Source organism: Amblyomma maculatum, chromosome 1, assembly GCF_055883805.1.
Source record: "Amblyomma maculatum isolate TAMU_Amacu chromosome 1, ASM5588380v1, whole genome shotgun sequence".
Lineage (NCBI taxonomy): Eukaryota > Metazoa > Arthropoda > Arachnida > Ixodida > Ixodidae > Amblyomma > Amblyomma maculatum.
The window spans coordinates 286,960,009-287,021,727 of record NC_139344.1 but is presented as its reverse complement, the minus strand read 5'-3'; the positions used below and the strand labels follow the sequence as shown (position 1 = coordinate 287,021,727).

Here is a 61,719-nt window from a genome sequence, read left to right as displayed (position 1 = left end):
TTATTATTATTCTTGGCGTCATTAAAGATACGATCTAAATACGGTTCCAGGTCAAAGAAATCGACAAGTGTGTTCAATCCGAGTGGTGGGTGGAGTGTTTCAGGAGCGGGCGCCGCGGCGCGTACTCGTATATTAGTTGCTCGCCTCCGCGCTGCATCACTGAGAATAGCGTGTCGAGCTTCGCTTCCTTTATTTCGGCCGGATGACCTGAACTATGGCACTACACGGAAAGCCGGAAACCGAAAAAAAAAAAAAAGTTGCTACAATGTACTTGGGTGGCCCTTTCACCCTACGCGTTGTCGCAGCTTTGTCCCCCACCTTCCCGACGCCTCTCTCGTAACCTTTCAAAAAAAAAAAAAAAAGAGGAAGCATACTTCCTACAACGTCTACAGTGCTCAGACTTCGCCTATTTTTCCTGTCACCGTTAGGTTCTGGGTTTAGGCGTGTTGTGCGGGTTTGAGTGCTCGCTATGCCAACCGTGTACGTCGCGATCGATTGCAGCACGGCGTGGAAGTAACGTTCGCTTTCACAAGTTTTGGCACACCGATTGGGCTCATGTGTTCGTACTACTTTCTACTGGAAGTCCTAAATTAACCTCGGCGTCATTCGAAGCCTCGGCATGAACCGGAAACGAAGAAAGCTCACCTCAAACGATGCGTCGTACCGACGCAAAACCGCTGGCCCAGCGCATTGGCAAAAAAAAAAAGTGTAGGTCGCGTGATAAAGGCAGTAAACGTAGTTGCGATTTGTAGCCTTACAGATATGCTTATTTGAGAACTACTCGACTCGCAGAAGCCACCAGTTCTATTTGATTGTTTCCTGCCAGATTGCCCTCATAGCAGTAATATGCGCATTTTGGATTTTTTTTTTTATTTTGAACGATACCGTGAGGCCAGCACAACAGGTGCCCCTACCAGCATATCGTACCACCCAGAACAGGCCCCTTGGTTCCACTTCGATCACGTTCTTTCCACAGCACTCATCTAGTCCCATAGAACCTGATGAAGACTCCAAAGAGGAGGATCATGTTGAGCAGAGCTCAGAATCCTTCACATCATTTAAAAGACATTTCTAGGGTAAAAATTGTTCACCTCAAAAGCTCATACGCCCCATGTCCTTGCATTATGATGGTGTGATTACCAGATCAACCATCCAGGAGAAATGCATTCACGCAAGTGTTATTGATTGGAAAGGCGGATAGATTGGCTTAAAAGTTTAATATCTGACCTGCTACAGAAAGAGAAGAACAAAGAGGGTCATGACTTGATTAAAATATATACAGGAATAGTAACTTGCACCACAGTCACGAGTCAAGTCCTGTGTCATGCAAGAAGCAGCAGAAAGCCTGCACTGCCTGTAGAGCTTTCCATTTCTGGCCAACCGGCCAATAAGTCCTCTGAGAGAGGCCTGTTGCCAAAACACTTCAAAGAAGTAACTCGAGTTATTGTTTTGCACGCATATACTGGGACACACCACTAGTACACGCTCCACAGTCTCCGTAATGTCACATGTGGAACATTCTGGGCAGTCCGCCTGTCCAATTAAGTATAAATATTTGTGTGTGAAACCACATTTAGATGCAGTCTATGGAGAAAGCATGCATAATGGCATATAATTGGCAAGTGGGTATGGATCCACTAAAGCACTACCTTGTGGCCTTGAGCACAAGTAGATATAAGGAACTCAGTGATGTGTAGTGCCAAAGGCTGGTAAGGGTGTGGTGTTGAAAACTTCCAAAAATTTGTAATGCAGGCTTTGAAACTGTGAATTCACACCACTTCTAAAGTGGTTTCCCACAGATGTGGAAAGCCTCTTACCAAGGGGCCACAAGCTCAGCAGCGGTTTGTGGAGAATTATGCCCTTAAAAAAAAGATGAGTCATGTTATGAGCGGCATCACCACAATTGTAGGCGACGCTTGCGGTGATACAGATCTGTGTATACATGGATAGAGTTGTAATATTCTCACCAGATGTATGTCAGATTAAGTTGCTTGAATCTACTAATTGATATCTTGGATTTCTCCAGTATCCCGAGAACATACAAACGCACCAAAGGTTGAGTCATTACACACAGAGGTTGGGTGGGGTGGTATGGGAAGTCTTAGCGTGATAGCATTTGTAATTGATGGCAGCGGAGTGTACGTGAAAAATTGCTGTTCAGCTGCTCATCATCAGTGGGTGGCAATGGTGTTGTGCAAGTAGTCGTAAATACACACAAAGTGGTTCGTGTGACAATTATGTAGATATTGGGCAGGCACGTGACATTCTGAAGTAACAGCACAAAACGTGGATGGGAGCACAAGAAGAGAAGACGACACAATGTCTCATCGTCTTCTCGTCTTGTGCTCCCGTCCACATTTTGCGCTGTTACCTCAGCATGGAAAACCAACAAGCCCAACCTGCTATTCTGGCTAACATGCCATTGTTTGAGGTGCATTGCGGCAGCCAAGGTTTATCCCAAGCACTTGCACTTCTATGTACATGTTAAACAGTACTGGGAGTGGTGCTCATATGGGTGTGTACCATTTTCCGGGCTCGGGCAATCAGATTGCAGGCGGGCTAGCACACACAGCCCAAAGCACATGTAGTAGAAGTTTGGACTGTCGAACCGCGAAGTCTTCAGTTCAATTCCTTCCCTTATATTTTTCAATTTGTATGAGTATCATACAGTCTGTGCTTGTATGGTTAAATTGCGAGGGTGTACATATCACCTGCGCTCCTGACCAACCTCACTCTGCATAAGTATTCACCAAGCAGTTTTCGTTCCATCAAAAGGCTTTCACAATATTCAGCGACACAAGCAGCTACTCAGACAGCATCAGTGTAGCATTCTTGGAGCTTCGCAAATCTGTGGTTACATTGTTTACTAGCAAAACATGCACGGTATGTAGATATGTGTACTAGGACGCATAAGATGCCGTGACAATGTGGACTGCCCTTACGTCTACAGCTGCCCTTTAATCCTGTTACATTCTAGCCTGCAGTGAATTCAGCAGCAAGGTTTCACAATTAAATCATCCCAACTTTATATTTCTAGACTTGACCCCAGCACCGACAAAGTTCATTGTATTACCAGCATTTTGGTGGCATATTCAACCAGCAGGCCAATTAACTCAACGTCATGCAGGTTCTAGTGCAGATGTTTTCATGCAAACTACGGGTACATCAACGAAGGAGGCTTTACTATACATACCTTTTCAGCACGCTGTTTTATGACTGGTTAAAGTCTGGTACATTTCAAAGTATAAGGCACATATTATTGTATGCATGTCTACAGATTGCTGATTATGCTTCCTTGCTTCTGAATGAGACAGCAAAATGCTGAAAACAGTGGCCACCTTTCAAAGCAGCTTTTGCAGAAAACGGTTTGATTTTTCTATTCCCCATGAGCCACTATTTTTCGAGGTCGTGTAAAGGTGAATGCGGCAACTAGAAAATCTAGGTTTGTCAGTGCCACAAGGACCACCACTTTGTAGTACATTTGGGCATTATCTAATGTTACCAAATGAGTGTTAGAGACATGTTGCTTTCAAAATAATTTATTGGTTGGCCGCAGGTTCATCAGTGCATACAAAATTTTTAGGCTAGAAGGAAGTTGACCTAGAGCAAGACATCTTTTATTCACGCTTCTTTGCTGTCTTCCTCTCTCCTAAATATACAAATGTGTATATACAGCTTCACAATCATGATGTGTTGAGGTCAGTGCTAAATAAAAAAAAATGCATCCGACAAAGGTATAGTTAGAGACTGAGTACACAAAATTCATTCTAAGTGAGCCTATATATGTCTTGTAGATTCCAAGGGAAGGCAAGTATAGCAGGGGGCAGCAGAAACTCAGGCAGGCAGATAAAAAGTTTGCGGGGATCAGATGGATGCAGCTGACAGAGGATCGGGTTATTTGGATAGATATGGGAGAGACATCTATACAAGCAGGTATATACACAACTGCACAATTATGATGCATTTGCGGTCAGTGCTAAAAAAAATTCCACCCATCAAAGGTATAGGTGGGGAGTGAGCACACAAAATTCATTCTAAGTGAGCCTATATATGTCTTGTAGATTCCAGGGGAAGGCAAGCGTAGCAGGGGGCGGCAGAAATTCGGGCAGACAGATGAGATTAGGAAGTCTGCGGGGATCATATGGATGCAGCTGATGTATCTGCGGTCAGTTCCAAAAGAAGAAAATTCTACCCGTCAAAGGTAAAGGAAGGGAGTGAGTACACAAAATTCATTCTAAGTGAGCCTATATATGTCTTTTAGATTCCAAGGGAAGGCAAGTTTAGCAGGGGGCGGCAGAAACTTGGGCAAGCAGATGAAATTAGGAAGTTTGCGAGAATCATGCACCTGGCACAGGATCGGGTTATTCGGATGGATATGGGAGAAGCATTTTCCCAGCAGTGGGTGCAGTCAGGCTAGTGATATCAACAAGACTAACAACTGGATGAGTTGGTACTGATTCATCTTAAAACCAGCCAGAAGACGAAACACGTGAGAGGAGCACAAGACAAAGTTTGACTAACAGCTGAAATGTTACTGAAGGAAAGAGGCAAAAGAAGATTTGCACAGAAATGCACGTGCACGAAAAACCCCCAAAGCAGTGAAAGCGTGGAAAGCAGAAAGGGTCTAAAAAATCAAAATCTAAAAAAAGCAAATTCCTTATGGTCACGAACCACTCGTTACAAAAGGGAAGCCACAGATCCAAGTCCAAAGGCACACTATACTGCAAAGGCTAAGGACGTGTGTGTGGCTAAGAAATCGGTCAACAGTCTTTTGGAGCCTTTTTTACATGTGCATCTCTGTGCAAGTCTTCTTTTGCCTCTATCCTTTAGTAAAATTCCAGTTATTAGTCCAGCTGTCCTGCAATTCTCTCTTCTCATATTTTCCGGCTTGTTTCAGAATGAATAAGGTGATGACTCTACAAACCTTGCGCAAACTGGAAACCAGTGTAACTGTCAGATGGAAACCTTTCCCTTATTTGGCTTGCATTACAAATAGGGAGGACTTTACTGTGATGTCTGCCGAGGCATCCCCAAAGCCAGTGCGCAAGCTGGCTGTAGCAGATGTAGTGGTGCCTCCTGTTGACAAGAGAAAAAGCAATATTCACTTTTCAGCAATATGATTCAGGTCTTTTACAAATTTGAAAGTTATTCATGCATCTGTACAATTAATTCCCGTCTAACAGAAGCTGTACAGTGTAACTTTCACTGTCAATTTATTCTCCCTGGAAGTATGGCAAACTTTGAATTCTGCTGCAGGTGATTGAGAGAGAATGAGACCCACCCAATATTAGAACTCAAGTGCAATCACAATTTGCTACTGCAGCAAAATAATGCCTGAAGGCAATGCAGCTTTTGACTGACAAAACCTGGTAGTCGTCTTACACCCTCTATACTAGTGTTGTGGCCGTTGTCAATGTCCACGCTGATATCATCCGCATAGCACGAAGATGTTAAGTATGCGACTTATGCATTAAGCAGCTCTGTGCATGGAGTCATTCTATTCGAAGGAGCCATAAACTACAAGTGCACTTCTGTCAACAGCTCTCAGTTGTCCCACAACACGGCACGTGCCAAACTTTCTGCAAGTGCCGCAAAACTACTCTATAACTTCATTTGCTAACTGTAAAATTTCCAACACTTACTCAAACTGTGGAAGTTTCGGTGTACTGGCCTTTGGGAGAACGTCTTTCTTTCTTTTTTTTTTTTTGGTTGTTACATTTCAGCACATGTAAAATGTCAGTGTCAAAACATTTTGGAGAGGTTTACTGTGTGCAGGTGTTGATGATGGTATCAGTGAAGTCAATTTTTTTAATTATATTTGCACACTATACAACACTCACCTAATGCAAGTGGGTAAAAAAAAAACTAGCAAATAAAACTTTGAGTGCTGGTATGGTGATTGTTCTGGCAGCAAGTGGGGACTGGCTATAACAAGAGTTGTCAGGCTAGTTAGTGATCGTCTGCAGAAGCCAGTCCTGCTCTGTGTGTTTTTCTTTTCTGTGTCGTTTTTTAGTGCATTTTCCCACGGCTTCCGCAGGAGACAGGCTACTTCACTGCATGCAATTTCACTTAGCACAGAGTCCTCCGATATGAGATTGCTTTTGTACTTATTTACTGCATTTCTTGTGGCATTCCTTATGTATTTATGTTTTGAAGTGCTGCACTTGCTGAAGGTCATACCTGGCTAATAAAACAAGCAAATGTGTCCGGACAGCGTCCCCCCCCCCCCCCTCGTTACTTCACATCAATGTGCATGCCCTTTCCATTTAGCAAGTTCACACTATCAGATGATGCGTGTTTTCTCATTTACTCGTGCATGGAATTAAGCAAACCAGTAATCTGCATGGTGAAACGTCATGCTCATGCGCTTCTACGAAAACAAGAAAAATATGAAAACCAGCGATGTGTTCGCGCTAACGTGGCGCAATATCAACACTGTAGACAGTGTAGATGATCGCAGGTAAGTAACGTTAAAGGGGAAGCTTTATTTTATTAACACTGCCTTCCGCAATAGATTTCATTACAGCATTTCTTGCTCGAGAAAATGAAAAACAGGTGCCGCTTGTTCAAGTTATCTCGCCTTTCGCTCAAGGTTCTTACCTTGTGTTCTCGACTAGCAGTCCATGATCAAGAAGCATTTGGAGTAAATGCGGATGATCTGTAACACCCAGACGGCTGCTTCAACTACGTAGTCGCCGCCGGGATCTCGCCAGATGCTCTCAAGAGCAGTCGGCATCGGCACGCACCGCCCGCAGCTGCACCTGTTCGAAAGCTTCGGTTAGCGATTGCGCACTCTCGCAACGGTCAAACGTAGGCTAGGCTGCAAGACTCGGACATACATACCAATGCGTAGTTCCGAAACGGCTGGGATCGGGAGGCTGACGGTCGGAGCTTCTGCAAGCCGGAGTTGTGCCGCGGTTACCGCGGCCTCTCGACACAAGTGTTACTGTACCGGTCGCTCGCAGGGTCCATCTTCGCCGACCTGGCACCCGAAAAGTTGCGTCGGCGTAAGGCTCAAAGCCCACGATGTAACCATGTTTTAACAGTAGCGACTATATTCTAGTTCACTATAGCAGCACAGCGACGCTGGAACCCACGGAGGAACCTAGCCATAGAGTTAATACAAAGAGTCTTTGTATTAACTCTATGAACCTAGGCGTCGGCCATATTAAAAAACCCTGCGTGAGCGTAGAGTAGGGCACAATTAGAACCTCTAAAATACACCGAGCTTGGTCAACTTTGGCTCAGCAGGCTCCGGCAACGGGAGCTTCTCATTGGCTTAGCGCTATGACGTATCTGTTGAGTTGAGGAGGACGCGCGCTAGGAAACCGAAATTCTGTTTTTGTCGCTATTAAATCAACGCGGGCGATGAAACGAATCAAGGTATATTTTATGATGCAGGACAAGGATTTCATTTAACTAAGCCGTGCAAAATTTCCGGAAAACGTTTCACGACCCCTTTAACGCGAGAACCCGACGCCTCAGGAAGAAGGCATTCGGAGCCGAGACGAGACGAAGCGCAGACGCGCACGAAGGCGCACCACATCCAGCCAGGCGACCCTCTGCAGATCAACCGAATCTCTTTTTAAGTATTAAGTATTAATAAACAGTTGATTTTAACTCCTCATCTGGCCTCACTGCTATCATGGCACAGCCGACAGGATCTGCAGAGGCGTCTCGCGCGCGCGAAGAACCACCGGACTCCACAGTGCGCAGCAGAACAACCTCGACGAGTTCCGAGACCACCCTCATCTGGTCACCAGCGAAATCGACAATGCGCAGTGTTCTGATCGAGTTGAAAAAACAGCGGCTGGCCGACGAGCTTCGAACCCGTGGACTACCGTGCAGTGGCCGTAAGGATGTTCTCGTGACACGCCTCTTGGACGACAACGTTCGCCTTCAGGCCTCGCTGGCTGCGTCCGACTCAGCTACCAGCCAGGCTGAAGCAGTAGGCGATGACAACGGAGCGGACACGGATTGACCGACGACAGTCGAAATTCTGCAGGCAAGAGTTGAACTGGAACGGCTTGTAGCCCAACGACGCATGTCACACGCAGCGAGTGACGTAACGGGGCTACTACTACCAGTGTCGACACGAACGGGGCACGATACGGACTTCCAACGCAACGAAGGAAGTCTCGCGCCTACTACGACAACGAACCAACGGCCGGCAGACACGAATCGTGGTACACCTCCGCAGTCCTCGCGGGAGAACAACGCTCCAGCTCCCGAGGGTTCGCCAAGCCTGACTGAAATCATGGCCATGTTCGCACGCACGCAACTGCAAATGACGGAGGTATTGTCGAGAGTGTCAGAGCCAGCTCAGCCCATTCTGATCCAATCAACGAACGACACCGCGTCCGCCATCCCCGAGTACGACGGCAATGCGCAACAAAATGTCCAGACGGGGATATCGCAGGTGGAGCGTGTAGCTGCCTTGGCACACTGGTCCCCATCACTGACGCTCGCTACTGCAGCAACACGGCTGCAGGGAGCCGCGAAGGATTGGCACAGTTCTTACGGCATGAGTTGCGAATCGTGGGACTCATGGAAGCAAGCCTTCGCCTCGCGCTTCGACAGGAGGCTCACGATGCAGGAATTCCTGGACCTGCAAGCTGATCGAAGACTACGCAATTCGGAGACATTGGTTGAGTACATGTATTCGAAAAATGCTCTGCTTGACAAATCTCCGTACCCGATGGCGAACGAAGAAAGAATTTCGCTGATTTTCAGCGGAATCGACGACGACACATGGGCTAATCCACTCGCTGCACAGCCCTGCAGCAACGTCATTGAACTGATCGACCGCGCAGCGCTGCTCCACACCAGGCGACGCAAGACAGTCAAGACGCAGTTCCGACAGTCTGATCCCGGGTTGTCTAACCAGATGAGCAGCGACGGATCAAGGGCGGCGACAGACGAGCGCAGTGATCTCGGCGAACAGTCAACGCCGCGAGAACAGCGAGAACCGATGCGGGCCACGCGAGTGCGTACCTGCTTCAACTGCGGCCCAACGGGCCACTTTTCGAGGGAGTGCACGAGGCCGAAGACGGGAGCCACGATCGCTGCGGAACAACACCGAGCAGCCAGATCCAACGGCGCAGGCAATACCAGGACGACAAACAGGCAAGCGAATTGTTTTCTGCAATCAACGGGAGGCAATTTGCCCATCGTCAAGGGCCTCGTCGACAAGCAAGCGGTGAGAGTCTGCATCGATAGCGGCTCAAACGTGTCCATCCTTAACGAGAGCTCTGTGGGCCCTAACGTTCGCCCCCAACCGTGGGCGTCCCCAGATCACATTGAAGTGCTTGACCGATGCATCAGACCGACGCGAGTGGAAGCGTTGGACGTGACCGTCGAAACATCGACCGTGCGGCTCGAAGAGGTCGTGATCGCGCCCTTGCCCAGTGCCATGGATCTGATTCTTGGTTCAGACTGGCGCCGTGCCGCGAACCTCGACGTCACGTTCCACCCTACGAACGATGTCACCCTCGTCCCAATACCGCCATCGGTGAGTGAACCTACCGTAAACACTCCAGGCGCATGCAATATGAATCGTACTGGCGAGACGCTGATAGCAGCCTTCAGCAACCGCACAGTCATAGAGGACATTTCACCAGAGAGCGACATCGGCTTCGTAAGACTGAACCCGAAGGACCTGGGTCCCGACGAAGATTTCTTTGACTTGGTTGAAGAGACTATATCTAAAATGACCCGTGACGCGAACACCAACGAAAAAGATGAGCCCCGCTCAATTCTGAGTCGTCATGACGACGCGTTCACAGCGAGCACAGATACGCTGGGGCTTAGCGCGCACGTAAAGCACAGCGATGAACTTAGGGACAACATTCCCGTCGCCACAGGGTCGTACCGATCTTGCCCCGTGGACCGACAGCTCATGAAGGACGAGGTCAGTGACCACTTGGCTATGAAAAGAACATCCACGTACATGGACGATGTCGGCCAGGGAGCAGCTACGATCCCCGAAGCGTTGTCACTGCGCGATGAGGCGCTGAGAAGTGTAATCGTCAACGGCCTAAACATGGACATTAAGAAGTGTCAATTCGTGCAAGACGACATCTAATTTCTTGGCTATAGGATCGCCGCAGAAGGGCGAACCCTGGACGAGGCGAGAGTCGCAGCAGTCGACAAGTTCTAGCCAGAAAGCAACGTCAAGAAATTGTATTTGTGTCTGCAATTGGCAAACCATTACCGCAAAGTTCGTGGATACGCGCGCCTGAGGACAGGCGCAAAATTTAGAGGGGCCGTGTCAGCACGCAGTTCATCACTTGAGACCACGCTCAAGACGACCCAACTCTCCCGTAACCGCGGCGACCCGAGAGGGCGTGCTTACGCCACGCAGAACCCAGCGAAGAGCACATTCGCTCGGTCGTGCTGTTCATCTGTCCACACCTCCGTTACGACCGCGCGAATACCGCGAAGAGCACGTTCACTCGGTCGGTCTGTTATCTATTCACACCTCCGTTACGACCGCGCAGAGACTTCGCGGCCCGCGCCCCCCGCCTGAGTTATGTCTCCCCTCGAACTTCGGAGAAGAAACGCGAGGACCCGACGCCTCGGGAAAAAGGCATTCGGAGCCTAGACGAGACGAAGCGCAGACGCGCACGAAGGCGCGCCACATCCAGCCAGGCGACCCTCTGCAGATCAACCGAATCTCTTTTTAAGTATTAAGTATTAATAAACAGTTGATTTTAACTCCTCATCTGGCCTCACTGCTATCAATAGAAATCATGTCGGCAATTGTCTTTTTAAGCCGCTCAGTTAGTCTATGAGTTTGAGGATGATAGGCAGTTGTCTTGCGGTGGGTGGTGCCACTGAGTCGAAGGACCTCGCTTGTGAGTGCTGACGTAAGCGAGGTTCCCTTGTCAGTTAAGACGACTGTTGGGGCGCCGTGACGGAGTACAATGTTGTGAATGAAGAAATGTGCAACTTCCTCTGCGGTACCACGGGGAATGGCCTTGGTCTTACAGTAGCGGCTGAGGTAGTCAGTTGCGACCGCTATATACCTGTGACCCATAGAGGACTTCGGGAATGGGCCCAGTAAGTCCATGCCGACCTGTTGAAATGGAAATTTCGGGGGATCGATAGGCTGCAGGAGGGCAGCTGCTTTAATGGGCGCTGCCTTCCGACGCTGGCACTCACAGCAGGTACGGATGTAGCGGTGCATAACGGCAGCTAGCCTGGGCCAGTAGTACTTGCGGCGTATCCGTGCCAATATGCGAGAAAAACCGAGATGGCCGGAAGAAAGGCCGTCGTGGCACGCACGAAGAACTTCGTCATGAAGCGTGGTGGGTGGGTACTACTAGTAGATAAACAGTTTCTGTTGGACCGTAGTTCTTCTTGTAGAGCACGCCATCGCGCCAGCAAAATGGCGACAGTCCGAGCCTGAAGAGCTGAGGAGGAGATGACACGGTTGCTTCGAGGTATTCGATGAGGTGCAAAAGTTCAGAATCGGCCCGCTGCTTTCGGGCTAAAGGCCGCTGTACGGTTGCTTTTTAGACCCGCTCCGCACCGAGACGACCGGTTCGGAGGGGCATACAATAGCCCACACCCGCATCCTTCGTCCGCAGAAACGTTGACTCAATCTCAACGTTTTACCCGCACATGCTGATGATCAGCAAGGCGACCAGATTGCAGCTATTGGTTGCGCTGTAGGCGACGTCTCCGGCTCCTCCTCCTCGATCTCGCCAGGACAACATGGCCGCCAGCGGTGAGAAGCGAAGCGACGAGCGAAGCATAGATGGTAGTTGTTGCTTTGCCGCAAAAACCAGTATAGTTAGCGCGCATTGCTAATACTAGTGTTCCTATCGACTGTGATTTCCCCTCAAGTCGGATCATATGCGCCACTGTTATCTGCGCTTAGCTGAAGACAGTGATCTTCCAACCGGCGAAGTGTACGTCGCAATGGTGTCACGATGTGTTTGTGATTATCGCTAGCCGCGAGGATCTTCACGGCCGACGGCCAGCAACAGTAGTTCACGGTGATTTTCATGCACACAAATCGGCTCCTCAGCGCATCGAAAAGTGCCGTGCATGTGTTGCGAAAGTGTTTACGACTTGAGCGACTGCCTCCTAGCAAGGAAGAGGACTGATGCATGTTTGCAAAGTTCGTCACACACTGTGTTTTCCTAATGCGGTAATTAATTTGGTGAGAGCTAGTCTGGCACCCGTTCCGCTGGTCGCAGTGACCGCAACAGAAACGAGCACACGACGTTATTTTCGTGATGTGTCGATCACCTGTGTTGATCGCGGTCCGTGTATGTGCTGCGCTTGCCGAGCCCTTCCCGTGCGAGCGCCGAGCCCTTCGACGACGTTAGCTGCACGGCTTTCGGGCTACTAATATCCCACTATTCCGCGGTTTGCGCTTTGTGCTGATATGGGTGCTCGACGGCACTGTGTAAACTGTGAAAATATTGTCTACTTTCATGGCAGCTGTCACATTGAGAGCACCTTCCTGATTATTTTTATTTCCTGCTTACTATGTGCACCTATGTCTGCAATAAGTATCTGAGCGATGAATCAGTCGTCTGAACACTTCTGTATGTGATGGGCTAACACTTTATCACCACATCAGGTCTTTAAAAAAAAAACATTTAGACGCAATGCTAAAAAAAGTACAGCATGGCAGGAGGTTATGCTTATGAAAAAAATCACACCATATGCAACTGTGCCTCATGATATGGACACTTTGGTGTACAGTACTCCCGGATTGAAATAGGGCACTCGGAGCGCGTGGCCGTCTCTGCATGCAACGCCGCCCGTGGATGCTCATGGAACCAAGGTGCTGCATTGTGGTATAGAGCGAGGGGGAGAACATCTAAAAAGCAGAACTGCTCCTTCCGGTCGCCAATACGCCGGCCTGTTGTTTACCACACTGCCTTGCATGCAGCGACGGCCACGCGCTCCGAGTGTCCTATTTCAATCCGTGAGTACTGTACCTAAGGCATGTTCAGCATGAAAACATATTTGGTTAAAAAGAAATAAAACAATAGAAGAAATTATTGTGATTACAATCTGCTTTCTTCCTGCATAACTTGGGTGAGTTAAGTTCATTCGACAATTGCTTAGACAAATGATGTATGTAGGCTTTATACTGACATGATGCTGTTATGGAGTTGCACACGTTATATCCCATACTTGTTGCTTTGACAGCTCTACTCTCGCCAGACTGCATGCCAACTCAGTTTCATTGGTATTGAGTAGCTATTCAGCTGCATTTCTTTGTTAAGGTGTACCAGTTGAGATATTTCCGATGCCATCAAAATCAGATGTCGTCGATGCTCATGTCCGTGTCTATTTGCTGCTTTCATTTTGCTGTGACGCCCATGATTACTTGCCTACTGAGTGATATCGATGATGTATGTGTGCGAACCTTACAACAATGTAGGATGCATTACAGATTTTTTTAGTCCTTGTTACATTTGCTGCTCGCCTAAACTTCTTTGCTCCTTGCAAAGTGATCAACTGAGTTTTCTCACATATCAGTTTACATGTGCTGTATGGCCACCACTGTGCATAGTCTCATACCACATTTGCAAAGATTAATTACCTTATATTTTCATCGTGTGTTAAGCATTATCACATGGGTATTGGTTCTATAATGCTGATGTTGATCCACTATGAAAGCTCTGAGGCATGGATGTAACATCTGACTTGTTGACACTGAGGTCACATGTAACTTAATCTGAATTCATTCCTTTTCTGCTTGGATTGGATTTTCTGTTTGTATTGACAGATTCACTACTCTGCTTTGCATCTATGCAGTGTTACCTTAGCTTTGCATGATAAGGTTACAACAGAATGGTTACAATCTAAGTGGGCAGCTTAATTCATTTTGTGCAATGACTAGCAAATGAGCTGCCAAGCCTTCCAGTGGTGCCTTACTGCTAACTATTTTAACATAAGAAAAAGTGATTTGGGAAGCAGAGTGTGTGAGCTGAAAGTCTCAGTGTGTTCACAATTCATGAATTCACAAAAATATTGTACACAGTGCAATGAATGGTATGATGGCAGTTTCACAGAGTAACAGCCACGTAATTCAGTCTGTTTTACTTTCCTACGCAAATACTAAAAGCTCTCACACACTACAATGTAAACCTCGGTACCACAGTGGCAGTTTTGTTTGCAAGCATTGCTGTGCTTATTAATGAAAAATACATGGGTCACAAAAATACATTTTAACGAGGTGTAGCTGTATATGTAAACTTATTTTTTTCGTTACGGTAAAGACAAACAGCCAGGCTGTGTATTTTTAAACTCTGGGCCTCAAGAAGGACATTTCTCTTTGGAAAGTGTGCAAGATAGTTACAACACTGTTTCATGGAACAAAAATTTGTTCAGTGGAAAATATATCGGCTTAACTTGCTCTTAAAACTTTTACACAACACATTAAAATGGGTCTTGTGGAGCTAGCAAAAACACTGCTAAAGGACAAGGACAGTAGCAAAGAATAAATGCAATTGTCAGTTCAGTTCAGTCGTTCAGTCGTGTCCGACTCTTTGTGACCCTATGGACCATGTCACGCCACGCTTTCCGGTCTCTCACTATCTTCCTAACATCACATAACTTCTTCTGCAGGGCCTCGAGGATGCCATCTAACCATCGCGCTCGCTGCCTACCCCTTCTCCGGCGACCCTCAACCTTTCCCAACATCAAATCTTTCTCCAGCGACTCCTCTCTTCTCATCAGATGACCAAAGTAGCTGAGCTTTAACTTTAGAATTTGACCCTCCAATGAGCAGTCAGGGTTTATGGTCGACAATATCGACTGATTTGATCTTTTGGCAGTCCAAGGAACTCTCAAGAGTCTTCCCCAGCACCACAATTAAAACGCGTCAATTCTTCGGCGGTCAGCCTTTTTCACAGTCCAACTCTCGCATCCATACATCACAACTGGAAAGACCATAGCACGAATTACACGGATCTTGGTTGGCAGACTAATGTCTCTGCTCTTTACTAGGCGCTCAAGGCTAACCATTGCTCTCTTTCCCAGAAGCAGGCGTCTCCTAATTTCATGGCTGCAGTCTCCTTCCGAGGTAATCTTGGAACCCAAGAAGAGAAAATCTGTCACAGCTTCCACTTCTTGTCCATTGATGCTCCAGGACTTCATAGGGCAAGACGCCATGATCTTTGTCTTTTTAATGTTCAGTTTAAGCCCAAACTTCTCACTCTCTTCTTGTACGCGCATCAGAAGTCTCTTGAGTTCCACTTCACTTTCTGCCATTAAAGTGGTATCATCCGCATATCTAAGGTTGTTGATACGTTTTCCAGCAATCTTCACTCCAGCTGAAGACTCGTCCAAACCGGCCTTCCTCATGATGCACTCTGAATATAGGTTAAATAGGCAGGGCGACAGTATGCAGCCTTGTCTCACTCCTTTCTCAATCGGAAACCAATCAGTAAGACCATGCCCAATTCTGACTGTGGCCTTTTGTCCTTCATACAGTTTCCTGAGGAGACAGATGAGGTGAATTGCAACTCCCATCTCTTGGAGAGCTTGCCACAATCTGCTGTGATCTACGCAGTCAAACGCTTTCGCATAATCAATAAAGCAGAAGTAGATGGGTTTCTGGAACTCTTGCTTTTTCCATGATCCAGCGAAGGTTGGAAATTTGGTCTCTAGTTCCTCTGCTCTTGCGAAACCCAGCTTGCTCGTCCGGAAGCTCCCGATCCACATACTGCTGCAGCCTTCCTTGGAAAATTTTCAACATCACCTTGCTAGCATGCCAAATAAGCGCGATCGTGCGGTAGTTGGAACAATCTTTGGCACTGTTTTTCTTTGGAATGGGGATGCAAACTGACCTCCTCCAATCCTGTGGCCACCGCAGGGTTGTCCAAATCTTCTGACATAACGTATGCAGAATGTTAACAGCGTCATGGTTGAGGTTTTGAAGCAACTCAGCTGGAATGCCATCAATTCCGCTAGCTTGTTCTTAGCAAAGCTGGCCTAAGGCGCTTTCAACTTCACTCTTCAGGATGCCCGGCTCGAGATCAGTAATCACAACCGTCTTATGTTCGGTTTGCGCATTCAGGTCCTTCTTGTACAGTTCTTCTGTGTATTCCTGCCACCTCTTCTTTATCTCTGAGGCTTCAGTGAGGTCCTTGCCTCGTTTGTCCTTTATCACGCCCAGCTTAGCACAGAAGCTTCCTTTGATATCTTTGATTCTCTTATACAGAGCTTTTGTGTTCCTTAATTGGCTGTTGTCCTCTACTGCTTGGCACTGTATGTTCAGGAAGGCATTCTTGTCTCTCCTTGCTATTTTCTGAAAATCCGCATTGAGAACCTTGTATTTCTCTTTCCCCCATAACTTTTGACATCCTCCTTTCCTCAGCTATTTGCAAAGCCTCTTCAGATAACCAGTTTGCTTTCTTGCATTTCTTTGCTTTGGAACTACCTTAGTAGCAACTTCTTGTATTATATCACGAACATCAGTCCACATCTCTTCGGGCTCTCTGTCTTCTAGATCTAATTCTTGAAATAGATTCCTTACTTCCACAGCATATTCTAATGGAATTTGATCCAGATCATACCTGAAAGGCCTTCTAGTTTTCTGCCTTTTCCTCAATCGAAGCTTAATTTTGGCAACAAGAAGCTGATGATCGGTGCCACAATCGGCCCCAGGCCTTGTTTTTACTGCTTGTACAGCGCTTCTCCATCTCTGCCGGAAAAGAATATAATCGATCTGATTCCTGTACAGACCGTCCGGTGAAGTCCGTGTGTACAGGCGCCTCTTGTGCTGTTGAAAATGAGTATTCGATATGATCAGGTTGTTTTCTTGACAAAACTCTACTAGCCTCTGCCCAGCTTCATTTGGCTCGCCAAGACCGAACTTGCCTATTATTCCGGATATTTCTTCACTGCCGACCTTAGCATTCCAGTCTCCTGTGAGAAAAACGATGTCTGATGATGGGGTGCGGTCTAAAAGGCATTGTAGGTCCGCATAAAATCTCTCAACGTCAGCTTCTTCAGCAGTAGTGGCCGGTGCATAGACTTGGATAACTGTTATGTTGAGAGGGTGACCTTGGATCCGAAGTGAAACCATTCGGTCGTTTTTGGGGTTGTACCCTAGCACTGCTTTGCTCATTCTTCTGTTTACTATGAGAGCGACCCCATTCCTTCTCTTGGATTCGTGCCCACAATAAAAGACATAATGGTCGCTGGAGTTAAATTCTCCCATTCCGGTCCACTTGAGCTCGCTGATACCCAAGATATCAATGTTGAATCTGTCCATTTCTCGCTTGACGACATCCCGTTTGCTTTGCATCAAGATCTTACATTCCATGTTGCTATGTGATATATCTCCTTGCAACATCGGACTTTCCGGTCGCTTCGCGACACATCCACATCTGAGCGTACTTTTGGCTTTAGCCCAGCCGCTTCATTCGTCCTGGAGCTACTAGGAATCGCCCTTTGTTCATCCCCAGTATCATGTGGGACTCCTTCCAACCTGAGTGGCTCATCTTCCGGCGCCATATCTTTAATGGTATTGTGACTGGCCATAGGGTTTTCTTGGCAGGAAATACTGGAGTGGGTTGCCATTACCTTCTCCAGTGAATCACATTTTGTCAGAACTCTCTGCCGTGACCTGTCTATCTTGGGTGGCCCTACACAGCAGAGCTCACGACTTCATCGAGTTTCGCAAGCCCCTCCGCCACGACAAGGCAGTGATCCATGAAGGGGAAATGCAATTGTACTATGTAGCAATTCTCGTTTTCGTTGTTTCTTCATGCAGTTTCCTCTTTTCTTTTCCCACAAGCTATCCCTACAGTGCACTGCGATGAAGCCCTTTGGAATTTACTCAAAGTCACGACAGGAGAAAGTACAGGAAGCAGTGTGTATGTGTGCTTGTAATGCACATTATAGTTAGCCATCTTATATACATTGGCCTCAATGTCCCCGCTGGAGTGGTGCAGTGGTTACTGCGCTCGACAGCTGTTCCCAAGGATGCCGGATCGAGTCCCGGCCTTGGCGCCCGCTTTTGCATGGAGGCGAAAAGCAAGGCACCCGTATGCTGTGCGATATCAGTGCACGTTAAAGAACCCCAGGGGGTCTAAATTTCCGGAGTCCTCCTCTACGGCGTCTCTCATAGCCCAAGTTGCTTTGGGACGTTAAACCCCACAAACCAAATCAAACCATGGGCCTCAAAGTACTGCTTATTCTCATCATGATCCCAGAAGCATGCACCCCCTTCCAATACAAAGCATTTGATAAGAGACCATAAGACAGCTTCCACCATATCAGTTAAGACCACAGCTGCGACACGACCGTTTCACTTGAAGCTGACCCCAAGAGATCCCAGCAAACCGTGCATACCAAGTATCCCAGCTAAATTTAATCAAACGTTAAATTAGTTAGAGTGGTCTAGGCTAGTGAAACCAACCGAGAACTACTCAAAGTTGATTGCCCTGGTCTCCAGTGGGTTTCCATTTGCCATGGTTTTTCTGCAGATAGTAAAAACTAATTAGTGACTTCTTTATTGGCCCCAGGAGCAAAGCATCAGTTCTAAAATTGTTCAGTTCAGTTCAGGCGTTCAGTCGTGTCCGACTCTTCGTGACCCTATGGACCATGTCACGCCACGCTTTCCGGTCTCTCACTATCTTCTTAACATCACATAGCTTCATCTGCAATGCCTCGAGAATGCCATCTAACCATCGCGTTTGCTGCCTACCCCTTCTCCGGCGACCCTCAACCTTTCCCAACATCAAATCTTTCTCCAGCGACTCCTCTCTTCTCATCAGATGACCAAAGTAGCTGAGCTTTAACTTTAGAATTTGACCCTCCAATGAGCAGTCAGGGTTTATGGTCGACAATATCGACTGATTTGATCTTCTGGCTGGATAGTGCTGAAAAACAGCTACCCGCAATGTTTGCTTTATGGTATGATTTCCATAGCTGGCGTCCAAATCGAGCTACCATATGACTAGCTGCTCACACATATCTCTCACCCACATCATGCAAAGCCACACCATGGACAGCACTTCTGACAAAAGCCGATTCTTTTCTCTGAGCCATGTTTTGGGACATTGAAGAGGAATTGCTGTCATGCAGACACTTTATTGGGTTTGTTGCCGTTCAAGACAGAGAAAAAAAATATGCAAAATAGAAGGCACCTTGGTGCAAACATTTCTGTCAGCGGTTTTGGAAGACAGTTTACTACTTGCTTATTGATACTAATTGTTCTTGAAGCCAATAATTCAAATGTTAACTATATAGCCTTAATCATTATAAGGTTAAATAATGAAACACCAGCCTAGGCCAGGCAACTCTCAACAGCCCGCAGCTGGATTAATTCACTGGGCTAGGTCATATCGATTTTCTTAAAGCTAGGACACCTGGTATATAACACACTGCATGGCCTTTTTTTTAGTTGTTTTAATGTCATAGCCACCTTCTGTTTTCCGTACATCACACAATATGCTAAGTACTGATTTCAGGAACTGTAGGATTAACATAATGTGTTTTATTGCACAAACATTTCTCAAATGAAAATAAATTGCATTCACCCGACATTAATGCTTTCATAAAGCAGCAGCACAAAGAGAGCCCTGCGGAACAAACATGTAGTAACAACATGGCAAACTGCAGCAAATGTAAATAATTCCCATCCTGGGCACTAATTACCCTCGCATTCTATTCCCACATAGCAATTGCCAATAGCTATACATGTTTCATGCCGAAATCCTCATACTTTAACTTGCATGTTACAGCACTGAACTGCATCCAAGAAATCAATCAGTTGTGATTCAGCTGTTTTTCTCTTCAGGAAACGCCTTGAGTCTCCATTTCCTTTTCACACATCTGTCTCATATTTCATTTTAATTTTCCTTTAGGGGAATGTGATGGAAGGCAAAAGAGAGCTTGCATTTGTTTGAGGCTAATCATTAGTAGATCCTCTTCCATAATTGTTATCTTTCCCGGGTTGCGCTAATTCAGGCTTCACTAGATTTTTTGTAGCCTTTTTTTGTATTGTATACATGCTCGAACCATCATATCATTCCTTTTTTAATGTTTCTTTCAGCATTCATAATTTTAACGCCTGGTGAATGTTGTCATTGCAGATTCTCGTCTTTTATCCTCACTACACACATATACCTTGGCACCAAAGGGACCGGTGCATGCTACTTTTGCAACTAATAGCTCTTTATTGGGCTGACTTGCGCCCACAAAGCAATAAAGCAAAACGGCTTCTTCAATAGTAGCAATCGGGCTCATCGATCGTCTAACTATAAATGCACGTTCATTCGACAGTGCTCAATTTAAATTGGGCGTAGAAACATCTAGATAAATCAACGAAGGCATACTAGAAACGTCAGAAAAGTGGACAGACGATGCGGCGGCAGCTACGAACCGTGCGAGCAAAGGCCAATTCAAATTTACAGTCGTGGTCATGTAAGCACCCGAGAACTCTACTGAAGAGCTACTCATTTTGTAGCTGACGAGACCCCATGAGCACAACAAAAACCACGCCATAGTAATCCCGAGGAAAGCGAACTGTGCCTAGGTGAGAAGTGATTCGGGAGCCAGACAGTGTGATTGGAAGAATTCAGTGTGCCTCACAGTTCATGGGTTCAGAAAAATATTGTCCACAGTGGAACGGTATGATGACAGTTTCACAGAGTAACAGCCGAGGTGATTCATTCTGTTTTACTTTCCTGCTGAAACGAAAAAGCCTTGAAAGACCTCGCACTCTACGATATAAACCTCGCTACCACAGTGCCGATTTTATTTGTAAGCATTGCCGTGCATATTAATGAAGAATACATGGGTCACAGGGCTCCAATAGGCTCTTGTTTATTGTCTAAGTACCAAACTTCCATGTCAATGAAGTGTAAAGGCATTGCAAGGCTCATGGGCAGAAAATGTTTTCGTAATATGAGTCGTACATGTCCATACTATTAACAGGGTCCATATTAACGAGGCATTGCTGTATATGTTAACCTATTTATTTTTAGTCATGGTAATGACACAAACAGCCAGGTGTGTTTTTAAACTGTGGGACTCAAGAAGGACATTTCTCTCTAGAAAGGGTACACGATAATTACAACACTGTGTTTCATGGACCAAAACTTTGATGAGTTGAAAATATGTCGGCTTAACCTGCTATTAAAACTTTTGCACCACGCATTAAAATGGGTTTTGTGGAGCTTGAAAAAACACTGCTAAAGGGCAAGGACAGTAGGAAAGAATAAATGCCATTGTACTAGGTAACAAGGCTTCTTCTCCTTGTTTCTTCATGCAGTTTCCTCTTTTCTTTTTCCACAAGCTATCCCTACAGTGCACTCGGATCAAGCTTTTTAGAATTTGCACAAAGTGGGGACAGGACAAAGTACAGGAAGCATGCGTATGTGTACTTGTAATGAACACTGTAGTTACCCACCTCATATACATTACCCTCAAAGTACTGCTTGTTCTCATCATGACCTCAAAAGCATGCACTCCCTTTCAATACAAAGTATCTGATAAGAGACTACACGACTATTTGAGCATTGCATATGACACACACGTCATATAGTATACTGACTCTACCTATGTAGTCTCAATGCATTACCAACCTGCATAAAGAATATATTACATTGGCAGTTAAGGATGGCATTTCATTTCATATTGAGCCCAATGTATAGTCTCAATGCATTACCAACCTGTATAAGGAATGTATTACATTGGCAATCAAGAATGGCACTTCGTTTCATATTGGGCACAATGTATGTTGTGCAGTAGATTTCTAGAGATAGCTCTTGAATCCATGTAACAGCAGTGACAAATGCAACATACATTCTTCACATCACTGAAGAGGCATATTGAGCAAAATTTTAAATAGTAATGTTGAAGCCAATTTTTGAGGCCGCTCTAGAGTGCAAGCAGATGCCGGAAGCAAAGGTTCTGTCGTAGATGAAAAGGCTGCAGAATTTCTGCTAGTTTGTTTGGGAGAACATTGTTACATGTTGTTGTATGTGTTTCCAATGTTCAATGTGACCAAAATGGACATCTGTTTTCCTTGCATAGCAACCTTAATCTACACCTCAAGTAAATATGACCTGGCAGAGCATGACATGGTCCATGACATGCAGAACATGTTAATATAATAAATTCTGAGTAATCAATCTTTTGCATATCACGTGGTGGCAGCCCCAGGGTTTGGTTCTATGGGGAGCAAAAGGGCTTCCTTTTAACCAAAAAAGAATAGCAACAATTTCCTTGTTTACTTTTTATTTGTCAAACAATACCATGTGATTTGTTGTTGAGCAATAAATGGCAAACAAAGTAAATGTTTTAACCTTACTCATGCTTTGCATACAACGGTTCTGTGAGCAATATTCGTATATAATCATTTTTATATTTAGCTTACAATATTATAGCTTGAATAACAGTGTTCTGCTTCCAAGGTCTTTATATCTTGATTTGAAAAATGACCAGTGGAATATTTTACTTGCTAGAAGGCTTCAGGGGGGGGGGGGGGGGATCTCATTTAGCTTCCACAGCCGCATCACGACTGTTTCACTTGAAGCTGGCCCCAAGAGGAAAGCTTACCCGTCTTTATGCCAGCAAACCATGCATACCAAGTATCCCTGCTGAATTTAATCAAACTTTAAATTAGGTAGAGTGGTCTAAGCTAGTGAAACCAAAAAAGAACTACTATTCAGAGTTGATTGCCCTAGTCTCCAGTGGCTTTTCATTTGCCGTGGTTTTTCTGCAGTTAGCAAAAACTAATTAGTGACTTCTTTATTTATTGGCTCCAAGAGCAAAGCATCAGTTCTAAAGTTGTAGATAGTGTTGAAAAACAGCTACCCACAATGTTTGCATCACGGTATGATTTTCATAGATTTATTCACTGCCTTCCAAATGGAGCTACCATGTGACTAGCTGCGCACACATATCTCTCACCCACATTATGTAGAGCCACACCATGGAGAGCACTTCCGGCAAAAGCTGATTTTGTTCTTTGAGCCATGTTTTGGGACATTGAAGTGAAATTGCTATCATGCAGACGCATCCTTTATTTGGCTTGTTGCCATTTAAAATAATGAAAAAAAAGCAAAATAGAAGGCACCTTGGTGCAAACATTTCTGTCAGCTGTTTTGGAAGACAGTTTACTACTTGCTTATTGATACTAATTGTTCTTGAAGCAAATAGTTTAAATGTTAACTGTATAGCCTTAATCATTATAAGGTTAAATAATGAAACACCAGCCTAGGCTAGGCAACTCTCAGCAGCCCGCTACTGGATTATTTCACTGGGCTAGGGCATATCGATTTTCTGAAAGCTAGGACACCTGGTATATAACACACTGCATGGTCTTTTTTTTTAGTTGTTTTAATGTCACAGCCACCTTCTGTGTGAAGTACATCACACAATATGCTAGGATTTGGTTTCTGGAACTCTAGGATTAAAAGAATGTATTCTATTGCACACATCAATGCTTTCATAAAGCAGCAGCACAAAGAGAGCCCTGTGGAATAAACATGTAGTAACAACAGGGCGAACTGCAGCTAATGTAAATACCTTAACTGCCATCCTGGATAATGATTACCCTCGCTCTAGTCCCACATAGCAATAGCTACACATGTTTCATGCCGAAATCAATCAGTTGTGAGTGAGCTGTTTTTCGCTTCAGGTAATGCCGTTGAGTTTCCATTTCCTTTTCACACATCTGTCCCATATTTCATTTTAATTTTCCTTTAGGGGATGGGGTGGGAGTCCGAAGAGAGCTTGCATTTGTTCCTACTTGAGGCTATTCAATGTTAGATCCTATTCCATAATCGGTATCTTTCCCGGGTTGCGCTGGTTCAGGCTTCACAAAATATTTTTTTTTTTTAGCTTTATGCTGGAACCGTCGAATATCATTCCTTTTTGAATGTTTCTTTCACCATTTGTGATTTTAACGCCTAGTGAATGTCACCATTACAGATTCTCGTCTTTTATCCTCACTGCACACATATATATATTGGCATCAACGGACCGGTGCGTGTAGTTTAGCAACTGTATCTCTTTATTGGGCTGATTTGGGCCCAGAAAACAAAACGGCTTCGTCAATAGTAGCAATTGTGCTCATCGGTCGTCGAACTATGAATGCACGTTCATTCGACAGTGCTCAATATAAATTCGGCGTAGAAACATTTAAAGAGATCAGCGAAGGCATACTAGAAAAGTCAGAAAAGTTGGTTGGTTGGTTTGGTTGGTTTGTGGGGTTTAACGTCCCAAAGCAACTCAGGCTATGAGAGACGCCGTAGTGGAGGACTCCGGAAATTTCGACCACCTGGGGTTCTTTAACGTGCACTGACATCGCACAGCACACGGACGCCTTGCTTTTCGCCTCCACCGAAAAGCTGCCGCCGAGGCCGGGATTCGATCCCGCGTCCTTGGGAACAGTAGTGTCAGAAAAGTGGACAGGCGATGCGGCAGCTACGAACCGTGCGAACAAAGGCCATTTCAAATTTACGGTGGTGGCCACGTACGCACTCAAGAAATGTAGTGAAGCGTTACTCATTTGGCAACTGACGACAGGCCATGATCACCGAAAAAAGCACGCCATGGTGATCCCGAGGCAAGCGAACAGCGCCGAGGTGCCGAAATCGGTAGCACCCCGCAACACGGGTTGCGCGCCAGCTTTGAATGTCATTTGAGGGAGCATGTTATTGGACAGAATTCGATGCCCGGGCGCGCCAGTCGGGACGCTGGAACCATCCGCCTGAACGGCAGTCGGGAAAACGATCGTACAACACCCCTTCCGTATCACGTCTGCAAGCGGACAGAAAACGTGCGCCCGCATAGGTGCGGAGCGGGTCTAAAAAGCAACCGTACTGCGACCTTAAGGTGGACGTCGTGATAACACCGAGGAAAGCGGTATCGTTGTCGGAACCGTCCGTGTGGCAGGGATTAGGGGCGCGGGACAGACAGTCAGCATCACTGTGTTTCTTGCCGGACGTGTGCACGATAGTAACGTCAAATTCTTGCAACCGAAGGCTCCATCGAGCAAGCCGACCCGATGGATCTTTCAGGTTTGCCAGCCAACACAGTGAGTGATGGTTGCTCACGACACGAAACGGACGACGGTACAAGTATGGACGAAATTTCATGACTGCCCACACAACAGCGAGGCATTCCTTTTCCGTAGTTGGATAGTTAACTTCAGAACGGGACAAAATGCGACTGGCGTAAGCAATGAGGTGTTCTGCACCGTCCTGCCACTGAACAAGGACCGCACCGAGGCCAACGTTACTGGTATCCGTGTGCAGTTCCGTGTCGGCCTCTTCGTCGAAGTGGCCAGGTACAGGCGTACATTGGAGACGGGACTTGAGTTCCGTGAAGGCTTTTTCCTGGTCGGGGCCCCAAATGAACGGTTCGGCGTCTTTTGTCAGGCAGGTCAGAGGCTCAGCGATCTTGGAGAAATTGTGAGCAAAGCGACGATAGTACGCGCAGAGGCCGAGAAATCGACGCAAGCTTCGTTTATCTTCTGGTTTGGGGAATGAAGCGACAGCGGCCGTCTTTTCTGGGTCTGGGCTAACACCTCGAGCGCTGACAATCTGGCCGAAAATTTTCAGCTCATTAAAAACAATAAAATGTGGCAGGGGCCGAGCACAGGCCAAACGGGAGCACTTTAAACTCATACATACCGTCCGGCGTAATAAAAGCGGTCTTCTCACGGTCTCGCTCGTCTTCCTCTATTTGCCAATATCCACTGCGGAGGTCAAGTGATGAAAAGTAAGTGGCATATGGCGAAGGCGATTGAGGGAGTCGTCTATGCGTGGCAGGGGGTACACATCCTGTTTTGTGACGTTGTTGGGGCGTCTATAATCCACGCAGAACTTCAAGGTTCCATCCTTCTTCGCGATGAGGACAACAGGCGAAACCCAGGGGCTCGTCGACGGTCGGATAACGTCGTCCTGGAGCATTTCTGTTACTTGGCGGAGGATGGCGTCACGTTCTTTTGAAGACACCCGGTAAGGACGCTGACATAGTGGACGTTGGTCGTCGGCAACTATAATTCGGTGCTTCGTTAGTGGCCTCTGTCGGACCTTGGAGGTTTATGCAAAACAATCGCGGAACGAATTGACAAGATTCTGTATGCAACGTTTCTGAGGGCCAGAAGTGTGGGTTCACATCAGTCTGAATGGCTGTAGACGTCGCATTGTCGAGGTCTGACTTGTTGGATAAAGCGTACTGGCGTGTACACTGTCCAAGTTCTTCAAAATAAGCGACCGTCGTGTTCGCCGTCAAATGTTGGGGTTCACACGTGAAGTTTGTTCCTAATACTTCGGCTTGCCCACGGACAAGTTCGACAAGGCCCCGAGCTACACAAACTTGTCGAGTGAAAAGCAGCGACATGTTAGCTTCGGCAATGCCACGCGTGCCCGTGCTGTGATCACATTTGACTGTGACGAACTTGCTCGCCCGCGGAGGGATTGTTATGTGGTCGTCAGAGACGCGCAACATCGTTTCCTGGAAGTCCGTGTTGCTATCAACGGCTCGCTTGGTTAAAAACGATACCATGAGCTGCTCCTGAAGGTCTATAACAGCACCATACTTTTGAAGAAAATCCACGCCTAGAATCAGATCTTTGCAGCAGCCTTGTAATACGGCAAAGGTGCCAGTGAAAGTAAAACCGCAGATCTCTACGCGGCAAGTGCACATGCCAATCGGCGTCATCACATGGCCACCGGCAGTGCGCATCATTGGCCCAGACCAAGGCGTCAGAACCTTAAGGAGTGCCGTGGCTAGCTGGCTGCTCATGACGGAAACATCGGCGCCGGTAGCCACAAGTGCGGTCACATCCCAACTGTCGACGGTTACAAAACTTTCCCCGAAAACAATGCGTTCGCAGCACGTCGGTAAGTTCGTCGGATCGGGTCGTCGTCGCTCGGGCCGTCGCGTCAAATCGTCGGGTGGAAGCTGTTTAATCTGAGACGTAGTGGCAGCCTCACTCCCGGAGGTCGCCGTGTTTAGTTTTCTCGGTGAGGGGACGTGCCTCTGAATTGCCCAGAGGAGGAGTATCGACTAGGTGACGCAAAACGCCTCGGGGATGACGATCGCGACTGCCGTTGCGGTGACATCGGGTGCATCTCGTTAGCAGCCAGGTATTCCTCAATCTCCTGTGGTCTTTCGCCATAGCAAGGTCGAGGCGCGTTTGGCGGAAATCCTCTTAAGCCTATTCTCCGGTATGGGCAATTGCGAAGAATGTGGCCAGGCTTGCCGCAGTGTTAACAGAGCGGCCGTCTGTTGGGTGTGCGCCACAAGTGCGCCTTGCTGATGGCGGGACGCTGGTCTTGCTGCGGATCGACGGGGCGCAGATCTTGTTGCTGCTCAACGGGGCGCAGGTAGCGAGACGGTGGTCCGGCAACAGGGCGGAATGAATGTGGGTCGGGGGCAGGTCGACATATATAGGACATCACTATAGGTCATTATGCATGGCTCTGGTTGTGGTGCTGGTGGTGGCTGCACCGCTCGCTAGATTTCATCACGAATGACGTCCCCGGTAGAATAATTCACTGCAGGTGGTGCATTCAAGTGGAGGTTCTGCAGTTCTTCGCGGACAATGCTCATCAAAGCTCCTGCAATGCCTCGTTCCTAGCTGCTGGCACGGACGCGCAGTAGAGTGTGGCCGCTACGCTTGCCTGACGGCCGTATTGGGTACAGCGTTCCTGCAGTGAACGTTCCATGCTCGTAGCTTCTCTCGCGAAATCTGCGACAGTCTTGGAGGGTCGCGAATGAGGCCAGCGAACAACTGTTGCTTCACCCCACGCATGAGGTGCCGTACATTCGTTGCCCTCGGGCATGTAGGGTCGGCCCGATTGAAAAGTCGCGTCATATCCTCGACAAACATGGCCATGCTCTCATTTGACTGCTGAGACCTCGAACGAATTGCTATCTCGGCGTTTTCTTGGTGCGCACTCGAGCTGAATGTTGTGAGCAACTCACGGCGAAAGACGGTCCACTTGACAAAGGACGCCTCGTGGTTCTCGAACCACGTCTTGGCCGAGTCTTGTAGCGCGAAGTACACGTTCATTAGCTTCCGCTCGTCATCCCATTATTTGAATGCGGCCACATGGTCAAAACTGACCAACCAGTGTTCAACATCCTCGAACCAGTCACCGTGGAATGATGGCGGTGATCGAGGTGCGAGAAGGACGTACGGTGGGTCGTTGCTGGAATGCTGACTTGTCTGGCTGCCCGTCGTATATGTCATGGCTAGCAGCGGTGTGGTCAGTGGTTCAAACTCAGGTTGTAGGCCCCGGAGGCGACGGCTCGCTTTATGGACGGGTGTGGCGTCTGAGCGTTGATGGGCAGCGTCAACGTATATGGGATCTTATCCTGCACAATCCACCAAATGTCACCAACACACGTAGCAAACAGAACAACCGAGCTGCCCTTTTTTAATCAATCGAAGCCCGAGACAGACGAGGACGACACTCAGCCACACGCCAAGACATTCGGCCACTTGGTGGCGCTAGAAGATGGGCAGCGGTGTGGCAATATATATGTGTATATATATATATATATATATATATATATATATATATATATATATATATATATATGTGTGTGTGAAGGAAAGAAGCCAACAGTCGGCGAGGCCAAGGAAAGCGTTCGGGATGGTACTTTATGTTTTTTTTTAATGTTTACTTGGTTAATCACAGAAATTAGTTATGTAATCTGTTTAGGGGAAAGATAATTAAACACAAAGTAGAAGAAAAAACAACGTGCCGATGGTGGGAACCGAACCCACGACCTCCGAATATCGCGTCCGGTGCTCTTCCAACTGAGCTACATCGGCCGCCGTCCCCCCTGCTACTTGCTTGGGTATTTATGTTGTCTGTATACGAACCTTGAGAGTGTTCACCAGCGCCAACCTCAGTCATAGCGGCGGACTTGGAACGTCCTTTGTTACCGCCAGCGTCACGTAGAACGTGATCAAGAGCGAGGGCGAAAGCTGTGCTAGAACCCTCTTACGCTACCTATGGCTTCAAGACTGCCAGAACCGAGACCCCCGTAAGCTACAAGCAGATCAATTAAGGGGAAATGAGGGTGCTCGTTATAATACATGAAGGAAAGAAGCCAACAGTCGGCGAGGCCAAGGAAAGCGTTGGGGATTGTACTTTATCTTTCTTTTTTTAATGTTTACTTGGATAATCACAGAAATCAGTAATGTAATCTGTTTAGGGGAAAGATAATTAAACACAAAGTAGAAAAAAACGTGCCGATGGTGGGAACCGAACCCACGACCTCCGATAATCGCGTCCGGTGCTCTTCCAGCTGAGCTACATCGGCCGCCGTCCCCCCTGCTACTTGCTTGGGTATTTATGTTGTCTGTATACGAACCTTGAGAGTGTTCACCAGCGCCACCCTCAGCCATAGCGGTGGACGTGGAACGTCCTTTGTTACCGCCAGCGTCACGTAGAACATGATCAAGAGCGAGGGCGAAAGCTGTGCTAGAACCCTCTTATGCTACCTATGGCTTCAAGACTGCCAGAACCGAGACCCCCGTAAGCTACAAGCAGATCAATTAAGGGGAAACGAGGGTGCTCGTTATAATACATGAAGGAAAGAAGCGAACAGTCGGCAAGGCCAAGGAAAGCGTTGGGGATGGTATTTTACGTTTTTTTTTTAATTTACTTGGATACTCACAGAAATTAGTAATGTAATCTGTTTAGGGGAAAGATAATTAAACACAAAGTAGAAGAAAAAACAGCGTGCCGATGGTGGGAACCGAACCCACGACCTCCGAATATCGCGTCCGGTGCTCTTCCAACTGAGCTACATCGGCCGCCGTCCCCCCTGCTACTTGCTTGGGTATTTATGTTGTCTGTACACGAACCTTGAGGGTGTTCACCAGCGCCACCCTAAGTCATAGCGGCGGACGTGGAACGTCCTTTGTTACCGCCAGCGTCACGTAGAACGTGATCAAGAGCGAGGGCGAAAGCTGTGCTAGAACCCTCTTACGCTACCTATGGCTTCAAGACTGCCAGAACCGAGACCCCCGTAAGCTACAAGCAGATCAATTAAGGGGAAACGAGGGTGCTCGTTATAATACATGAAGGAAAGAAGCGAACAGTCGGCAAGGCCAAGGAAAGCGTTGGGGATGGTATTTTACGTTTTTTTTTTAATTTACTTGGATACTCACAGAAATTAGTAATGTAATCTGTTTAGGGGAAAGATAATTAAACACAAAGTAAAAAAAAAAACGTGCCGATGGTGGGAACCGAACCCACCACCTCCGATAATCGCGTCCGGTGCTCTTCCAGCTGAGCTACATCGGCCGCCCTCCCCCCTGCTACTTGCTTGGGTATTTATGTTGTCTGTATACGAAACTTGAGAGTGTTCACCACCGCCACCCTCAGCCATAGCGGCGGACGTGGAACGTCCTTTGTTACCGCCAGCGTCACGTAGAACGTGATCAAAAGCGAGGGGGAAAGCTGTGCTAGAACCCTCTTATGCTACCTATGGCTTCAAGACTGCCAGAACCGAGACCCCCGTAAGCTACAAGCAGATCAATTAAGGGAAAATGAGGGTGCTCGTTGTAATACATGAAGGAAAGAAGCCAACAGTCGGCGAGGCCAAAGAAACCGTTGGGGATGGTACTTTATCTTTCTTTTTTTAATGTTTACTTGGATAATCACAATAATTACTAATGTAATCTGTTCAGGGGAAAGATAATTAAACACAAAGTAGAAGAAAAAACGGCGTGCTTATGGTGGGAAGCGAACCCACGACCTCCGAATATCGCGTCCGGTGCTCTTCTAACTGAGCTACATCGGCCGCCGTCCCCCCTGCTACTAAATGTACGAAACCGCGAGTGGTGTTCTCATGCGTCGATGATAGCGACGAGAACCTAGAGCTCCTTCGACCGTATTCGCACCAATTGCAGGTAAATGGGAAACCCTGTAGAGTGCTTCGGGATAGCGCTGCGACGCTGGATGTTGTCCACCCATCATATGTCACAGCAGATGACTTCAATGGTGAAGTGGCCGGGATAAAACAGGCAGTGGATGAACACAGTGTGTGCCTACCAATGGCTAGAGTTAGGATTTGCGGGCCATTTGGAGAGCTCATAACTGAGGCCGCTGTTTCAAATGCTCTCCCACTTCAATGCCCCTGCCTTTTCTCGAATCGGTTGGATCTATTGGTGCGCGCGAGAGGTCAGAAACTCGGAAGCGGATCAGTACAGGATCTGACAAGGTCCAAAACCCGCTTACTCGTCCCTCAGCTGAGCGAGATCCCCGAACGTGAGGAAGCGAGAGAGGCACTAGCTGAACCAAGACTAAAAACAAGCGCTGAGAAAGAAGAAATAACGGGATCTCAGATTCAGGTCGACACACGTACGGAGACTGCAATCACACCGCAATCAGATGAGGAAGAAAGCGCGGAGAGATCGCTGTTATCCCCGGCTTCACAGAACTTTGACCGTCAGTTGCAAGTGAATATAGAGATTCTAATAACGGAGCAAAGGCAGGACCCTACCTTAGCAAGGTTACATGTCACAGCCAAAGAGGGCATTGCTAGACGCAATGTAACCTTGCATGAGAAAGAAGGACTATGGTACCGATACTACCTGGACAGAAAGGGCAAAACACTTGATCACTTGGTAGTCCCTGAAAAGCACAGGGTAGACCTTCTGAGTTTGTGTCATGGGAACGGCTGGTCAGGGCATCTAGGCATTAACAAAACGAAGGAGAGGCTGTTATGGAGTACTATTGGCCAGGATGTTTCAAATACGTAGAACGTTATGTGAAATCTTGCGATGTGTGCCGGCGAGTGGGCAAGCCGGGAGAGACTTGGAAGGTACCTTTGAAAAACGTGCCTTTGATCTCTGAGCCTTCCCGCCGACTTGTAATAGATGCTGTGGGTCCTTTGCCCAAGACGAAGTCAGGCTACAGGTATCTCCTTACTATGCTATGCTCAGCCACGAAATTTCCCGAGGCCATTCCCTTGAAAGAATTGAGCCCTTCCGAAATAGTTAATGCTTTGTTTTCAGTGTTTGCACGGATAGGGTTTCCGGCGGAAATCCAAGCGGATCAGGGCACGGTCTTCACTAGCAATTTAACGATCACGTTTTTAGAGAGATGGGGAGTGAAGCTGATACACAGCTCCGTGTATCATCCTCAGTCAAACAGCGTGGAAAAATGGCACTCTGTGCTTAAGCGAGTGTTGCGCGCTCTTTGCTATGAGCACAAAGAGGATTGGGAGCACTGTCTGCCTGCCACACTGTTCGCTTTACGAACAGTCCCTCACGAAGCTATCGCGTTCACTCCCGCCGAACTTGTATAAGGAAGAACGCTCCGCTCCCCACTTCGAATGCTGAGAGAAATGTGGGAGGGCACAGGCGAGAGCCAGACAGTCGTAGAGTACGTGCTTAAACTGCTGGGCCGCCGTAATGATACCCGAGAACTAGTGGACCGGAATATGAAAGCTGCCCAAGAAGCTGCCAAAGTCTATTACGACAAAGGCGCCCGCGGCCGACAGTTCAAAACGGGTGATCGCTTCATGATCCTCAGACCATCGCGGAAAAATAAGCTTGATGTCCACTGGGACGGTGCAGTCGAAGTTGTACATGAACTATCAGAAACAAATTACGCTCTGAAGTTTCCAGGCAGGGGAAAGAAGTGAGGATATATCATTGTAACCTGATGAAGCCGTACGTTCAACGGAGCAGAATCGTTCACTTAACGTTGAATGAAACTGAGGAGCCAGTTTGCAAAGTTCCCGATTGGGAGGGAAATCTTGACGACCATAGCAGCGTGGACGAGATCATGGCCCTCTCGGTAAACACCGAGCTCCTTAGTACCTGTCAGGTAGTTGCTCAGTGAATTTGGTGACCTGTTTAGCAGCCGCCCGGGGAAAACGCATCTCTTGACACATGACATTGAGCTCAAGTCAAAAGGACCAATTAGATCAAAGCCCTACAGGGTCTCACCACGACAGAAAGAAATACTGGAGACCGAGATTCAGCGTATGCTAGCATTGGGGGTTATCGAGCCAGCGGAAAGTGACTACACGTCACCTCTCTATCTAGTGGAAGCACCGGGAAAGGATCCCCGACCATGTGTCGATTACCGGAAATTGAATGCTATCACTAAGGATCAGCTCTACCCTATACCAAACAATGAAGAAAGGGTTGAGAGGGTGAGCAACGCGAGGTACATTTCCACGCTTGATCTCGTGCGAGGATATTGGCAAGTTCCCCTCTCCGAAAGCGGGAGCTACCCTTGAGCTACCAACACACCGGGCGCAAACGTCGCACGTATAACAACCCTTTTACGGTGTTTGTCGTGAAAACCTGCGCTGTGGCGTCATCAACTACCAATTGCTGGTAATCATGCGTCAAGTCCAACTTGAAGAAAACGCGGCATTTGCACAACTTTGCGAATAATTCTTGGTCCGTAGGCAAATGATAACCGTTACTCCTCATCGCTTGGTTGACTATGCTTCGGTAGTCACCGCAGATCCTGAGCGATCCATTCTTTTTTCGAACAACTACTACAAGTGTAGCCCATTATGAATACTGATTTGCTTGAAGAATTCCTTTTCTCTCCAATCTGTCCAACTCGGCAATGACATCGTCCTTAAACGAGAACGGAACGCTGTGACATTTCAGAAACCTTGGCTGGGCGCCCTGCTCCCGCAAATGACTCGGTAAAAATATCTGCATACCTTCACAGGATAGCTTCATGCCTGTTCTCACCGTATGAAGACCTGTAAGCTGTATGCTTATCGCTTAGAACCAGTCACGGCCTAGAAGTGTGCTGTCGTCATTTCTCACTACCAGTAGCGGCAGCTCGCAATTTCGCCAATTGAATTCTACGGGAACACTGGCTTTTCCCACAATGTCAAGGCCTTCTTTCGTCCAGGTGACGAGTTGAGCATCTCCAGATCGATACTTTTAGCGGCTTGCAGTTTTTTTTTATATTCCTTATGGCTGATGGTTGACCTAGCTGCTTCGGAGTCGACGTACGTCCTGACCACCAATGCTAACGATGACAACGAATTTTGGACAGTTGATTACCAGACTGATGCAGAGTAAAGCATCGCACTCAGTATGCGCTGGCGTAAATGCATCCTCCAGCTAATGCTGCACTTGCATTTTTTTTCTTGAACACGTCTTGGCTAGATGGCCTTTTTTAGAGCAGTTGAAACACATCGCGTTCTTAAACTTGCAGCGATAAGCTTTGTGCTTGACTCCACATCGAAAACACGTTTCGTCCGGAACTTGTCTCGACGCTCCGACGTGATTCTTTTCTTCGTTTTTAGTGTGTGTGCTCACTTTTGCTGTTACGTCTACAGTTTCCTGCTTATGCTGGTTTATTACGCGTTGTTCTTTAGCGGCCATTTCCGCGGTCACTGTGAGCTCGTAAGCACTCTTGAGCGTCAAATATTTAGTGCGTAGCACTACTAGCCGCAATCACGAATTTCACCGATGCCTGTCCGAAGCCGCTCACTCCCTCTCTTCGTGAAGTTGAAGTGGATAAAAAGAAGGTGGCGACGCGCGCGTCGCGCGGCTCAGCATAAGGCGGAGCGGCCGCACAGCTGCAGCAAAAGCCTCTCTCTCTTTCTCTCTCTGTCGTTCCGGCTCTCCGTGAACTTGAAGAGGAGGAAGGGAAAGGGGCGACGCTCGCATCACGCGGATTTACACTGAGGGAGCTGAGCGGCCACATAGATGCACCCAGTGAGAGAGGGGCGTGTCAGTTGCGGACGTGGCGGCCGTCACCAGGCAGCGTTGCACAAGCATGTGTTACTCCGGAGGGGGCAGTCGTGTGTCGCTCGCGCGTCCGCAACTTCAGCATTTCTCCCCTCGCATCAGTCACTCTTCAGCTTTCACGGACAACATACGTGCACGCATGGTGCTCCCTGGATCTCGGCTCCGAGCCGCTGGCCGCGTCGTAGCTTGTGCTCACCTCCGCGCCTTACAGGTCCACAGAAAGGGTCACCAAGAGCCACTGATAAACGTGTTCAGTGTGCAGAACGAATCCTTTTGAGCATTAACCCCGAAGTATAACTCCTTGGAAGAAAGCAAGCGATTTATTATTAATTTTTAAAAACAGCGATTTTTAAATTCTTGGGCAGAGAGGTTGTCGCTTGGCGGTGTCGCATGGTACTATTTCCTTAAACCGTGACGTCACGGGGGAGTTGACTGGCAAGGCTTGCTAGAAGCTGCGATTAGCTGCGGCCACTGCAGCCATGACGTCACGGACACACCTCCGGTAGCTGCGAAAGTCATCTGCTCGTGCGCTGCGCGAACTCCCCAGGCGCCTCAGGCGTGTGCGGGCTGTTGTTAACACCTCAACGCCCTTCTCGGTTAGGCGGCCATTGCCCATCAAATACAACAACTGAAGCGACGCAGTGATCGGCGAAATGAAGCTGAATTTACAAATATCTTAGTATATATAACGTGGTTTCAGGAGTACCGGAGTGTCGTCCGACGAGACGTCAAGCATCGCACGCTGGCAGCACCTCCTCGACCGCCGTAAACACCGCCGCTGTGGCCCCTCCTCCCGCATACCGTACGCGAACGATACGGCGGATTGTTAGAGCCGATGTCTGAAATAAAGCGTGCTAAAATTTGTTGGCGTCTGGATTACTGAGCCGAATATCAAGTATGAAGCCCTCGTGAGGATCGCTGACCAGCAGCAAATTGCTGGTAAAAGCGATAGCCGTGATACAAGCAAGTTTCTGCTCAATCCAGCTGCCGCTGGTGCATTTCGGCTCATCTGATCTGCTCGTACTAGCTCTGCGATTAATGCGTCGCCAGAGTTAATCCTGTGATTATTTTAATATGCAGGATAGGATTCATAATAAGGCAGCTTCATAAGTAGACGATTTACGACAGCGTTGATCAGTGCCAAAGCGCCGATCGCCGCGGCTTCGAAGCGAAACAATTTAGGCCTAGTGACGACTAGGAATGATCACGCACGGCGCCGCGCGCCCCACCCCGCGAATTTTTTAAATTTCTGCTCAGCAACAAGCCGTTCAAACGATACTGCAGGCAGGACAAGGCTTCAGTACACAGCCGCTGAGCTGTCGGCCGTAGTCGAAGACGTCGGGCGGCACCATATTCTGTACATCGATCTTTAAACGTGATATAGTGGGCAAATGAATACCTTTGTGAAGCAGAGGCGCTCGTACGTTTCGCGCACTCGGGCGCCGACGAATAGCCTCCGTCAACAGACGCTGCCATAACCTCGGTTAAAGACGCAAAACTAGGTCGCCAAGCTCGGTTTGCTATAAGCGCGGTTAGTGGTGAAAGCATGCTTTGGTTCGCCGTGTAACATGGGCTAACCACAGTTTCGCTTAACCGCGGTTACGCTGCGCGTACTGGCAAACTCCTCAGGCGTCCTCAGCGAGGGCGGGTAGACCCGAGTACGCAGGCGAGCGAGCGAGCGCGCGGCAACCGGAAGTTCGTCGAAGTCACGTATTTCTGGGCGGAGTTTTGAACTTGCTTGTATTCTTTATTTTTTTTATGACTCCCTTCGGCGTACGAGTTGAGAGGGAAAATTGGAAGGGTATTTTTCAATCGCCGATATCTCTGATGTTGCAGAAGCTAGATCGAAAATTTTTGCGGGAGAATGATGGGTGATTCGATATCTATCAGTGTTATGGCGTTGTTTACCCTTCTTGGTGACCATTTCTGTGGACCTTCAACTGGCGCTCACCTTCAAGCGCGTTTCCCTCTCTCTTTGTCGCCCCCTATGATGCCACCCCAGACCTTTCAGCCATAGTGCAGTGCATTGGAAAGCGGTACATTGCGCCTTGTCGTGACGCTGGGACTAAGTCGACCCGGCCTTCACTTGGTAGCGTGCAGAGACTCCGGGTTGAAGAAGTATTGAATCTTCGAAGTTGGTAAAATATATACAAGCAGGTTTAATGGCACTTTGAGAAAACGTATTTACATGAAAAAGAAGGGTATATCAGCAAAGTGGCAAGCGTTAAGAGTTCATAGCGAGAAGCGTCTGGATGAGCCGTTTACCCAGGGCTCAGAGCCTCATTTCGTGCTCTGCAACGTCCTTAAGACACCCTATGTCCAGCCCCTCTCTGAAGATGCTGACCAACCAGTTCCAGGGCACGCCCCTCAGATATCGGCATCCAATCGAACACATCACTGCACTGATGGTCTGATGCACTGACTGGTCCGGTATTGTTTCGTTGGGCATGGTCACTTGTTGGCGGGTAGAGCTTGGGAACGGCGAGGAGGTACATTTCTATTCTTCAGCAAAGATCCGAATGGTGGTTCCGGCAAGTGGATTTCCTTCTCAGAAACCCAAGTGCACGTGCGCGCCACATACTGCTCCCAGCATTGTCCCTTTCCGACAATTGCAAATCTTTCCTGCATTCCCGGGAATTCCTCCAATGGCCGTATTCGTCATGCTCCTTTCTTGTCCTGTACGTCAGCGGACGTGTCACTCTGTCGTCTCCTTTGGACAACAGGCATTCCTCACTTGACAATAACGCTTCTCGACGGGAAGGGTGAAAATTGAACAAAAGCACATCCGGCTATTTCTCACAGAGCGACGTTTCTTTGTATTTTTCTTGATGTTCCCTTGACAGGGCCAATTTAGGGTCTCGACAAAGCAAAGCAGGGTCACACAAAAAGATTCATGGAAACAGGCTCACTTAGAGCCCTTGCACCAACAGCACATATCCATGCCCACAGGCGAACAATAGTGCGCGCAAGTGCGGACCATGCACGGTCATAACAGCCTGTTTTCGTTCATTTCTGAAAATGGTGTAAGGAAAGCTGAGGGCGCGGCGGCGCCGCGCGTTTGCTTCGCATCGCATTGGATAAAGTTGGGCCGTCTGGCACTGAGGCGTAGGTTCCCCGTGCACGACGTGCTGAAGTACAACGGTTACGAAGGCAGCGGGATCGTGAGTCTACTGATTCTGATACTGCGGCTAAACGGTTCAAGAATCTAGAAGCACAAATAATGAGTAAGCGTGCCGAGCGTGCTCAAGAAACAGCCCAAGCCACTGAGCGTTGTCGTGAAACGGATCCCGAAGTGAAGAGGAACAAACGTGCGATAGAAACACCAGGACAACGGGCTGCGCGACTGCAAGCGATGGAAAGGTATAGCAGGGATAAGTAGTGCTACGCACCTACTTCGCATTTGATTAACTACGCAAATTTGTTTTTCCTATCAACAGTCGTTGCTGCACAACGTTTTCCCTCAATCCGAATACCAGGCAGACATGCAGCATTACATCCAAGGGCAGCTGTTCGTCGCTGAAATCGCAGTTCTCAGCTAGCTTGCGTAAGGATGTGACATAGTCAGCTACGATTCGTCGTACTGCTGGTCTCGCTTCGAAAAAAATGTACCTTGAGTACAACTCTGAAGGCTTGTTGACGTAGTCCTTCAGGGCGTCGACGATGACTTGGTACTCGACATTTGACGGTCATTAAGGTTTTACGAGGTTTCCTATCAGGGAGGTCTCCCACAACAGCTCAGTAAAGCTGCCCTCTTGTAGGCGTCACTCGTCAGCTTGTTCGCTGCTCAGCACAACTTCCCATGAAGAATTTCCTTTTAGACTAAACTCGCCGACGCGACTGCCGAAAGCTACCTCGCCAACCACGTCCGTCCTCCTCCCGTAGGGTTAGAACATGCCTAGTCGCCACTGATCGAGTTGGACGCGTCGAAGCCGGAGGCAAACGTTTATTGAAACAAGTGCACGAGAACAGTGCACATATATAGACAAGTGGGATCACACATAGAGTTTCTTACTCTTACCTAGAGGGAAAGCTGTGCTGCCGTCTATGGGAGTTTACATGGAGTTTCCAGACGGCCAGTTCAGCCACCATGGGCGCTCAAAGCATCATGGGCCGGAGAGCTACCGAGTGCAGAACTACAACTTTTTGCCAAAACTAATGCAAAGATAAGCGTTGTTCTACCGTAAATAATGTCTTAAGATTGAATATTGTGACTATAAATTGCAAAAAGAGAGAGAAACAGCATGTCAGTGTGATATTTATCCAATATAAGCGAGGGCTCTTTCTCCTATTGGCTTAGTTTTGAGCAGCACAAATACCAATATTTCGCACTTATTAGGCAAAATTTGAAACAGAAAGACGTTATAAAAATATTTATGGTTGTGCAATCACTTAAGGAAGTTTTTAGTGGCATTTCGGGAAACAAAAACCATTTATTGGCGACGTCTGCTTTTGCGCCTTCGCTACTATGGCTTTCGCGGTCTATGTACGCACCTTCAGATGATGATGATGACGAAAAAGAAACATTGCAGTAACGCCACTCCACGTACCCGAGAAAAACCGACTGTCCCGCAACAAGTAGCACACCGGCCCATGATTCTTAGCACGCCCATGGTGGCTGAAGGGCAGCGCCCTCAGCTTTCCCTCTAGTTAGTGTAAGGAACTCTATGGGATCACATGATCTCACCATAACACACTCGGTGATCGTACGTGGCAGCAACATGGTACAAAGAATGGCGACATCGGCACACTATCATTTTCTTCAACTTGACTGATCTGCAGGCAAATGTTAATGACTATAGGACATACTTTCCGCCTGGCTACGTACTTATAGCTTATAATTGAATACTAACAATAATAAACACACTATATTTCTTCCAACTGATATGGGAATGAACACAGATGTTCATATTATTATTTGGGGCACTCATCTTAAGAAACAGAAGCAAACTTTTGATTTTTTGCATTCTGGAGACACGAAAGCTTGTTCTGGAATGCCCATATTGATTATATGCATTGCTGTACGTTGTATGAGAGACTTGATGACGCAGAACTGTGCATTTCTATTGTACTGATTATATCAACCAATGAATTATCTTAAATTCACTGCATTGCTGCCAATAATGTACGCTCAGAAAAGGTCTAGTCAGATTCGAAGCCTTTAGCGTTCATTTCGTTTTGTCCTCTGTGCGCAAGCAGGAAAGAAACCGGTAAATCACTAATTCTCTCCGTTGAAGTCCATGTCACTGCGATTTGTTTCAAAGCGAAAAGCAGCAAATCTAATTATTTGCCTAATATTTTGCACTTTCGTGGTAAGGGGCTCTCATAGTTAGAATTCGTGCGTGCAGATCAGTGCACGGGCCGGTGAAGCATAACTTCGAAACAAAACATGCTTAAAGAGGCGCGTTAGTGGCTGCATGTAGAATAGAAGAAAGGTGGTAACCTTCGTTACTTTTTTAGTCATTATAATCAATTGATTTTACAGGAAACAAGGGTCGTGAAAGCTAAAGAGTCTTTCAGTTAGACTGTTCATGTACCCTTGGGTAGAAAAAAAAAGCACGAAAGTCTCTATTTATTGCAAAAATGTTTTCCCTTTTGGGGCTGTCAGGGCCTCAGAAATACACACCATTGGCTTGATATTCTCCTTTGCATTTCAGCTGCACCGTACCGGGAATCAGTGTGTGCCATGGACGTTCGATCGAACCAGCGACTGCATCCTTGTTCTGCAACTCGCGGATATGTTTTCTTTATTGTGAGCCACGAGAAGTATCTGTCAGCGCGAAGGCCTGCTTCCTTCCGTAGGCCAAAATGAAACCTGTGGCTTACGTTAATATCAACTTTCCAAGCATTGTTACAGAACCTTTAACTCAAGCCGAGGCCACGGGATCCACTTTATCAAACAAATGTTTTCGCACATAATTAAATTGCCGGCTGACCGGTGCGTCGCGTCGATCGAAAGGACGACTTCACGAAGCTTCACTCATAAATACTGATATTTGTAACCTATAACGCGGCCAAAACAGCAAACATGACATTTACAAGAAAATTAGCCTGGAAATCACTCATACGGACACTGTAATAGAAGAGACATCTGGGCGAGTTGGTATGGTGACATGATAGAATAACAGCGCAACATACGTGGACGGAGGTGAAGAACAAACAGGACGGGCTGAGGTTGAGTTTCTTGAACGTGGTGTGTGTGTGGGGTCATCATGATTTTCTTGTTTAATGTGTGGTTTGGTGCTGCTTGGCTGGGTTATATATCTGTTTTTTCAATAAACTTCAGTTCTGAGTTCAGCGCCCGTCCTGTTTGTTCTTCACCTCCGTCCACGTCTGTTACGCTGTTTTTCTATCATACGGACACCTAAGCCAAGCAACGATTTTGGACCTAGCGAGTCTTACTCCTGACTGGCCCACCAGATCATGACGTCAAAATGCACATGTTCTGGCACGTTAATTCAAAGTGATGTTCCGGACGATATCCTCGTTCTAAGTAGGTTAAACCTCGGATTATTTTTACTTAAAACCAACACTGAAAAAGTAAAAATACAAATGGAATATATAGAAATGGAGCCATATACTGTACTGAAGGATGGGAACATACTGCGTTATCGAGGCTTACCGGAGAGGTGACAACTGGAAGTAGGTTTCCTTGTCAATAAGTATATAGTGGGTAATATAGATGAATTCTATAGTATTATTGAGAGGGTGGCAGGCATCGTAATTAGGCTTAATAAGCGGTATATACTGAAGTTTGGACAGGCCGCCTCCCTTACACGTAGTCATGATGACCAGGCAGTTGAAAACTTCTATAAAGATGTAGAATTGGCAATGCGGAAACGAAACACGCAGTATACTGTACTAATGGACGACTTAAATGTCAAGGTAGGGAAAAAGCAGGCAGGAGATCTGGCAGTGGGTGATTATGGCATTGGTTCTAGGAATAGCAGGGGGGAGTTACTAGTTGAGTTTGCAGAGCGAAATGACATAAGAATCATGAACACCTTCTTCAGAAAACGGAAGAACCGGAAGTGGACATGGAAAAGCCCTAACGGGGAGACTAATAATGAAATTGACTTCCTAATGTATTCTAACCCTACCATTATGCAAGATGTAGAGGTAATCGGGAAAGTGCGATGCAGTGACCACAGGATGGTGAGGTGCCGAATTACCCTAAATATGAAAAAGGAACGCAACAGATTAGTTGGTTCGTTGGTTTTTCACCTCCTTGTTTTTCCTTGTTGTTCACGCCTTGTTTTTCACCTCCACTGAAAAGCTGTCGCCGAGGCCCGGATTCGATCCCGCGTCTTTGGGAACAGTAGTTGCGCGTCGTAACTACTGGATCACAACAGATTAGTAAGAAACAAACCCATCAACGAATGAGCGGTGAGGATGAGGGCAGACGAGTTCAGGATCTCACTACAGAATAGATATTCAGCTCTAACCGAGGATGGTGACATTACTCTAGAAGCAATGGACAATAATTTCAGAGATGTCATTACTGAGTGCGCTATAGAGGTAGGCGGTAGGATAGTTAGAGAGGATATCGGTAAGCTGTATAAAGAGACGAAACATTTTATAACGAAACGCCAGAGTATGAAAGCTTCCAACCCAACAGACCAGATAGAATTGGCAGAGATATAAAAGCTAATCAATAAGCGCAAGGTGGCCGATATAAAGAAGTATAACATGGAGAAAATTGAGCATGCTGTAAAGAACGGGGGAAGCCTTAAAGCGGTAAAGAAATTGGGCGTAGGCAAAAACCAGGTGTATGCGATAAGAGACAAGGCGGGCAACGTCATCACGAATATGTACAAGATAGTCAAAGTAGCCGAGGAGTTCTATACAGATCTCTTCAGTAGCCAAAGTAGTCAGGACCGTAAGGAGATTGATGGTAGGGAAAAACAGTCAGACGTTCCACCAGTCACGAAGGACGAGGTCAAGACGGCATTAAAAACTATGAAAAGGGGGAAATCAGCTGAAGAGGATCAGATAACTACAGATTTGTTGAAGGACGGGGGGGATATCGTGCTGGAAAAACTGGCCACTCTACGCAGTGCCTGGTGTCATCAACTGTACCGGAACCATGGAAGAATGCAAACATTATCCTCATTTATAATAAAGGGGATTCTAACGACCTTAAAAATTAGACCAATCAGCTTACTGTCTGTTACGTATAAGGTATTTACTAAGGTAATCGCTAATAGAATCAGGACAACCATAGACTGTAATCAAGCAAAGGATCAAGCAGGTTTTTGGAAACGGTACTCTACTATCTATGATATCCATACCATCAACCAGGTGATAGACAAACGCTCAGAATATAACCAGTCCTTATACATAGCATTCATTCATTACGAAACAGCATTTGACTCATTTGAAACCTCTGCAGTGATACAGGCATTGCGAAATCAGGGGGTAGACGAGCCGTACTTGAAAGTGCTGGAAGATATATAGAGTGGCTCCACAGCAACCATAGTTCTGCATAAAGAAAGTAACAAAATTCCCATAAAGAAAGGTGTTAGGCAAGGAGACACAATCTCCCCAGTGCTATTCACAGCTTGCTTAGAGGAAGTGTTCAGAGGCCTAGAATTGGAGCAGTTAGGGATAAGGGTAGATGGAGAATACCTCTGTAATCTGCGATTTTCTGACGACATTGCCTTGGTAAGCAACTCGGGGGATGAACTGCAAATAATGATTGATGACCTAGACAGGAAAAGTATAAAGGTAGGCTTGCAAATCAATATGGAAAGGTAATGTTCAACAGCCTCGGGAAGGAACAGCAGTTTACATTAGGTAGCGAAGTATGCTGAAAGTAGTTGACGAATATGTCTACTTAAGAAAGGTAGTAACGGCAGATCCAGACCATGAAAAAGAAATAACAAGAAGAATACGATTGGGATGGAGCGCATTTGGCAAGCACTCACAGATTATGACTAGCAGCTTACCGGTATCGCTCAAGAGGAAAGTATACAACAGTTGCATCTTACCTGTACTCACCTATGGGGCTGAAACGTGGAGGCTAACAAAAAAGGGTTCTACTTAAGTTGAGGACAAACCAGAGGGCTACGGAACGAAAAATGGTAGGGGTAGCATTAGGAGATAGGAAGCGTGCAGAGGGGGTAAAAGAAATAAATTGTTACCGACATTCTAGGGGAAATTAAGAAGAAGAAATGGACATGGGCAGGACATGTAGTGCGAAAAGAGGATAACCGATGGCCGCTTAGGATAACAAACTGGATTCCAAGGGAAGGAAAGCGTAGCAGGGGGCAGTAGAAAGTAAGGTGGGCGGATGAGGTTAAGTTCGCAGGGGTCAAATGGATGCAGCTAGCACAGAACCGGGTTAATTGGAGAAATATGGAAGAGGTCTTCGCCCTGCAGTGGGTATAGTCAGGCTGATGATGATGATGATAATGATGATGATGATGATGATGATGATGATGATGATGATGATGATGATGATGATGATGATATAGACAAGACTGATACAAGAGAAAAAACATTTAGGCGTTAAGAAGAGTTCAGGTAAACCGTAAAGGACAAACAAAAATTTGAAGGGTTTAACGCTGCTGAACCAAATATTGGGCGAAAGCATTACCTACGGATGGCCGAGCGTTCTTCTTCTTCTCTTTTTCTTCTTCCTCAGCCCACATATAAAGCCCCGCTTTAACCAACCCGTATGAACGTGCCACTAAGCTTAGTGGCCTATAGGGGTAACGTCAATGCCAGGGTCCTAGCCGGCTGATTCAGACATAACCGTCCCATGTGAAACAAGAGGCCCAAGTTGGCAGCTCGTGCCAGCCCACATATAACCCGCTTTAACCAAGCCGTATGAACTTGCCTGACGTCACGTATCACGTGAGCACCATGCATCTGCGCCTCTAGAGCGCCATGCCGACCGCTTTTGTGTCACGTGGGGTGCGACGTCACGCGCTGAGCCGTGGCTGCGACCGCTCTACGCCGACCGCTTCAGTTGGTAGCCCAGCTCACACCCTAGTGTCACGTGGGGTGTGACTTCACAGCGTCACGTGGGTACGGCCGCGCCACGCTGAAGGTTTGAAACCTAGAGTAGTATTGCTTTCGCAATAAAACATTCTCTCGTGCCCCGGGGCCACAGAGGCTATCGGAGTTAGCGCGGCGGCTGCAGTAGGGGAGGCTGTTGCAGCAGGTATGCCTGCAAAGCACCGCAGACATTCCATTCTGCAGGAGTCACCCGAGAGACTACGCATTGCCATGACCGGACAGGCTGCCTTTTTCGATCATTCGCCGAGTGGCGCGGCACAGCAGTTAGAGTCACTGGCCTGTCATGTTAGTGCTCCTGAGGACCTCAACGGATCATGTCCAAACATTAATGTGGCCCTCCCATATCTTCGGATTTTAAGACGCGGCTTGTCCCCAAAATGATAGCCATGCGTTAAAATAATCATTTGCAAATCTGGGTAATAGCATTCGTGGAAGTGCTGCCCTTTGGAAGAGAAATGGCCAGAAATCGTATTACCTACTATAGATTTCGAACGCTGCAGGAATCGTATACAAGCGGTGTGCATGGCTGAGGAGCGAACCGCCTGGGCTCGACATTTTTGACAGAGACAGTACCTTAAGCGCCCCAAGCAATTTTTCATTGGAGTCACTGGTGTGACTGGAATCGATATGATTTTCGCCGGCGAACGCAAAGCCTCCACTTCCTTGTCAAGGTGTGACCAGCTTTCGCTTTTCGCGCTGCGACTCGGTACCTTTTCCTTCGTTCTTTATTATCGCAATGGCTTTCAGGTACACAAAAGGTTTTAGGCGTCCTTCTTGGCATTTACACGCAGCATACAAGTCAATCACGCAAAATGAACAGCCAAAAACGCATGCCACTAGAACACATCAATCTCTGATCAGTGGCCAATCAGAATCTCAAGGAGAATGCACCTTCTTGTTTCTCATCTAGGCTGTGCATTTCTTTGTTGCGAAGCTGTCATCAGGCGACCAATACTTCGGTTTTGCTTTTGAAGCGAATGAGGAACACGTTATCTGGACGATATTTCTACTGTACAATAATTATTAACCTGAAACCTGAGGCCTGTGCAATTGGACCTCAGAGCACAAGGCTTTCCGTGGGCCGCCCTCGTCTACGGCACTGGCTTTGACCTGTATAAATATGAACCCCATCAACGGCTCGGTCATTTCAAGGAACATGCACCTTAAAAGCCCCTTCTTGTTTATCATCCAGCTTAGAGACAATCGTCCTAATCTCGTTTTTCACAATGATAGCTCAGTGAGCCTGAAAGTCATCGCCATGCTCCTGTTTGAGACGAAGCTTTCAAGGATGAGCCAAATTCTTTCCGGCGCAAACATTTGAGTGGCGCGAACAATGAATGAGGCAGCCGCCTGAACTAAAGATCTAGTACCTGTTCGTCAAGGTACATGGCGTCTCCGCGTTCCAGTGCGCCAGCCTCAAACTGTGGGCTAAGGTCGAATCGAAAGAGCTGCCAACAAAAGGATAGACCTTGTAAGGAGTGTAGGTATATTATAAGTAGTTTTTGATCGATGGAGGGTGTTTGATAGTGTGGTTGGTTAACTGATTGATTAGTGAGTAAGACTCGTGATTAGTGAAGGAAACAGCGTAGTGTGGGTAAATAATCTCGTGTGCATGTCACTGAATTTCAATACGTGCATTTCCTGTGACTGGTAGTGTGACAATGTTATCTGACATTGTACCAGATGCGTGTAATAGTGATGGGTCTTCATTGGAGGATGAATTGTCGTGGACCAAAGAGAAGACGTAAGACGTAGGCTGACAAGGCCAAGACTAACGCTCACTATGAGGCAGCTGGACGGTTTAAGCGAAGGGGAATGCCAAGGTACGAACATTAGAAGCGGGCGTGTGCAGAAGTAGCCGAGCCGAAACGTCGCAATTTGCCGACAATCGCAAACGCAGGGTTCAAGCTGTCTTGGTCTATATAGAGCCAAAGATGCCAAGCTGGAATGTCAACTTCGTTTAATAATAGGCAAAGAACAGGGTGTGATCAAAGTAGCATCAGAGTATAGCCAGAAACGAGGCAATGAGGCGCGCACACTATCTCGTGTACTCATAAGATCCTCCTAATGTTGGCCTCTGCGTGCCCACGGCCAATGATGGGAGGGCTGCTTGCCTCTTCTGTTTCGTACACTTGCTGTGTTCTTCTGGGGAAGAACCTATTCCGTTTCCTACCACTGGAACAATGCTTAAAAAAAATTGTTGAAGAACCTAGTAAGAAAACAGCAACTTCTGTAAATCAGCAATTAGGTGATTCAATTGACGAGATAGTCTTAATTGAAAGAAAACTGGACGGCTTGCTTTCAACAGTTACTGAAATATTCATAGAGGGTCAACGAACTACAGAAAACTGTTGCTCCTAAAACTCCACGACTTAGAAAACAGAAGCAGTAGGAACAACATAATGGCCTATTGTGTGAGAAAAAAAAAAGGGGGGCGAACAGTGCCAGGACATAAACGCATTTTGTGTGTAAAGACATTCTCGGTGACATAATAAACGTGTGGATTGTGGCCATCGAGCGAATCCACAGATTAGTCTTCTACGGCATTAGCATTCGTCGGGCACTGGTAGGCCCGCAGAAGACTAATGCCGCCCAGTAATATTTAAACGTGTGGTCGGAAGGCACAAGTGCGGGATTTTGAAGCCAAGAGCCTCACTATGAGGTTCGGAGCCGAGCTTCGCGTATGCCGTATGCCGCGACCAAGCGACGTCACGCGCAGCGCCTGTAGCCGCAGCCGTCGCTTCACTACCCGTGTCAGACCGTAGCTTTGCGTTGCTCCACATAGCCTAATTCTGCGAATGCGCGTGGAGTCACAGTCAAGGCCAGCTGCGCACCGCCCTCGCCAAGCTCTGCCGGCGTAACCTAGCAGCGCTTAAGAAGTATGTGACTCCTCCTCATTAAAAAAAAAAAAATTAGTCACCATCCGGAAGTCGAACCTCCATCCCATGGATCTCCAGCCGACCGCCCTACCGCTGTGCCACGCCACGGCTATTTTTTTTTTCTGACATAGTATTTATTATACAGAAAGGGTTATGTACACAGACTATTTACAATTCCCTCAGGCATTGCTGAGATGCACAACAGAAGACACAAGTTTTTAAAAGGCAGGCAAAAATAAGCACCGTGTCACCAGCGGAAACCAATCAGGTTGAAAGTCATTTTCATCATAAGTGTCCTTCAGTTGCAGCATCATTCTGCTAAAATGGAGTCTAGGTGGAACAACAGGTTCAGCGTTGCGATCCAACATGCGTGTCTTCCACAAGCTATGAAGTCCAATAAGGAAAAACATGTCGTATGGTTCGTAATCAGATTGTGTAACAGCAAGATACCGCACACTGTACGAATTTAGAACAAAGTCTTTCTTTAGAATTCTTTGCAGCACATCCCAAAAAAGAATTGCGTCTTTGCAATTAATGAAACAGTGCTCAATTATTTCAGGCACATCACACAGACGGCAGTTTACAGAAGATACAAAAATATTTTTGCTCTGGAGCCATGTGTTAACAGGTAGAGCTTCGGTGTGTAATTTAAAGAAAAATATTTTCGTGCAAGGAGAAATCTGCATTTTGCGCACCCTTTTAAGACATCATGACCCTTAAAACCAAAGTATAAAGAACGATACAGTGGTGGCAGAAAAAGCATTGCTACCAAATCCTTGTATAATATCTTGCGCGAAACAGAATATAAGTACTCATTCGAGAATCGTACTGTCAAAAACCTCACCGAAGCATAAACTTCCTGCATAAATCCTAGTAACTGCGGGCGATCAGTAAAATCTGAAGAAACCACTAAGTCGGGAAGCAGATTCATGAAATTTTATTGTTGGAATGCTCTAATAATCAGATGTGAACAATCACGAAAAAAGAAGAAACAGGCAACTAACTGCCTTACATACAGATGCACTAAGCCGAGCCTCCCTGCACAAACAGGTCTAAATAGGTTATCACGTCGAATCGGTTCAAAATTGGATGACCAAATAAACGTCGCAAATATTCGGTGAAAACGCTGGATGTAATGCCTAGCACAGTGGAGGACCTGAAGCACATAATAAAGTTTTGTCGCCAAAAATATGTTGCAGGCCTGAGCCCGACCGAATATTGAAAGCCGATAGGGGACAAATGTATTAGCATAACGCTGGACTACTGGAACGCGCTCTTTCCAGTAATTTGAACTTGACTTAAATGCATGCAGTGGAACGCCTAGATATTTAGGGGGCGCGCATGACCATTCAACTCCTGCATATAGGGGTGGTGTTGAGCCCCACGAACCAAACCAAAGGCCGGAACACTTGGAGTGATTCATCTGAGCACCAGAAACAACGCCAAATTCTTCTATGCTGGATATAACTTTTTCTATGCTTGGTTTGTCAGTGCAGAAAAACGCAAGATCATCCGCATATGCAAGTACTTAAACCTCATTTCCAAGGAGAGGGAAGCCATGGATACTACTGTTATGTAAAACACTCTGACAAAGTGGTTCCATGTAAAGAGCAAAAAGCAGTGGAGACATCGGACAGCCTTGCTTCACAGAAGACTTGATTGGTATGGGGCCTGATAGGTGGCCATTTACAATTAGGCGAGTCGAACAATTTCTATAGCAAAGTTGCACCCCCTTCAGTACTACAGAACCAACGTTCGCTCGTTCCAGAAGAGAAAACAGGAAAGAACCTGATCATGAGAGCAGGAGCACGATTCGAGGATTGTGCGCGCAATTTATACATTACTTTGTATGGCTCGGCCCCTCAAGCCACACGTCTGGTGAGGGCCAATGAGAACCGACATTGCGAACTGTAGGCGATTTGATAAAAGTTTGGCGAAAATCGTGTAATCCACATTCGCCAGTGTGATTGATCTATAGCCTTCCACTGAGTGTAATGTTTCTTCATTAGTACTCTTTTGAATTAGGACTGTGTGACATTTTGTAAACGTCTCGGGAAGGGCTTCTAGATCAAAGCTTATCGCGAAGACATCTAGCAGGATAGGCGCAAGAACAGTTTTAAAAGCTTTGTAAAATTCAGAGGAAATGCCATCAGGACCAGGCGTTTTTGAGAGAGGTAATTGATCAATTGCCACTTCTACCTCTTGCTGCGTGAAAGAGCTACTAATTACAGAACGATCATCTTCTGATAAAGGGGTCACCAGAGATGTGAAACGCGAGATGTCAGAATTTCTTACAGGAGGAGTGACACTAAACAACATCGAGTAATAATCCACGAATGCGGACGTAACCTCATTCGTACTCGTAATCCGATGTGCCATTACGCAATAATCCCGGAATCAGCTTTGCAGTTGCATGATGACGTTCATCAAGCAAAGCTTGCCGCGTTGGCCGTTCGCAGTGCAAAGCACGCTCGACACAAGGTCGAATTAAGGCGCCCCTGTATCGTTCCGCATCATGCCTTTGTAACTCACTTTTAACACTAGCAATTTCGTCCGTATATGTTCCAGGGGATTCACATTCTAGCTCATACAGGTTACACAAGTTTTTGTTAAGTGTCTCCTCCTGATGTTTCCTGTAGAAAGATTTAATTGAGCCAAGTTCAATTGCTATCGCATGTACTTCCTGCTTGAACATTTCCCAAGCGGCGAACAATCGTAGATTTCTGGAAAAACATGATTGGAGCTGTGAGCGCACACGAATGATAAATGCTTGGTCATTTACCAGCGATGAGTTTAACTTCCAAAGTTCCCACTGCGGCCTAAACTTTGAATGGTCATTGCCACCGAGCCGGGCTACTACCATGCTATGATCAGAAAACGAAACCGGTATAGTTTCGCAAACAAGCCAGCGGAAAACTAATGTATAAGATGCATAGATCAGGTCTAGACGAGCGTGAGAATGCCCCTGAATGTGGGTGAATGATCTAAAAGCACGGCAGGACGCCCCTGTATCAACCAGTCCCGCATATTCTGTAACACGGAACAAAAGTTTCCCACTCCTGACACTGCGTGCGTCTGGACTAGAACGATCTATGGGGTTGCAAACACAGTTGAAGTCGCCCATTAGCACAAGATGTCGGTCACATTCAAGTAAGCTGGCTATGTGTTTAAAAAACCTTATGCGCTGTGTCACAGTATTAAAAGCATAAACATTAATTATCCGCCATGGCTTCCTAAAGAGTAGAAGATCGCAACATATCAACCGACCCTCGGCGTCGATATTATAAGTTAGGCCAGTACAAGGCAGAGTCTTTCGCAGAAACAGAAAACAACCTGCCGACAAGCCCACAGCATGCGGAACAATGACATTAAAATCTGCCAAAAAGGGCTGTAGCGCCCTCTCGGTTTCCTCCTCTCTCTCTATATTCGTCTCTTGGACTGCCACAATATCTAGACGCCTGCTGTGCAAAAGTCGGCGAAGTTGCATCTGTCTCTGGCGAGACCAAAGACCCCGTACATTGAGAGTTGCAAGCACTATCTATTCAGAGACCGCCATGGTGACAGCACATAGTTTTGCCTACAATTCCATTTTCCTTTCAGAAGACGGCGAAGCCGCCTCCGAACCACCGCCAGGCCTCCTCGACCGCGAACGCCGGCACTTCCCTTTGTGCTTCGAGGCTCGACCGCGACGACGATGCTTGTTGCCAGCTTGATCGTCCTCCTCACTGGACTCGGAGGCACATGATGCACGGCGTTTCAAAACTGGCTCGTCGGCAGCCGCGAACCCGTCAGCCACAGGAACTTGGCCCTGGTCTGGACGTTGTTGCACAGCAACGGCCACAGGGGTCACAATATCCGCAGTGACACTGGCTGGTTGTTCGGGAACGATTGGTGGATCGTCTGCGGTTGGCTCCTTGTCCGAAGCTTGACACGACATCTCGTCCAAGGCCTGAGACGCTGAGTTGTTCCCATTACCCTCGGACGCATGAGCAGTATTTTGTTCCTCAGTATCCTGTGGAGTAGCCCTTGAGGACTCGGCCACAACGCCTACAGGAAGGTCGCCAGACGCATCAATTATCTCAGACGCGTCCATGATGTGCTCCCGTAATGCTTCGTCAGGAGGCCGGACTCGGTGCCGAAGCTTGTCCGCGTATATAACCACACACTCCTCTGCTATGTGGCCGAGACGCCGGCAATCTTCGCAACGCGGCGTACGGCAGTGCCGACGAATGTGTCCTACATGGATCGTGAAACGCTTGTCATAATTCCGCTTGTCTACCCTGAGGATGATAACGGATTCCGCGAGTGACACTGTGATTGGCGCGCAATTTGAAAGTGCCAAAGACTAAAATAGCTTAGTCACCTAATTAGGGTCACGTCAAGGATGTGACGTCACCCATCTGTCGTCAGCTATGAGGACCAAGCGGGAACTAGTGCGCTCCAACACCGCCGTGCGGCGCTTCTTGCCTTCCGCGCGTGACAGATGCTGCGACTTTCCTGTAAACGAATTATAGAACGCCGCTGAACTTAGACGCATTCGACATGGAAGCCATTAGTTTAGTTGCTGGCGAACGGTGCAGAAGACTGGAGAAATTAAATTCTTCTGATCCCGAGGTAGTCACTGCTTTTCACTACGTATATCGAGGCATGGCAGAGCCAAGCCATCTTTAATTTTTTCAGTGCTGCAGCAAAATAAAAAAAAAATTGCATTTTCTGCGAAAACTTTTCACTGCTGTTCAGTCGATACACAATACACTATGGGAAAGCACCAACAGGAAAAAGCAACTGGTGATAAGGTTATATTGTTCTTCGACAAACTAAAGATAACTGGAAAAGTGTTTCAATGGGATTAAGCCTCCCGTATAAAAGTACCTCTAGAGGCTCACAGACAATCTGCCGGGGCCCTGGCAGAATTAGTAACTGTGCGCAAACTACGCAGTCGCCCAGTATCGAAGTGATTTATATAGTACTTCTGTTTTGCCATTTGATCCTTCTTATTGCTGCCGTTTATAGTCCTCCTGATGCAACCTTGCGGTCATTTTAGCATTGCACGATTTTTCTGAGAAAGACCGTAAACTAAAAACCCATGTTATGATGTATGGTAACTTTAACTTGCCAAAACTCATCTGATAAATAATGAGTGTCATTCATGTCCAAATTTTGATCTCTTGATTGATATTGACTTTCAGTTTAAAGCAGGGCGTCCAGAGGCGTGAGTTCACTTCTCGATCTTGTCTTTATGGCCACTGACAGACTTGGTTTTTCGGTTAATATTAAAACAGGAATTTCAGATCATGAAGCTGCCTATTTTGAATGATGCGGCCGGCTTCCCGAGAATGGAGGCTCTTTGTCGCCATCGTCCACTGCACCACTTTGGTGACCTCGCGGCATCCGCTGCTGCTTTCATGACAAAGGTGAGGCCGTTTTTCGACGTTCCGCTTAACAAAATGCCGCGCAAACGATGCTGCAATGACGGGACGGACTTCGGGCCTACTTGAAGGCTGCATAGAAACGCCGTCGTATAGAAACTCTGTAGTTTTATGTGCTGTTCTTGAAAAGCGGCTTAGCGTAAAAAGTCGCTTGTGCGATTGAGCCCCCTCGATCGTACGCTTTTCGCACTCGGCGGCGCGCATTCACCAAGCTCTGTCCCCGATAGCAGCGGTGAGCGGTGTAACCGCGGTGAATACTGCTTTTAACAAGCCTCAAATCATTTAAAACGATATGAAGGCAGCGTTACCTGCAAAAAATACAAGACTTGAAATTGGTCGCACTTCACGGTGATTCAGTGTGGCGATAAATGGAAACCACCTCTCATCACAAACGGAAATATGTATTGAATAGTAATATAGCATAATCGTATACAGTTTGAATCCGAATATTTTTACGATTATTTAACACCTGGATATTTATTTTCACATACGGCACGAAAGAGCTAACCGCTACCTGCCGCGTTGCGGTACGGCCGATATAATCTGCGGATATCCATTTATAGCTGTCAAAAGACGCAACAGTAATCACACCGTGGTACGCAACACGAAGTATGATACTGTAGACCGCTTTCTCATAAGTATAGTAAATATTGTGGAGGCCTATTCATAGAGTGAAACCTGTGAGTGTTGCAGCAATAGCCTCTTTAACAAGACCGCTTTCTCATAAGTATAGTAAATATTGTGGAGGCCTATTCATAGAGTGAAACCTGTGAGTGTTGCAGCAATAGCCTCTTTAACACCCGCTTCTCAATCCGCGGTTTTCTTGATAATTTTTATTTAAAGGAGGTTGTAGGGAAAGGAAGGAGCCTCATACTTTTGAGTGGACGCCACAGAATTGTGGAAGAAAGGCACAGCATCTGCCAGACTTGAGAGAAGGAAAGTGGGAGTAGAAGCGGAAAGGAAGGCTACGGAGTAATTTGGCCACCTCTGGGCCTTTAACGGGCGCGGACATCGCACAACTCAGGGCTGCCTCCCTGTTAGGCTTTGGGGAAAAGAAGGCACGGTATACATTTGGGTAAACACCACGAAATCGTGGACACCCAGTCTAAATTATAGTTCACTTAAATGGAAAATTTAGTGACACACGAAGATCTGCTAGACCTAGCGTAGTAAAGCTTCCGCTTCCATTGTAAATTTGTTTATAAAAAAGGAAGACGTAGTATCTGACAAGCTAACTTGAAGGTGGAAACCTCCGTGGCGGCTCAAAAAGCTGGCGTACTGAAGCGCTTCAAGCTTACTAGCGACCACGTCATCGGTTTCGGATTGTTCGAAAAGCTGCCACATGTCTTGGATGTCGTACAAGATAGCTATTCGCAGCGTCACAGGAATGGGCCGCGTTGCGGCGTTGATTAACCAGACGCGTGCAGATTGAGAGCGGCAGCCTGTTGAGCGGTATTGAAGCGGGCCCTGTTTTGTAATTGTTGTCGGAGAAGAAACGGCTCTCCTTATTCTTACTTGACGCAACTTTTGAAACTGCATGTTAAAAATTTACAAAAGAATAGATTCGTTTCAAATTACCCCGAACATGCACTATTAGTATGGTTCAGTGAATCCAATAGGGGGAGATCGGAATCACATTCGAAAAGTTGGAATTGAGGTATTGAAGAACTGTGATGCACCATTTATTATCACAGGTGTTCTTTAAAGAACACCTGTGATAACAAGTACCCAGATGGACATTCATTGACAGCTACGTGTCTACATGTGGCTGGTAAAAACTTGAGAAATCAACGAAATCTCTACCACAGCGCGCTTTTCGTGGCAAAGGTGTAATGATCTTCTGAAAAGATGCGAAGCAGCCACTGCTGAACGGAAAGACACTTCGCAAAACTATGTCAAAACTAAATATCTCGATCACAAGCCTGCCGCTGGTAAAATGCTGGGAACATCTTTCAACAAAGCACGTCAAGTTGCGAAACGAAACCTTGAAGCAAAAAGAAAACGAAATAGAGAGCCGATTTCCCTCTTCGATAACGAGAGCGAAGACACAATTTCCACACGAGGCTTCCATCGCTTCTCTGAATCTTTGTTGTGGATGCCGATACAACGCTTGTGTCGCGTCAAAGATAGGTCGGCAATTATTGCATTCCCGGAAGTGTTCATTCACCACCGAGGATTTGTCGTTATAGGCGAATGTTCAAACAACGCCCGGTGTGTCCTATGTATGACAGCCCAGAAAGAAAACGAATTTTATTGACCCCACCATTTACACAGCTTACAAACTCCTTTCTATGCTTCCCTTTACAAGAAGGAGAAATTGTGCCAACATTTTTCGCCTTTGGACAAAGTTTGTTTAATTTAAACGGAGCGGAAAGAGCCACTCCAACGTCAAATTGTTTGGCAACGTGTGATAAGCGGTGTATATAAAGAATGACGGCATGTTTTTTTTTTTTTCCTTGATCGCTTTTGCAGCAGATGTAAAACCTTTAACCCATTAACTTCACGCAGGACTGGGCAATAAGACTGTTACGACAGCATGCCAATCAATCAGTTTGGGCATTGAACATGTAGGCAATATTTAGCTAAGCAGGACCTGAGACAGGAAGCAGTAATACCGTTCTTCGTTAGCTTCGAGTGTTCCGATCTATAGTTGAGAAGTGGCTTTTTCGACCTTGGCCAATACTGCCTGCAAGCGTGTGTGGGATTGAAGCGCAATATGAGGTCCAAGAACTGTAACTGGTTTTGATGGGAAACCTCTAAAGTGAAATTAAGGCCCGAACCACATTCTTTGAAGGTTTCCAAGATGTTTACCATACGGTGTTGTATCGGCATCCACAACAAAGATTTAGAGAGTTGATGGAAGCATTCCATATCGTCTCGTGTGGAAATTGTGTCTTCGCTGTCGTTATCGAATGTCTTCTCAACTTTTGATTTCTGTTTCGTTTTCTTGTTATTTTTGCTTGAGGGTTTCGTTCTTATTAAGCTTCGTTTTCTTCCCAATAAATCAGTTGTGAAAAAGGCGCCAGTCCCGTGTTTTCTTCTCATGGTCTTTGTGTTAAACAGCGCCCACCAATCCACCATGAACAACCTACACCTCGCCCAACTTACCCTTCTGTTGAGCTACATTTCTAGTACAAAGGGCTCTTTTATGTGAGGTAATTTCGATTTTTATAATCCAGGGATCATATCTTCGTTGATAGCCATTTTACATGTAAAGCCAGAGTGGCATCTTGGTACGTGAAGCTGTCTCAAGTGGTATTCTGATTACTCCAGCCTCCCACGCAAGAAGTATGTGCCGCGTGATGTCATCCGAGTGGCGACGCCAAGTACGCTTCTTGAAGGATGTCAATTACAAATTCGCCAGGATATGATTGTGTGAGGACGAGGGATCTCATAGCTCATTTTTATGGATTTAAAAGGGTATTACTTTTTATCATCAACGAAACTTTTACAAGCGGCCAAATACATACATACATGAAAATAACTCTAAAAGACCATTACATAAAAGAGGCTCTATGATGGCCTTTATAATTACCGGCCAATTGCAATTTTGCCCTCCATTACTTGCATTATGGAGAATATTCTACATGCTAGCATGACCTCCTGTGAAAAATGCAATCTTCTAAACATCCCCCTGTATGGGTTCCGCAGAGGCAAAAGTACTATAAGCTTACTAGAGGATTTTCATGACTCAGTCTGTAAAGAAATTGATAACAATAACATTGTGTTTCCACGTTTTACTGATTTGGAAAAAGCCTTTGATACTATTATTTACTATCTATTATTAGATAAACTCGATCATTCTGGTTTCAGAGGTTCCTATATGTCTTTTTTCTTAAGAGTTATTTTACTGATAGAGCGCAGTGTGTTCGTATAGGCGGATCATACAGTTCAATGCTAAATGTTTTAACAGGTGCTTCTCAGGACTCTGTTATAGGACCCTTATTATTCAATATTTACGTGAATGATATAACCAACCTTCCTTTAAACTTTCAGCTTTTCTTATATGCTGATGATATTGCTCTCGTGATCCCAAGTGAAACATTTTATAACGGGCAACCAACAAGATCCAACGGGATGTGCTTTCCTTAGTGGAATGGTTTATAGCTAATCAGATTTTTACTAATAATTCAAAAACCTGCCTTGTCTGCTTTCATAGCGCATACAAAATTTTTTCAAATATGCTTTAATGTGTACCTTCACGATAAGAACTGTGCGAGCTGTTCATATCCGCCTTTGTAGCTGAAATCGAATTACAAGTACCTTGGGATTACATTTGACGAAACACTGTCGTGGAATACCCATATTCCAGAACTAGACTGACGTTTGCGCCTTGTACGCGTTTATATACGTTCCATGCGTATATGTACGTTCTACGATCCGCTTGCGATGTGTCGGTTATAAAGATGGTGTATAAGGGTCTAGGATTAGTCCATGATACGACATGAAATATCAATTTATGGCACCGCATTATTATAGAAACTAAATACGCTTAGCCGCATTTTGCACAAGATTGCAAGTAATCTGCCTACGAAACCAACTATCACAGCAAACCGACAAAGGCTTGCATGGAACATTTTGACATCTCAAGTGTCCACAAGCAATTTATCTTTGATATATTACACAAGAATTTCTTTCACAGCTCTTTTAACATCGAAAATGTTAAAACCAAACCTCTCCGTCAGTCGGAAAAGTATGTCATACCCCGCATCTTCACTGATAATGGGAAAAATAAGTCGTATTTATTATGTTCCTTACTACTTTAATAAAATGCGAACAGTCCCCACCATTAGCGGAATAAAACAATTGAATATGTCTCTTCGATCGTGGTTGAAGGATAATATCGAATGATTCAATATTCTTTGCCATGTCTTTGATGTTTTTATCTCTCTTGAAAGTGCGCAAGGCTGATGATTTTTCTTGCATTCACGTGTTTGTTTTGTCACTTGTTCGTGTAAGACAAGCAAGTTTTAGGTCTGAATATCGTTTGAATTTGTTCTTTCCATTTTCTATTTTCTGCGGTTAACTCATGTACTTCATACTCCAGCGGCCCAACCCAGCACCCAAGCGATAGCGCCTAAGCGGGCTGGAGCATGTATTTTGTGAACAGAGGTGAATAAAAGTCATCATCATCATCAGCCTGACTATGCCCACTGCAGGGCGAAGGCCTCTTCCATACTTCTCCAATCAACCTGGTTATGTACTAGCTGCATCCACTTGACCCCTGCGAACTTCTTAACCTCATCCGCTCACCTAACTTTCTGCCGCCCCCTGCTACGCTTTCCTTCCCTTGGAATCCAGTTTGTTACCCTAAGCGACCATCGGTTATCCTCTCTTCGCACTACATGTCCTGCCCATGCCCATTTCTTCTTCTTAATTTCCGCTAGAATTTCGGTAACTTGAGTTATTTCTCTGACCCACTCTGAACGCTTCCTATCTCATAATGAATTGCCCATGCCATTTTTCGTTCCATAGCCCTCTGGGTTGTCCTCAACTTAAGTAGAACCCTCTTAGTCAGCCTCCACGTTTCAGCCCCTTAGGTGAGTACAGGTAAGATGCAACTGTTGTATACTTTCCTCTTGAGCGATACCGGTAAGCTGCTAGTCATAATCTGTGAGTGCTTGCCAAATGCGCTCCATCCCAATCTTATTCTTCTTGATATTTCCTTTTCATTGTCCGGATCTGCGGTTACTACCTGTCCTAAGTAGACATAATCGCCTACTACTTTCAGTACTTCGCTACCTAATGTAAACTGCTGTTCCTTCCCGAGGCTGTTGAACATTACCTTAGTCTTCTGCATATTGAGTTTCAAGCCTACCTTTCTACTTTTCCTGTCTAGGTCACCAATCATTATTTGCAGTTCATCCCTCGAGTTGCTTAGCAAGGCAATGTCATCAGCAAGTCGCAGAATACTGAGGTGTTCTCCATCTACACTTATCCCTAACTGCTCCCATTCCAAGTCTCTGCATACTTCCTCTAAGCAAGCTGTGAATAGTACTGGGAAGATTGTGTCTCCTTGCCTAACTCCCCTTTTATGGGAATTTTGTTACTTTCTTAATGCAGAACTATGGTTGCTGTGCAGCCACTATATATATCTTCTAGCACTTTCACGTACGGCTCGTCTACCTCCTGGTTTCGCAATGCCTGCATCACCGCCGAGGTTTCAACTGAGTCAAATGCTTTTTCGTAATCAATGAATGCTATGTATAAGGGCTGGTTATATTCTGAGCATTTTTCTATCACCTGGTTGATGATATGGATATGATCTTTAGTAGAGTACCGTTTCCGGAAACCTTCTTGATCCTTTGCTTGATTGCAATCTAAGGTTGTCCTGATTCTATTAGCGATTACCTTAGTAAATACCTTATACGTAACAGACAGTAAGCTGATTGATCTGTAATTTTTTAGGTCGTTAAAGTCCCCTTTCTTATGAATGAGGATAATGCTTGCATTCTTCCATGGTTCCGGTACCGTCGATGACACCAGGCACTGCGTATACGCCATGCGCAGCGCCTATAGGGGCGCCACTGAAAGCCGCGTAGCGGCGGCAGTCGGAACCCGAGGCGGGCCTCGTGCGGCAAGCGTGCAAGTGGTGCGCGCGTGCGATCTGCCGTTTGTGCGCTTCTCGCGCGGGCACTTCCGCGGTGACAGTGTGCGCAAGGGGATCGCACTTTATAATAGTGTACATGTGTTCGATATCACGGCCGTCTGGAACTACATCGCCTCCGTATGCATCAGTGTCTGCTGCAGACGAGCGTCAACAAGGTTGCGTACGAAGTGGAGCTCATAATTCGTCCATTCCTTGACCTATGAACCAATGTTCTTTCTTTGCTTAATGGTACACGCTTGCTTCGTTTATATGCAATATATTGCTACAATAAACTAGGCAGCGTCGTCGAAACTGCGAGCGGTTTAGTACCGGTGCGACCGCAGGAAAAGCCAGCGAGCTTGCAAACCAGCATTCTGAGCATCAGAAAAATAGCGCATATTGGGCTCCTGTAATAAGAGTTCAGATTTTTCTTGCTTGCGCTTTACCACTGCCTGTACGGCATGAATTGCACGTATTCCGTCGTCAAAAAGGCAGAGCGGGTAGATAATTTCATGGGGGATTGAGATATCAGCAGAAGCAATATCTGAAAAGCTGCATCATCACAGGTTAGCCGAGAGCATATTAGATTTAAATTTTATATCCTATATTATTATTGTAGTATAATATTCATTTCATTTGTGTCACCCTCGCGCCCAACTGCAGAATTACAAGGTGCTTTATAACAAGCTCTAGAGCCCTTAGTCTGAATAGCAAGTGCAGCGACATGTTATGTTTTCGTAATCTTGCCAGGCAACAGGAACACTGGCACTAGTCTTAATGTAATTACATGGCAAGTTTCAAAACGCACATCGGCAAATATCTGTTCAATAACCTGCCGAAGTGGCTCAGGCTACTGAGGAGGATCGAGTTATTCGGACCGAAGTCGACCGTGATGCCCGCGTTAAGGTGGAGGCGAAACGCAAAATGCAACCGCGTGCTGTGCGATGTCAATGGACGCTAAAGATCGTCTGGCTAAGCGATTCACAAATCTAATGCGTATTGTATCTTTCCGGCTAGCGGAGGCGACCAAGTTTAAACAAGAAGTGTTCACGGAAGAGGCAATGACAAGCAGAAAACACTGAAAACATAGTTGTCACTCAGCCCTGCTACACGGCAAATTTAATGTATTTTCCATCGAATGACGCTCGTTCAAAATGATATTTGTTTGCTACTACATGGGAAAATATAATGACATTTGGTGAAAACGACATTAGGTATACGAGTTTGAGGTACTCATCCGAATGCGATCAACGAGGAAAGGCGTTATGTCGACACCATGACACTCGGTGAGAGGATACACCTAAAATAAACTACAAAAGTGCCATCTGCATTAAATACTACTGTGCTCCTGTAAGTTTGCAGCTAGTCATCTATGTGAAATATGCCAAATAGCATCGTAAAAAAAAAAAAAAAAAAAAAAAACTGCCACTCATCGCTGCCAGCCAACCCGTAGCCAACTCAGCGCAGGCGGAACAGGTCGCTTCTGCTGCCACGGTCCGTTGGCGCCAAGTCGCCGACATGACGGATTTCTTTCGCCACCTTCAGAAAAGCATGCTCTGTCCATCTTAAATATCAGGCGCTTATTTTGAGGAAGGAATCTAAAAAATTATCGTTACTGAGGAGCGCTGTTTTGTAACGAGATTTTGGAAGAAGTGACAAAAGCAATACAAGCAAATTTCTGCTTTTAGCAGCTGGTGTGACGCAGCTCATCCTTGTTTCGTTCTCTAGCTGCTAAGGCGTCGCCGAAGTTACACCTTCCGTTTACTGTAAGACAATTTGTGAGACAATTGAACAGATAGTAAGGCAGTTTATGAATAGGAAATTTACTATTTCCAAAGCACGTCCAGCTACGGCTTTTCTGCGAAACCGTTTAGGCGTTTAGCCTAGCGACGACTAGGGCCTTGCACACGGCCAGAGCACCGTCGTTGGCCGCCTTCGCGGGCAGTAAGCTCGCGGCATCCGATGTAGCAGGCGTTACGAATTTCCGATATTCTTTTTTGATGAGGCTAAGCTCGAGCATTTTTGACGGGCCTTAATACGCCGAGCGAACGATTCGGCGAAAACGTACGGGAGTCAACTGGGATGTAGTATGCT

General features: G+C 46.5%; 1 long non-coding RNA gene and 1 pseudogene across 1 annotated transcript; one reads left to right on the top strand and one right to left on the bottom strand.

The window, feature by feature from the left end:
- Window positions 1–3,454: 3,454 nt before the first annotated feature.
- On the bottom strand, window positions 3,455–7,103 carry LOC146206759 (uncharacterized). The gene is made up of 4 exons (XR_014703282.1): window positions 6,844–7,103; window positions 6,601–6,761; window positions 4,925–5,076; window positions 3,455–3,705 (listed from the first exon to the last, which is right to left on the bottom strand). It is a non-coding gene; the product is annotated as an uncharacterized LOC146206759 (long non-coding RNA).
- A 21,096-nt stretch (window positions 7,104–28,199) lies between these two features.
- On the top strand, window positions 28,200–33,872 carry LOC146206758 (uncharacterized; annotated as a pseudogene).
- The last annotated feature ends 27,847 nt before the right edge of the window (window positions 33,873–61,719 follow it).